Here is a 63,977-nt window from a genome sequence, read left to right as displayed (position 1 = left end):
GACCGTGGTTTTTCTCACATATTAGGAAATGCCACTAATCAATGCTTAGGTTCTTCCATTAACACTTGGGGTGATATATCCAAATCGTATCACCAAAAATTTAAGAAAATCTAGTAATGCCCTTGTTTCTCTGTGGTTTAGAAGTTGGGTTATTCTCTCTAATTTCTTTTACACAGTAGAATTAGTGTGTCCCTTCGACGAAGGTGCTTAGTATCCTGGGAGTAACACTGTTATTTCTAGGCTTGTTGGGTTATTTTTTTGGGGTTTGGGAAACAGTTTTGAGCGAGTGTGAGGATGGACAATTTGGCTCAATCATGGAATCGGCTTACTCTTTTAGATAAAGAGGGGTCGGGTTGTTGTTTACTTGATGATGATAGCATTGAGAAGTTCTCCATTGCTACAAAGTTTCTAACTAAGTGAGCCATCAACATGGAGGTCATAGCTAAGATGTTTAACCTGATATGGAGAGTAAGGAATGGTTTCAAGATTCAGAGTTTTGGAGACCACAAAATTCTCTTCACATTTGACAACAGGGAAGATGTGGATAGAATTTTAGAAGGCAAACCATGGACGGTTGACAAACACCTGGCAGTAATGAGTTGATATGAGAACGAGTCCCTGCTTCAAGATATAAAATTTGAGAAGACTAAACTGTGTGTTCAACTTCATGGAATTCCGATTAAATATATGACAATTGAGGTAGCAAAGAAAATTGGTAGTGTTTTGGGGGATGTTTTCGTGCCAACGGATCCAAAAATATTTAATGGTGGTCATTTTATATGTATTCAGGTATCCATAGATCTGTGGTTACCTTTGTGTCGTGGTAGACTGATATCTGTAGGTGAAGGAGGTAAATAGGTGTGGATATCGTTCAAGTATGAAAGGCTGCCAAATATGTGCTACTGGTGTGGGCAACTTACTTACAACGACCGAGATTGTGAGTTGTGGATTGACAGTAAGGGCGCACTCACACCAGAGCAACGTGAGTTTGGACCATATTTGAGAGCACCCCTTTCGTTGCTGCAAGATGAAGTGCAATCATGGACCTTGGGTTCTATGCCAAGAAGAAGAGGATGAGTTCAAGTACATCGGGGGACAGCAATTCATACCAGAATTCTAGTCCTGGTAGAGGATATGCACCAGAGCGGTCACTGGGAGTAACGGCTAGCAATGATGACAGCATTGAAGCTGAAGATATTGTCTCATTAAGGGGTAATGAAGTGGATGGGATTATTAGGGAAGATACGACTTTTAAAAACAGAGTTAATGAAACAATCATTAGGGAATTGAAGACTCCTAAGGAAACTAAAATTGTTGTGGAATAAAGTAATAAGGACTTATGTTTGGCACAGGAGTTTAGGGCGGCCAAATTATTGGGATCGGGAAGGAGTACTAGTAAAAACCCTAGTGCACGTGACAACTTAAGTGGTAAATCAAAACTTAACAAGTCATGTGCTACTATTGAAACTAGGGTTCACAAAACAATTGCTACACATGCAACATCTACCTGGACTCGCAGAGAAAGAAGTAAACCCAAGGATAACATGACAGCAAGTTTTCAGTCACAAGGAAAAAAAAAAGAGTGGTTGGATCTGAGGCAAACCACACTGAAGTTACAGCAAAAAGATTCCAAGCTGCTCTCAGTGAAGAAAACACACCTTTTGTAGTGGTGGGAGCTGATGTTTAGCCCTACCAACAACAATGAGTTGTTTAGCATGGAACTCTCATAGACTTAGGAAACTGCGTACAAGGAGAGAGCTTGTTGAAATCATACGGGCAAAAGATCTTGCTGTGGTGTTTTTAGCCGAGATACTTACAGATGGTGCAAGGCTAGAGTTTATTTAAAGAAGTATTGGTTTCGATCATGGGTTGTACCAAGAGTGGGAAGGGGCGGTGGATTAGTTCTTTAGTGGAAAGCATCGTTCAATCTAACGGTGGAAGGTTCGGATAAATACTATATTGACACGGTGATTGATAAAAATACGGTGAATGAGTGAAGATTAACGGGTTTTTATGGTGAACCTGATATAGCTAGAAGACTTGAAGCTTGGACCAAGCTAAGGGTTTTAAACTCATGGCCAGAAAAGCCATGGCTTTGTTACGGGGATTTTAATAAAATTATCAGACAAGATGAGAAACTTGGGGGTGCAAGAAGGCCCTATAATCAGATGCAGCAGTTTAGGGAAGTGATTGATGAATGTGGGTTCATGGACTTGGGATTTGAAGGCTCTAAATATACTTGGAGCAAGAACTTCGAAAATGGAATTTCAATTTGGGAGAGGCTTGATAGGTGTTTGGTCAATAATAGTTGGTTCATGAAGTTTGGGGGTTCCAAAGTGTACCACTTGTCTTGTACTTCCTTAGATCATGTTCCAATTCTCATATCACTCTCGGGTTTGAGCCCACCTATCTGGAAAAAGCTTTTTCGGTTCGAACAAATGTGGCTTTCAAATTCAAGTTGTGAGGAAGTGGTAGTTTCTGCCTGGGGTAGTGGAAGTGGTGTTGAGGTTGAGGGTGATATTTTGAGTAAAGTGGAAAAGTGTGGGAAGGAGTTGGGTTGATGGGAGAAAAATGTTTTTGATAATGTAAGGTTGGAATTGAACCAGTTGAAAAAGGCCCTAGCTAAAGAAGAAAGGGCAGCCATGGTTAGTGGGAACAATTTTAGGGTGAGACAAATTAAAAAAGAGATTGAGATTTTGCAGGATAGGGAAGCAACGATGTGAGCTCAATGATCAAGAATACTGTGGGCAAGTCAAGGGGACAAAAATAATAAATATTTCCATTGTTATGCCACAAGGAGATTTAGGAAAAATTCAGTGGAAGGTATTTGAGATGAGGGTGGGGTATGGAGAACTAGACAAGATGAGATAGGTGAAGTTATGGTTAACTATTACAAGTCTCTATTTGCCTTAACAGAGGGTAGTGTCTCCACAGTCATCTTAGATTGTGTGCTCATCTTAGATTGTGTGCCCATAGTGATAGATGAGGAGATGAATGAAAGTCTATGTCGAGAATTTGAAGCATGTGAAGTAGCTAATGCCCTCCAACAAATGGCACCCCTCAAAGCACCTAGACCAAATGGTATGCCTGTGCTCTTTTATCAACATTTTTGAAGCACGGTAAATCATGATGTCACCTTATCCATATTGTCATGGTTGAACTTAGGTACCATACCAACTTCCCTAAACCATACTTTTATTACACTTGTTCCAAAAATAAACTCTCTTGAATATGCACACCAATTTCGCCCAATTAGCCTATGTAATGTCCTTTACAAAATTTACTCCAAAGTTCTTGTAAATCGCCTCAAAAAATTACTTCCATCCATTATCATAGAACACCAATCAGCCTTCACTAAGGGTAGATTAATTTTGGACAACATTTTGGTGGCTTTTGAGACCTTACATAGTTTACAAAACTATAAGGGGGGTGACTATGGTTATGTGGCACTAAAATTGGATATGAGTAAAGTGTATGACCGGGTGGAGTGGTATCATTTAGAGGAGATAATGAGAAAGATGGGTTTTAGGGAAAGGTGGATAAATCTTGTAATGGGTTGTGTGAAAACAGTATCATATTCTATTTTGGTAAATGGAGAACCATGTGGGATGATTTTTCCTACATGAGGGATTAGGCAAGGAAACCCACTTTCCCCCTTCCTATTCCTTCTTTGTACGGAAGGACTGAATAGTTTAATTAAAAAGACTGAATTACAAGGTGATATCCATGGCTACTCCCTTTGTAGGAAGGGCCCAAAACTAACGCATCTGCTTTTTGCAAATGATAGCCTTATGTTTTGCAGGATATCAATGGAAGAGTGTGACAATGTCTTGGACATACTAAAAAAGTATGAGGAAGCCTCAGGACAAAAAATGAATAGAAGTAAAACCTTCTTGTTCTTTAGTAAGTCTATACAGGAGGAGGTGAAGCACAGTATCAAGATGGCCTTAGGTGTTCCAGAAATCTTGCACCATGAAGAATACCTTGGGCTGCCCTCCTTAGTTGGCAAAGGAAAAAAAGAAAGTTTTAACTACATAAAGGAGAAGGTATGGCGGAAACTTCAAGGGTGGGAAGCAAAATTACTTTCTCAAGCTGGAATGGAAGTGCTCTTAAAGGCAATCATACAAGCCACCCTAACTTACACTATGGGATGTTTCAAATTGCCATTGGATGATCGTAGGAAAATCCATTGGGTTAAATTGGAGGAAATGACAAAATCTAAGACTATTGGAGGTATGGGCTTTCGAGATCTTGCCATGTTCAATGATTCCCTCTTAGCAAAGCAAGCCTGGCGACTCTTGCATAATAAAACCTCACTCTTCTACAAAGTATTTAAAGCTCATTTCTTCCCAAATTCATTACTTATGGAGGCTGCTGATTCAAGGATGGGGTCTTATGCTTGGAAGAGTATCCTTAGAGGAAGAGACATCATTCAAAGGGGGGAATTATAGAGGATAGGAAGTGGAGAAAAAATTAACATTTGGCAGCAATGCTGGCTGCCAAGAAAACACCCAACACAGTAGCCAACTTGCCCCTTAGAGAGTTTTGAAAATCATACCATAGACACACTTATTGATCCAATAACAAGAAGATGGAATGAAGAGCTGGTTGATGGGTTATTTGTGGCAAAAGGATGCTGAGTTGGTTAAGAAAATTCCCCTTAGTCGAAATGTAGCAGAGGACAACCTATACTAGCCTTATTCTACCTCTGGAAACTACTCTTGTAAGTCCAGATACAGATTCCTTAAAGAGGAGTCAAAACTGCAAGCAAATCCGCAAGCCCCCCCCCCCCCCCCAAATCTGTGATAAGCGGGTTTGGAAGGAAATATGGCAGATGCAAGCTCCACCGAAGATCAAAAATTTTCTTTGGAGAGCCTGTCGTAACGCGCTTCCAACCAAACAAATGCTGATGCGAAGAAAAATCATAGATGACCCAATCTATGAGAGTTGTAACCAGGCAATGGAGGAAACAGTGCATGCATTGTGGTCATGTCCAGAGCTGGATGTGGTGTAGGTTGATTAGGAAACATGGGGGTTTAGGTGCGAAATTGGTTTCACGGATGTAAAGGAGTTGCTATCATGGGTGATAGAGGAAGGAAAGTCCCTGGAGCTGTTTGCATACACGGCCTGGAATGTTTGGAATCAAAGGAATAAAGTGCAAATGAATTTGCAGTCAGTCTACTTCATTAGGTTGTAGAACAGACAAAAGCAATGTTGGCGCAATACCGAGCAAATACACAAGTTTCAGAAGTGTAGGTGGTGAGCAACGGCAATGGGGGAACTAGATGGAGATCTCTGCAAGCTAGATTTGTGAAAATAAATTTTGATGGCACCATCTTTGGTGACTCAAATATGTCAGGTGTTGGAGTTGTAATAAGGGACAACAATGGAGCTGTTTTACCATCTTGTTCAGAAAAAATTATTCAAGCTTATAAGGCAGAAGAGATAGAAGCCTTGGCTGCACTAAAAGCCTTGATGTTCGCACATGAGCTGAGTTTCCAAAATGTTATACTTGAAGGTGATGCTCTTGGTTTGATTCAAGCTTTGAAGTAATAGGAGCAGAACCTATCCCCATTGGGTCTACTAGTAGAGGATGTGAAGGTGTATGGGAATAATTTTAGAAGATTGTTGTATTCTCACGTTAAGAGAAACGGCAATAGTGTAACTCATAATCTGGTGAAACATGTTATTCACATATCAGATTTTCATGTATGGATGGAAGATGTACCATCTCATATTGTTTCGTTTTTACATTTGGATGTAATTGATTTACCTTAATAAAATTACATAAGCTCAATCTCAAAAAATAAAAAATAAAGAATTTAAGAAAAGACGGTCTGCAATATCATGAAAAATTGCAATGCATGTACATAGATATGCATAAAGTGGCTTATGAATTTGGCAAGCAATCTTTTCTTCCTAAATCATTCTTGCTGTACGTGTTGTGGATGGTTTAATTTAATTCACAACATTGTTAGTTTTGAATTTGTCTTCTCTTGGGAACAAATACTGAAGATTTATGTAAATATCTCCAAAAACTTCAAAACTTTGAACTGATACCTCAACTTGATGATTTCATACTATCTGATTTTTTTTTTTAAATTGTTCCATTAATGTATAATCATTTTTTCAGTATGAACTATTGTTAGTTAATTATTCTTTTCTAACTATTAAGTTATACTACAGAATTACTATTCAAGACTAGATATTCTTAACATAATGTTCAAATCTAATTCTCTATATGAAATTAATATTTGTTTTGTTAATACTTTAGTATTAATCCATCAAAATTAATATTGGTTTGATTAGTAATAAATAAATGCCTTTAATTAATATTTAAATATAACAGACTCTACTAAAATTTATCAATTTAAAACTCAGACAATATTGAGTTGGCCTTGTTTATAAACTCTCCAACACATTACTAAAGGAATATATCATTCATTTTTGTTACATTTCAATTTTGTTATGGACTCCAAAACCTTGTATAAAAGTCTACCATTAGGCCCATAAATGTAATGGTGAGCCGTAATCCCATTAACCAAACAGTTTAAATCGCTAGTTTGATTACCACTAGGCCCAATACAAAAGCCCAATTGAGAATTGCTTCGTGTATTAGGATCACAATTGGGAAAGTAAAGACTAGGCAACGCCAAAATATTAGTTTTGACTAAGGCCACACTACAACAATTCTCTCGTCTGCAATTGCTCTCATTATCATGGCTAGAATTCAAGACCTATTGGGAATAAGTTTAATTTATTTTCTTTTATAGCTTTTGGATTTTGATGCTCTTAAGTTTAAAAATAATTTATTTTCTAATAAGTTGAATTTATTTTCTCATTATCATGCTCTTAGCCTTCCATATATGTAATTATAAACCGATCCAATTCACTAATTTAAAAAAAGTTTAAAAATAAAAAAGAAAAAGAAAAAGGGAATCAAGACGTCCAATATATGAGACCAATTGAAACCCTAAAAATTTTCAAAAAACAAAATTTGTTATAAATGTGTTAAATCATTAATTATAGATTAATCTCCTCTAATAGTTTGAGACTTTAATTTTTGTAAATCGATATCCTACAAAATCACACACCAAATAATATATATATATATATATATATATATCTCTCTTAAAAATAAGATATAAAATTAAAAATTAAATTACAACTTTACTTAATTATGCATCGTCATATATCCAAAATAAAATATCTTTTTTAATCATAATATATTTTTATTTCATTTTATTAAAATTTATGGTTCAACTATGATATTCAATTATCTATATGAAATTAATATTAGTTCAATTGGTCTTATTCATCAAAATATATATTTAATGTATCAAATTAATCTTGATTTAATTAGTAGTAAATAATTTTATTTAATTAATATTTACATTTACAATTTAAAAGATTAATCTCGATTTGATTAATCTCGACTCTCAATATCTTTTTTAATTATAATATATTTTGATTTCATTTTATTAAAATTTATGCTTCAACTATGATATTCAATTATCTTTATGAAATTAATATTAGTTCAATTGGTCTTATTCATCAAAATATATATTTAATGTATCAAATTAATCTTGATTTAATTAGTATTAAATAAATTTATTTAATTAATATTTACATTTACAATTTAAAAGATTAATCTCGATTCGATTAATCTTGACTCTCAATAACATAAGGAGAATGCTACTTCACTCTAGCTATGGTTAATGATAAAATTTAAAAGAATGAGCAGTGTGATTTTAATTCCAATATGTGACAACTTTGCTTGTGATGATGATGATGATGATGATAATAATAATAATAATAATAATATTTGAGTTCAAATAGAATTTCAAGATTATTTAAATTTTGAACAAATTCAAAGGAAACGTGAGTCTTTTATATATATATATATATATATATATATATATATAAAACAAGAAAAAAAAAAACTTGGGGTTGTGATTAGTGGTAAGAAAACGTTTAAGAGTGTTTTATTTTTTTATTTTATAAAGAAAAGATAATGATATGTCTACCTTTTATTTTTTTGATAATGATGTCTTCATTTTAAAAAGAAAACCCTAAAATTTTGTTAAAAGAAAAAATTAGTTCCGGTATCATATTCCATTTCATGTTAAGAGTGGGATAGTTATTTACCTTTTTTTTTTTTTAATAGGAAGGTGGGGGTAGTTTTTTGTTTTCTTGATAGAACGTGTGGGCAATGGGAAGCTATAAACGTTGGTAAGTTGGCTATCTAATGGGGATTGGGGAGTTGATAACAGGTAGTTTTTTTTTTTTTTTTTCATTTACTTTTTTAACCTTTTTTAATTTTATTTTTTAAGAATAAGTTAATTAAATTAGGGGTATTTTTGGAAGTGAAAAGGACAATGACTAACTTTCTAAATCCTCTTAACTAATTAATTACAATCATTGAGTTTAAATCTCACTAGCAGTTTCTTTCTCCGCTGGTTTCATGCCTCATTGTCTTCTTAACTAATTAATTACAATCATTGAGTTTAAATCTCACTAGCAGTTTCTTTCTCCGCTGGTTTCATGCCTTATTGTCTTTACATCTTCTCTTGTTATGGCCCAACACCTCACATTGACTGCATCTAATCTGTGTATTGTATACCTATTGCTTTAAGGCCACAAGTTAACACCACAAATAGGATATACACAGCACCTATGTAGCAGCTAAGAATTCCGTCCTATAGTAGCGGTGCACATAATTCTCAATTTGCTCACCCTTGGATCCTAATGCCGCTATAGAAAGAATACAAGGAATCCAGACACATATCTACCATGTGTTTTTCTCACCTGAAACCTAGAGACCTTTTCATTCCCACACCATACTGCAACCCATAGCCTACCATTGTGCTCTCCTTGAGATTATGTTGATAAGTGGTTATATTTGTACTAAGAAAAATTAAACTTATTTTTGTATAGTATAGGTTTTTTAGAGTCTCATTACAATTAGTTGCAAAATTTACTTTCTAAGATTAAGATGATGGAATCTGCATTGTCACAAATTGCCAACTTGAGAGATTGTTAGTATCATGCATCAAGAGATAGGATTGGAGTGAGGTGGTGAGTAGAGCTCCATAACTGATTGAAGCTATGGAGGGTTGGCAATGTATGTGAATCATTTGGGTCTATGAGTTACTAAGTTGGCTCTAGGGATGGTTTAGACAGGGATAATCACAATATTAGATAGGTTCTTTGTGTGGAGTGGACATGAAATTGGGCTTGGGTTTTGGGTTGAATGTTTGGTTTGAGTAAGAGCGTTCATATCAGTCTCCTCAAATGTTTAGCTAAACTAACCCAAAAAAACTCTACTTTCTCTAGTTTAACTATCCATGTTTTTTTAGGCACACATTAGACTCAATATTCTATTTTTTACTTCATTTAATTATTTATTTTTTCTCTCTCCTCTCTCATTTCTTTCCTCTTACTTCATTTAAATATTTATTTTTCTCTCTCCTCTCTCCTTTCTCTCCTCTCACCACCCCCAACAGCCACAATGTTGCTCTGCAATCTGAACCCCTGAAACTATATTTTTTATTTGATTACCCAATAATTTTTTTAATGCCCAAATCCATTTAAATAGTCAAGCATTTGTAAAATTTTAAAAAAGAGAAAATTACAAAGCTGGAGGAGTGGTGGAAATTGGTTTGTCTGCCCATTAAAAAATTGATTAAATTCAAATACAAGTCCAAATAAATCTAAGAAAAAGGTGGTTGACTGATGTCGTGGAAGTCTGAAGAAAGCGCACACGATACTCTCTTTGATAGACAGAAACTAAACTAGAATCTGCAAGAGATTTCTTGAATCTGCAAGGTAATAAACTAGAATCCACCAAAGAATTCGACAAAAGTCTGTATTTTATTAATAATAATCCAATTTGCCTTTGATGGCTAAAAAACATATAAATACTGAGAAAGTAAAACCCTAGGACAATTAGGAAATGTTTGAAACCCTAATTCACACTAATTACGCAATTAGGTGACAAAATACTGAAATTTACCAAAATTGGGTTAAATGAAAATCATAAACTATTGACCTTAAGGGTCGACCCAAAATAAGTGGGACCTTATTTTGACTTTTGAGCAAAAAGTTATTAAGAAAACAAAAATTACTATAAATAGCAAAAACACAGTTTTCAGGGCCTAAATGAAGAAATTTGCTATTTTCAGAGGGTACCACGTGGCAAAGCCATGAATATTGCTCAGTAGGCTATTTCCCTTTGGCCTGCCAAATTTCATGCGATTCTAACTTCATCACCCAAATAATTTCTACTAGTGTCTTTTTACCTTGCATGATTTTAGGCATGTTAGGGAGTCTAAAAGGGCCATGGCGGTCTGTTCTACGTCTTTGACAGCTTGCAAGCATTTAGTATAATATATAAAACAAAGTGTTTGATGGCCAAATGTTTAGCGAGTCAAGCTCAAGTCGTCCATCTGCATTTGCAACGGTGAACGTTCATTGTGATAGTCAAGCAGTCCATCTAAAAGAAGACCAAACTCATAAGAATACAGGAATGGAAAAAAATACATGAATGGCAAAAAATATAGAGAGAGTGAGAGATAGAGATAGAGAAGGAGAATAAGATGAAATGGCGATGCAATCTTTTAGTATGACAGCACCTTTGAAGCTTCAACAATGGCAGTAAGTACCAAAAAAATTTTGGGGAAGAGAGAGAGAGAGAGAGGCATCATACCTGAGTCAAAATTTTCCTTCTTTGCACCGGTGAAATCAATGTCCTCCTTGCTGAAAAGAGAGAGAAATAGAAACCCACGCAAAGTTCCAGTGAGCAAAGAGAGAGAGAAGTGCAGCGAAGGAGTGAAAGAGAGAAAGAAAGACAGAGTATGATGGTTTTTCCTATTTTATTTTCTAGCGAGGAACAAAGCATCGCTAGGACTGGTTAGGGTACTCTCTAATGTTAAAATTGTGGGACAAAATATTGAGACTAATGCATGAGTATTTTGTATAACCAATGAGACCACATTTTTTACATAGCTTAAAGCATATTCTTTCATACATACCCTGCATGACGCCCATATACACCTTCCAACTTGAATTGTCTTTTTTATTCTTATCCAATTTAGATTTGTAGGATGGGCATGAATAGAGTTTATATTCTTTTGCATGGTCTTTTGCCACTCTAATTTCCAAACACATTAGGAATATATCATTCATTTTCATTATATTTAAGTATTTTAGACTCCAAAGCCTAGTATATATTAGTTCACCAATAGGCCAATAAATGTGACGGGTGAGCCCATAATCCCATTAAGGTAAGCATTTTGGTAAATAGATAAGCTAGTTACCATTAGTCCAAAAAAAAGCCCATTTGGGCTTCATGAAACAGGTGCACAATTGGGAAGAAAGTCTGAAATTTCAATGTAGACCCATGCAGTAGTAACAAGCCTAGTTGGGCAATGCCAAAAATATAGCTTTGGACCGAGGCCACTCTACAACAACTCTCTCGTATACTTCTACTACCTACCCTGATGGTCAATTAAGAAGTACAAAAGATTTCTTATACAAAGCTATAACCATTTTTAAATTCAAAGATAAAAAAAAAACTATAACCATTTTTATTTGTTTTTCTTTTTTTTCCCAAAAATATTGTTTTAAAGATTGAAATTTTGGTCCCTCAAGTTTTAAAGTACTTCAAATTTATCCAGATGGATAACACATATTAATTATGTTTTTCGTTTCTGAACGATTTCCATTAAATTTATAAGCAACACTATGGAAATAAAATATTTCATTTTTTTTTCATAACTTGTTGGGTAGTAAATTATGATTGATGTAACATATATTGATATAGGTCATTTATTGTCGTATTGACGGGTGCTCTTGCAGCTTCCAACTAAATAACCAACTCACTAACTACCTATCCAACTAATAAGGAACCAGTGGCTAGAAAACTGTAGCTTAATTCTTGACGTATCTTTAAGCAACTTTCCAGTTGCTTCAGCTCTTGTAGCTTCATCCTCATGTAGACGATTGTAGCTTTAGATAACCTTCCAATTGTTTTAGATCTTGTAGCTCCTCTCATGTAGAGGATTAACATTAAGAATTAGCATTTTAAACAAAATAAAATAACAGCACGGTATCTTCCATAATTAACTGTACACATTTTCAAGCAATAATACCCTTACTTTCAATGATATCAACCTCAGCAAGAACCCATTGCTGAATAACTTCTATAAATTGATGTAATGATGTAGCTCACAAGAAATCCTGAATATTTACCAAATTCCCTCTTTACTATGTAGCAAAGAATCCAATTATTATCAAAATGATATGTATTGTCTTGTATTTGATTAGCAATTAAAAAGTGAATTATTATGCAAATAGAGACGGAACTATTAACAATTAAACAGATTATATGATTTTTTTAAAAATAAAAATAAATTTTTCAAAAAATAATCGGAGGAGCACAAGCTTAGTTCTGACATATCTACTTTAAAAAGATTATTCTACGTCCCCGTGAAAAGAAATTGTCTTTTAACTACAAAATTTTTTTCTTAAAAAAAAAAATGTGAAATTTAGGCTCAAACTTGATCCAAAAAATAATAATAAAGGGAGAGGGGAACAAAAATATAAATAGTATAACCTTCTTACTGTTTTTTTTTTTTTTTTTTTAAAGAAAGTTTTAACTTTTGGTGTCCGCTAACTCATGATGATAGCTCTTTATCATCAGACTAAGATATCAATCAATTTTTAGCTACCAAAGACAATCATATATTATTAAACTATTAAAGTCTATTAACTAGTGCTGTTCTCTCCAAGAAAAACCCCTAGCAAGACTTTATGTACCAAAAATTGTCTAAACTCCTTGCTTTGGAGATAACTAATTATAATTCCTTAGCTTCATCAATATTTCAATAAATTCCAAGCAAGCTAAGTTAATTAGTAGGACCAGATTTCTACCCTAAGTCAAACCTCTGTAACATTAATCCTAAACCTTAGATGACCAAAACAGTAAGGAAAGATAAATAAAATCAATTTTTTGAGGTGAAAGTCTACTGGTACGAGGATTATATGGAAATTTTCTCTTTATACATAAATCCGGCTAAAATTACAAACTCTAAGTTAACCCTCTCGAAATTCTAATCTCATCATATAATTAAGGACTTAGGTTTAAATAAAAATACAGCATAAATTGGAAAATTCTGAAAATTCAAAATAAAAAATATTCCAATAACATGTGGAACAACTCGAAATTCTAAAGACCAAAATACACTACAAAATCCTCTATCTTTTAATAAGCTTTGATTTTGCTTCAGCTTCAATCTTTTGTATGGAACTGAAGCCTCTATTCCTTCATCAGTCGAACTGTTCACAGCAGCTCCTGACAGAATTAAATTTTATTTGTTAATTAGAATTAAAAGTGTTTCCAAACATAAATAATAAAATTAACATATAGTTAAAGAAATCCATACCAGGTGGAGTTGGAGTAAGCTCTTTTCCTGGAAACAAATTTTAATAATAATAATAATAATAAATATTTTCAGCAACTAGCATCCAAATTAAAGCCTTTTTGAAATTCATCCAAAAAAAAACAAAGAATTAAGCTTTTTTTTTTTTTTTTTGGTGTGGGATTTCATAACTTGTACCAAAAAAAAAAATTAATACAAGAAAATAAAACATTGAAAAGAAAATCACCTATAAATTGCAAGATGACTCGCATTAGGTCGTGAAGGCAAGAGCCACTACAAAAAAAAGGGACTATCCCAGCGTTTACAAAACCGCTAGGATAACCCCAAAAAGCGTTGGAATGGGCCTAAAATGCCTATCCCAGCGCTTCAAACTGTCGCGCAGTGACAGTCGGTATAGGGTCGTCAGACCTGTACCAACGCTTTTCAAAAGTGTTGGGATAGGTCTTGGCACTTTTCAGACCCTATCCCAGTGCTTTTTAAACCACCGCTATAGGTTTTTTTTTTTTTCTTTAAATACAAGCTATAGCGGCGGATTAAAAGCACCAGGTCTTTTTTTAAATATAGCCTATAGTGGCAGTTTTAAAATCGCCGCTATAGGCCTTTTAAAATACAACCTAAAACAATCTAGAGAACCAAAGGAAGAATCTGGAAAAGTAAATCCAAAAAAGCAAAATGACCTGAAAAACAGATGAAGTGATTTGGAATGAAAAAGTGCAAAAGCAGATGAAAAAGAACAGGGGAAGAAGAAGAAGAAGAAGAAGACGAAGGTGAACAGTCTGATCTAAAAGAAAATGGTGGAACTCGAGTCTTAAAAACTCGAGTTCCATGTGGATTTTTTTCCATATTGGATGCCACCACTTGCAACTCGAGTCTTAAAAACTCAAGTTCTATCTTGGAACTCGAGTTTTAGAAATTCGAGATGCTAGTTTGTTGAATGGTTTTGCAAACTATACAACTAACTAAAATATTAAAAAAATAAATTTTTTTTTTTTTTTTTTGGATAAGTAAAAAAATAAAGTTAAATGCAACCAAAAAAAAAAATCCTTGAAATAGCTTTGCTTTTCCTCACAAAAAAAAAAAAAAAACTACCTTTTTGGCTACGAAAATAGACAATATTTGACTAAACCAAAGTACTGTAGCTTTGCTATTGTAGCTATGGTTATTTGCTCTTATTATAGATAGAGATAGATATCATCTAGAATTTCATTGATTTTAGATCCAATAATTTACTTGCTACAAAATTTAAAAACTTAGATGGATACGCGGCGGAAAATTGGACTCCAATTGAAATCAAATTTAGAATCTAGTTGGATTTGAACTCTTCAATTTTTACACTAAATAATTCCCTTAGCATAAAATTAAAAATTAAATAGAACACATGACACAAAATTGAGAATCCAATTAAAATCTAATTGGATTTTTCTCTAAGATTTGTCTATGAATCTATACTAGCTTGTAATCTCATGCATATGCATGGAAATACTTAAAGATATACAATAAGATGCATAATATAATTCATGTATATATATATATATATATAATTCACATATTATTGATAGTTATTTTTATATTTTGTTAACTCTTTACAAAATTTTGTAAGGATATTATTAGATATAAAATGTAAATTGTCCATATTTTTTTAAAAAAAAATTATTGTGAAACACTTTTTTTTTTAAAGATTCATTTATTCTACTCTTTGATTTTTGTACTTAATAACTCACTTGGATAAAATATTTATGATGATGTGGTATCACATTTGATATTAAATTAAGAAACAAATCTCTTTAAGAATAAATAATTTAGGGCACGTGACACAAAATTAGAACTCTAATTTGGAATTCTAATTTGAGTTTCTCCCAGTTTCACCTATTATTATATATATAGACTAGTGTGTAGCCTCGTGTATATGTACGATTACAATTAAAAACAATCACAATTATATAGTTCAAATTATATATATATATATATATATATTTAAACTATACATTTCTAAAATATGTAATGTTTCCTCATATTATATATATATATATATATATATATATGATTTAGAATTTAATTGGTTTTAGACTCTTCTGTTTTTGCACTCAAATAGAGTCTAATAAAATTAAAAGAGAAGATATTATGATGTGCACAATTTTAGTACAAAAGATATTCATACATTGATTGTTTCAATTAGCTAAACATTATAGCTTAATAAATAGGGAGACAAAAATGGACAAATTTTAGTCTCAAAATTGGTTGTAACCTAAAGTTATAACCTTATTCAATAAAATAAACATTACTACATATTTTGAAAATCTAACCATTGAATTTGTTACAAACCCCACATACACCAAATACCGCAATTTGTTACAAACCAAATATCCAAAGCTTAATAGCTAAAATTGAAATTACACCGACCAAATTCAAAATCAAATCGAAGTTCAAGAGTAATATTTGTTTTAAAAAAATCTTTTAAAAAAATATAACAAAAGAAAATTGGATATTTGGAATTCATATCTCTTTTTTTCCCATCTTTTACATCTTGTTTTGGTGAGTATGCAATAATAATGGTTGACTCCAAATGATTTTAATAGCGTGCTGAATTGTTAATTAATTGCGTTTGTTAGCTATTGCTTTGGTTGTTTATTTGATTTTTTTTTTTTTTTAATTTCTAATTCTGCTACATGGTGACACTAATTGATTTTTTAGTTAGAATAATATTGAATATATAAAAATATAATAATAACAAACATGACTCCTATTTTGTTTGTAAATTATAGGCAAACTAACTATAATATTAATTTTTTTTTCAAAAGATTACAAAAACGAAAACTTAGAAGTCAATACTAGTAATTGCCAATCTATAGTGATAACATTATGAATTATTCATACAAAAATTTTGAAAAGCTGAAATAAATGAAATTGATATTAATTCGTTAAAGCGTGATTCCGAATTGCATCCGTGAATGTTAGATAATCATTGAAAGAAAAAATTGTTGTAGAGTTTAGAATAAAATCAATTATAGTTGATTAACGATTTAAAATATCATGTGTGTTTTTGTTTCAAAAAAAATATCGTGTGTTTTGAAATAAGCTGAGAGGTGAACGCCACGGGTGAAGTCTTGAAAATTGAGAGTATGCTTTGGTGTTGACCATGGTCAAACCAAAGTTTCACCTCTGTCTCTGACTCTATTCACTTGAAGAAAAATAAATAAATAAATAAATAAAATAGTTCACCTGCTGTCTGTTATGGTATGCACCCCATTTTTGAAAAAAACCGCAGGCTAAAGCGACCACTCCAAGCCCATAAATTAATCGATAATGGGCCTGACAGAGATGTTATTAAAGTCCTATGTTATTAAGCGACCACTTTCTTTAAGCACAATATTCTGTTTTTTCCCTTTTACACTCACCCTACTTTCGTTTCTCAATAATTTCCCCTAGAAAGTAGGATGGTACTCGTTCAATTTTAAGAGCATTAACACTCACCATTTATACTTGCCACACTCCAGCTTCTTGTTGTTGTTGCCCCAATATATGTAACTAGCTGAAAGGAAAATGACAAAGAATGGCAAGTAAAATATAAGAAACTATTTATTGGATAAAACTGGTTTTAGTTTTACCTTGTAGAGTTAACTAACACATTGCCAAGAGATTCCTAAGAATCATAAAGGCAGAGATGAAGAAAAGATTTGATGGCCTCAATTGCCTCATCAAATCGATCCAATTGTTTCATCACAATTGCCATGTCTTTCAAGGCACTATCAACCAGGTCCCCAGCATTATGGCAGACCAGAACCAGGAAATTGCCTTTCTTGGATCCGATCTATCAACTGCAGTTGGAGAAACAAACATTTAATAATATATGTAATCAATACAGAATGGAAAATAACAAAAATTCCAGATGGGTAATCTTCAAACATGAAAACTATCAAATTTTTATGGAAGAAAGGTTGGTCTCTAAAATCTGTATGATCAGCACAGTTCAGATACATTCTCTTTGGCTATTCATAAATTTTTTTTATAAATGTTTCCTTGATTACTACTTCTCTTTTCTCACAATATTTTTAAGATAAGCTTCGTAACAAGAACCAAATCAATAACACTCAAGAACCAGGAAATTCCAAAAAGCAACGGGAACTTGCAATTCAATTCAATCAAATCAGAATCCAGAAAAAAACCCCATTAGTCTAAACCATATGAAAACACAAAAAAAATCTCAGGGACAGCATCATCGGCCTCAACTTCCGTGCCAGCAGTGGCATGGAAAAGCCCATCTTGTTGTTGTTCCACATAGCCTTTTCTTAAAATTCAAATCTGGCAGTCACTTTCCTGAGAAAATCTTCAAACCCTTTTCTTGAATTTCCAAGAAAAGTGTTTTTTTTTCTTTCAGTTGTTGGAGAACCACTTTCTATTTAAGGATAACTTAGAGCATTCAGGAAGAGAGAGAGAGAGGATCAGATTTTCTGGGGAAAAACATACCCCTGGGACAGAAAGGTACCAGGCCACAGACTGCATATGAGGAAGAAAAGATTATGTATTCAATATATTACAAGACTACATAGGCAATCCCAGAAAATTCTCAAGTACCTACCCTAGATAAGACCCTAATTGAACCACAAACAATCAGCCTCAGTTACCTACCCTAGATAAGACCCTAATTGAACCACAAACAATCACCCTCGGTTCCCTAACCTATCAATGTCTAAATTCAAACTCCACTAAAAAAATATACTCTATCAACTATTTGTGCATCTATATAGAGCAAACTAAGAACAAAGTTTTTATTTTTCAACAAATAGATTACACTGTCCATATTGGGAAAGTAGAGAACATCCCAGCAATGCAGAATTATCAAAATAAGGGAGTAGAAAACTGAAATGTCACAAGTCAACCATTAAAAAAAGGTAGTAATAATAATAATCATAAATAGACAATTTAAACTTAATGAAATTACAAGCAGTTGCATACCAACAAACCTTGCTGATCTGGAAAGGCAGCAACACATCTTGTCTGGTACTTCAGAGGTGAAGTGATTCTCTTGAACTCAGTCTGTTGGCATTTGGACCATGATTAGACTTGAAAATTTAATGCAAAATAAAGGGAAGATAAGACAATGAGCACTATCAATGACTCAAACACAATTTACGTTTGAAATTTCACGGTATCTCAACCATTTGCTCATTATTATGTACACATATATTTTCTAATAACAATACAAGTACAAAACAAGGATATTTGTAAATCCCATGAAGAAGGCCATTATAAAATTCAACTCCTTTTATACTGAAGAGCTTGGAGTTCTACTTGTGCTTATTGAAACAACAAAGAAGTTACTCAACTCATATCACCATGATGCAAACCACAAAATACTCGTGTAGTTTAGTTTCTGGTATAAAGAGACAGCAAACTAATAGAAATGAGAAACAGCAAAGAAACCTATTCCATACCCAGTTCACAAAGCTTCCAACTAAATATTGATAAATACAAAGCTTCCATATATTTATCAAAGATGTAAACCAATATCAGGCATATATGTTTATGTCAACAAAATATACATATTTCCAGAATCACACTTGTGCAGTGATTAGATGATAAAGCCACCCATATGTTGAACCGTACAAGCAAACAAAGAAACATGCCAACCAAAATAATGTATCATATTTTGTCTGTGGGACTCACAGGAGAATCCTTAGCAACAAGAAATGAGGAAGCACTTGTGAGTCATGCTGCTAGCATCCGCAAATAATATGTAAGGAGTCATGTTCATAAGATTAAAATTCCGCATCCAACTTCTGGTGGTTATGAAAAAAAAAAAATGCTCTAACCTTTTAGGGTGTTGATACAAAAAGGTCTCTATACTGCATAGAAATCATTTCTCTTGCTCCAGCACTTGTAAGCATCTCTCTTAGTAGCTACAGACCAATTGGGTTTTTCCTGTGTTTTCAACCCAAAATTTGCTTTCACAGCAGACTAAGGGAACTGCAGTAAAAGCTAAAGAAAGTACTGAATAATGACCATCATCACTGCCTCAAATTTGTTTGGAAAAAATAAATAAATGAACTAGTCAATCGCAAAAAAAGGTTTTGCTAACAATAGCAAAAAGTTAATGTCACATACAGTGAATCGATTAGCAGCTGATAAATTTATAATAATAAGTTGGAAATACAAATTTGAAGCCAGGACCTTCCACCCTATCTTGTTTTCTATCAAGTCCAAACACATGCACACAGAATCAATTATTCATTGGGGAACAGGGTGTGGAGAAGAATCAATGATTCATTGGAACACTTAAAAGCAATAGTAAATTAAATTTTAAGGGTCAGAAAAGGCCAAAAATAAGATTATCCAATAAGCTAAAGCTAGAAGTTGATATCCCCTAATACTGTGCAGAGATACCCTTACATGATCACATTCTAGAAGCCTAGATCTACATATCAAAAGTAGATGAAAAAGTTCTCAACCTTTAAGTGCGAAACATTACTGCCAGACTTACAAAATGTTGTTCTGTAATAATGAAGCATCTGATTGTCAAAGAAAGATGCAAGAAAATCATTATTGGTTCATTTTATTAGATGAGAATGTCACCAGAGGGTTCTGCAAGTTGAAAACTATCAGATTGCAATCTGCAGTGTCAACAACCATCAGGGGATGCCGCATTGTAAAAGAATAAAAGCGGTTAGGGAGTATGCACTGGATTTGACTGCCTTGTATCCCAGTACCTAATAATTGGAAGGAAACCAACAGAACAATTAGCAGTCAAGGGCACAAAAGCATCAAGTTGCAAACATAATAGATCAAGAGCATGCAAAATGATATATAGTGCAAAAGAAACCATAATTATGTCATAACTAGTGAGTGCCAAAATATGTACAAGTATATAGAATAAATAAATCACAATTAGCAACAAAATCAGTAAAAACCACACCGATGAAAGTACAAAGAAAAGCCCATTAGTCTAAACCATATGAAAGCAAAAAAAAAAACCCATTAGTCTATAAAATCCCTTCGCCGGGAAAAAGCTTGTTGTTGTACATGCCACAAATTTCAGAGGAGAAACATACAAAATAAATGAAAAATCTTTTAAAACATCAGGAACATGAAAATTAATTCAAGTCCGTATACATTTGAAAGGATATTCCTCACCAGAGAAAATCTTCAGACCCTTTTCTTGATTTGAGAGATTGGAAACTTTGTACATAACTTCCTCATCACCGTAAGTAGTCTGCGAAAACAGAAGAAATTTTTTTTTTTAATTAAATTAAAATTAAGAAATTAAGTATTTCAAAATTAATTTGAAGAGAGAGGATCAGATTTTCTGGGGAAAATCTTTGAACCCGTTTCTTGAATTGAATACGTCTGCTTTTGTGGTAAGGAAAACCACTTTCTTGAGGGAAAATTTTCTGCTTTTGAAGATGGGATGGATTGGGTTATCCGGGAAAGTGTGAGAAAAAAAGTGAGAATTTTTTCAGAGAGAAAAGTGGAGAAAGGGTGAGGGAAAGTGAGAGAGAGGAATTGAAAAGACTAGCCGTTTATAAATTATATATAGACTAGCCGTTGCACGTGCGACTTTCTTTCATAATCATATAGACCCAAAACAAAATGACGTCTCAAATGATATGCTGATTTTCAAAATTTTTTTTTTTAAAAATACCAATTTTTAAATATTTTTTGGTGAATAAAAAATCATTGTTCTTTTTTTCACCCCTTCTTCTTAGTGCTTTCAAAATACCAATTGATGGAATAACCATTTAAATTTTTTTTGGAAAGTAATGAAAATAATTTATTAAAAAATCTTTGTTCTTATATTTTAAAAAATTAAAGGGCAAATTACAACTTACTCACTTGTAATTTGGTCGAAATTTAAGTTGCCTATTTGTGATTTAAATTGTGACGCTTTACCCACTTAATGTTAACTCAGTTAAATTACTGTAACTCACATCTGTTAAAAATATGGCTAGATATATAATTTTGCTCCACTTTTATATCCCTTTCCTCCAAAACACAAAAAAAAATATAAAAATACAAGGTCAAATAAAATCAAAAAGAATCCAATGAAATACTTGCGCTATGAAATTTCAAACCATATGTAAGTAACTTAAATTTCAGTCAAAACTCAGGTGGGTAAAGTGTCAAATTTCAAACCATGGGTAAGTAATTTAAATTTCGGTCAAATCACAAGTAAATAAGTTGTAATTTGCCCAAAATTAAAGTGTTGGTTTATTTGTTTGTGTGGTTTTCCTTTCATTGATATTATCATTTAGCCCAATAAAAAGAAAAAAAAAATCATTATATTTTTGTATCTTAATATCTCATATTTTGTATTGGTGTTTTATATTTTAATATTACTTTTTCTTTTTATATTTTCCTCTACTTTAAGTTGTACGAGAATAACTAGTAGCAAAACCATTTACGCTTAGGATTATAAACCTGTAACATATGACTTACTAATTTACAAATATAGAATCACTTAATTATAATACTATAGTTACAAATACTGTGTTCAAGTAACTTTAAAAATCCTTTTTTATCATTTTAGCAAGAGTAAGGCTTCCATACATTAATTTGAATTGCAATATCAATATGGATATGTTTTAACAAGGTCGCTTTTAGTTTTCGTAATAATTAGGTTTGACTCTAGGAACCAAATTCAAAATTTTATATTAAAATAACAATATAGAAAAATATCCACATTCAAAACATTAGAAAAAACATGATTTGAACTTGTTTAGACCTAATTTAATCCTTGTTTCTTGTTAGGTTGATTTATCCAAAAAGTAAGCGACTTCTAATTAGTTTAAGTTACATAATTTATAGTTATTGGTAACTCTAAATATCAAATTTTAAAAAAATTAGAAAAAAAAAAAAATTTTTGGGGTCTTAAAACTTTGTGTCAAGATTAGAAAACAGTAACCAAATTTCCATTATATATATAAAAATAAACTGGTTCATTTTTATTGTCCTTTTAGCATTTAGAATTAGTTTGATTTCTTTAGACTTCGGGCTCAGAATTGCTTGTATCTAACAATTGAATTAATGCAAGTTGTTTGCTCATTTACATTCGAACTAGTTTTTATTTTAGCTACTTGTGTTTGAATCATTAAGCAACCACTCAAAGCCCATAAATTAATCGATGATGGGCCTGACAGAGATGTTTTTACTAAAGTCCTATGTTTGCGAATTGTTGAAATTATATTATATGTAAAAAATAAAATATTAATTATTTAATTTTAATTGCAATACTTAGCTTGAAAAATTTTTCATGTCTCCAATTAAATGGAACAAAATACCTTCTAGGTTTAGCACCAAAAAGAAATTTTCTGTAAAGTGTGCAACTATTGATGATCAATTTTCCATAACAATTTAAGGTGTCAATTTAGTCTTCTTCTTTTTTTTTTTTTTTTTTTTTTTTTTTTTTATGACAAAAGTAAAAGTATATATATATATGAGAAATGATATGTCCACAACATTCTCACAACATTTTTACAACAAATCTTAAATGGCAGGTTGTTACTGGTTGTTATTGTTGAGGCAAAAAAATAATCATAGTGTTAGGTTCAAATTTGAACCAATAACAACTAACCACCTATAATTTGTTATAAAAATGTTGTGGACATACCACCTCTATATATGTGTGTGTGTGTGTGAAGTTATGATATATATATATATATATATATTTTTTTTTAAGAAACAAACACACATATGAGAGAGGGAAAGATGTTCTTATATAAAGACACACCATAAACTCCACTCAAAAGTAATGATAACTTTTAAGGTTTGTTTGGTTGGAGGGGTGGAAAAGTAGAAGGATAGAAAATTGTGAGATGATAGAAAAGTGGGAGAATAAAAAAGATTTTAATTTCCTTCTTTTTTGTTTAATTGGAATGAAAAAGTGGAGGGATGAAAAAATTGAGTTTGTATAATTACTCATATATCCTTATTAAAAAATGATGCACAATTAAAATAATAAAAAAAAGTGACAAGTAATTAAGTAAAAGGTAATCACGCAAATTTATTAAATAATAAAAATTATGTCTACGCAAAAAATCATGTCTAGTTTTTTATAAAAACAAAAAACAAAACATAGCACCACATACGGCCCAGGAAATCAAAAGAAAAAACTATTAAAAAAAAAAAAGGAGGCAACATTCCCACGAAGTGAAAATAATAATAATAATAATAATAAATGCCTTAAAAGGGCAAACGCCCAAAAAAAAAAAAAAACCAATCAAGGCAACTAGACAAAATTAGTGCAATGGGCAATTTTGTTATTTATCCATCAAACTCCTCCCACCATGTTTTCTCTCTATTTTGGAGAGACAAGTTTTGGATGGGCCTGAGTGAAAAATGCCTGGGCCTCATCAAAAAATTTTCTCTCCCTACCTCTTTACCAAACAACACCCATTCCCATTTTCTCTCCTATTTTCTCTCCAAAGTTTTTTCCATCCACCATATTTCACCTCCAATCAAACACACCCTTAAATGAGTTTAGGACAAGTTATACTACACATAACATACTTTTTTAAACAATGTAAGATAATTACTTATTATTATTATTATTATTTTTAGAAACAAAGTAACAAACACACATGCACAAGGAAAAGGAAAAAAGGATGTCAAGTTATGATTTATGTATTATAAAGTGAAAAACAAAAATTAAGACAAATGATTTATATTCATCCTAACAGAGCTTATGTCAAGTGCTTGATAACATTAACAACAAACCTTAATTCCAAATTGTTAGGTGGACTATGGATCCTTAGCAAATTAATTTAGAATTGGCCAAATTTTGGAGTAGGCCATGTCATGTGCTTGATAAAATACCCCTTATATTATACTTTGGATTGAAAGATGAGTGAGTAAATCTAAATAGCCCCTCTCTTGGTCTCTTTGTGTGCCGTCCAAAATCTAGTGTGGTCATCCAAAAAATAAAAGGGGAAAAGAAAAAAAGATTTGAACCCCTATGCCACTTGCAACATTTTCAGAAGTCCTCTTCTGCAATGGAGATTGGAGACCCTCAACTTGAATTTCACACTCTCTATCCTTCAAAGCTTAGATTACCAATCTACATTTAGAAAAATTACAGGTATAGCTGTTTATATGTGGCAATTGAGTATTTCCATGAATTCAGAAGACAAGAGATAGGAAGATGCCCGATCCAAATCACAAAAAATAGTCCTTGCTGCAAGACAACGTGCTGGAGCATTACAACCCATATTAATAAAAGATAATCAACAAAATTTTAGGAAGCCTAAATTCACTAGGCGAACTCATTGGGATTTCATCTAATTGGTTTTGAAACTTATATTTAAAGGGTATATATTTTATGGATCTAAATTGATTTTGAAACTCAAAATGAAATTATATGCATATTATGGTTATGATGATAGGAGTAGCATTTCCCAATTTGGGAAGAAGTAAACCTGATAGAAAGAAAAGTGTACCTTGGTTGAAGTCTTTCCAGGGGGTTTTCTTGGTGAAATCAGCACTAGTTAATAGCTTAGTATATGTTCATAAAAAACATAGCTTAGTATATGGTTGTCTGTGGTGGCTTTTAGTTTTTTAGGAGGGAGGTTATTATTTTATTTTTGGATCATGTTTGAGCATAAATTTCGTAGTTAAAAGGTCAATTTCTCTTCAGGGGGACGTAGAATAATCTTTCAAAGTAGATATGTCTAAACTAAGCTTGTGCTCCTCCGATTATTTTTTGAAGCATGTATTTTATTTTTATTTTAAAAAAAAAATCCATATCATCTGTTTGATTGTTAATAGTTCCATTTCTATTTTCATGGTAATTCACTTTTAATTGCTAATTAAATACAAGTCAACACATATCATTTTGATAATAATTGGATTATCATTTTGATAATTGGATTCTTTGTTACATAGTAAAGAGGGAATTTGGTAAAAATATTCAGGATTTCTTGTGAGGTACACCATTACATCAATTTATAGAAGTTATTCAGCAAAATAATAATAATAATAATAAATAAATAATAGAAGTTAAAATTGCTTTAGATTTGGCTAATCTAAAAGTGCATTTTTCTATTTATCATAACTTTTTTACTTCTATCTACATTAAACTCTATTTTTTTTCCCCCAAATTAAAAATATTCTTCCTTTACTCGTTTTTTACCCATAGAATTACTCTTTCAGCTCCCTACTCTTTCCCATTTATTGCACTTGTGTATACGTGTAGTTAATTAATTAATTAATTAATTATTATTATTATTATTATTTAGAAGAACGTGTAGTTAATTTGGTATAAAAAAAAAAAAAAAATTTGATCAGTATCTGCTTTATTCATTAAAAAAAAAATAATTTGATGAACTACTACAAGAATTTAGAAACAGCAGAGACCATTGAGATAAATAAACGCTTTTTATTTTTGAGATACATAAACTAGTTGTTACAACTGACAACTCGATGACTTATTTACATGCCAAATTTCTTGCTGCTATCATTTTTCAACTTTTATTATAATAATTGTCTAGTTAATTTGCTTCTATTTTTTAGATTACGAACAGATTAATAGATGCACGGCAGTATGGCACATTGAATGAAGCAAATAGCAATGCTTGCTTTCAAAAGATTAACTTATTTTACCTTATTTAAATTGCAAAAAGTACTCTTTAAAATCAAGGTTGGTACATGGCACCCACACCACCCCACACCACACCTTCAAAAAGTGCAAGGCATAATTAATAAAGAAATGTATAATATCTAAAGAAAGAATAAATAATAACAAAAGAACCAAGAACCAACTTTCTTTCATCATTTCTCTGTTGAAAACATGGATAATTGTCTCACATTGCTATTGGACACAAAATTATATAATGCAACTATTGTTGCAATGCTAATATTCCAACTAATAAATGGTCAAAGAGTGCTAATGTAGACAGTTTCAATCTGAATATCGTGATATAGACAGCTAATATGGACTGTCAAATATAATGGTCAAAGAGTGCTAATATAGACAGCTTCAATCTGAATATCGTGCTAATATAGACAGCTTCAATCTGAATATCTTCACCAGCTAAAACTTTATATGGAGATTTCAAGACCGATCATCTGAAAACAGGCAAGGCACTCAGATTCAATACTCAAAAGGAAAATGAAAAGAATTAGCATGATGGAAATGAAAAGCTAATTACTGAATTTGACTCTAAATTAGATAAAGAGAAATAGTTGAAAATAATATGAAAGCAATTGAGTTGTTAATTCACAAATAAAACATAGAACATATATCGAAATTATGGCAAATTTTTAGCAAATTTTTCCCAGGAATACCTCAACACCGCCTCTCCAATTCTTGAATTTTCTGCTTTGCAAACTCCAATTCTTCACTAGCTCGCATCTTTTGAGTCTCGCTATTTATAGTCAGCCTATTCTTATCTTCAATACATTGTTTTTCAAAAGCATCATTTTCTGCAAAATCAAATTCTAATCAATTGTACAAGTAACAACTAATAACAAAGAATTTTTATTGTCTAAAAGGCTCACCATTCTTTAGTATTGAGAGGTTTTTTTCTAAGTCAATCTTTTCTAGCGATTGCTTTTTGTAGTTCTCTTCAGATTTAAAATAATCTTCTTTCCACTGCAAATCATATGAATTGTAGCGGCATACGATGTCTTCTCGCCTGGACCTAAAGTTTATGAAAAAGGGTACAATTAGTGTGAGGTGACAAAAATGTGTACACAAATTAGCTAGGTTCACACATTGTTTTTGACCTTTATGAATCATAAATAAGGGTTGACACGGGGCAAAATCATAGGGAACATAATACATGTTGATCAATGATTATACCATAATATGCTATCAATCGGGCCCTAAGCATGTAGAAATGTGAATATCCAAGAATAGGAGCACACGTAAGCATTCAAGCATGTGAACATATGGTTATGCAGACATGTGAACATATTGATTCACGAATGTAAAGGCCATTAATGCAACATAGTATAATTGAGCTCATTATAGCGGAAAGCCACTCATAAATCATGGCCTAGAAGAAGTACAAAATGAAAATTTCATCACAGGTCGACAGGGGCGGAGTTAGAAATTTTGGTTTGGGGTGGCCGAGGTTAAACTATCTTGTAGTGAGTCACAATTCAAGAAAAACTCAAAATGCTACATATATGTTTTTGTGCATTGGTTTAATCAATGTAATTCTTATTAGCACTGAAAAAAACTAAATGACCAATTAAGTATCTTAAGTTCATTTTCCCTTCTAAGTTTCTCTTAGTCCTTTTAACAACCATAAGTTCAACCAGTCAAGAAATTAAATATAAATATAACAATTACATCTACAAGAAAATATAAAATTTTTAGAATTAAAAATAACAAAATCCTTATAAGCCAATATGAAATTATATATAAAAATACAAGATGACTTTGGTATTTTGAATAAATCTTATCAATTGGTTTAATTAAAAAAAAGAAAAAAAAGGAGAAGAATACTCTAGTACTTCTCAAGATCTTAAAGTCATTTTTGCTAGTTTCAAATAAGCTCAGCACTCTTTTTTGAGACAATTATAAATTTTATGCAAAGAAAAGAAAGAATACAGAGCCAAAAGAATGGCCACAGCAAAATAGAGCAGAAAAAAACAAAGCAGGAAAAATAGCAACAAGTATAACAGAGAGCAACATTTACTAACAAGTAGCAACAAATGCGGACAACAATCTCAGCTTAAAACATAGAGCAATAAGTTTCTCAAAAAAAAACATAGAGCAATATAATAACAATAAAGAGCAATATCAGCTTACACCAGATCAAAAAAATATATTGAAGCTTGGGAATTGAAAAAGTAAAACTTCTAATCAAGCCAATGGTCTGACATATGAAAGAGGTGGAGGCAATGATGAGGAGGATGGGCTTTCATGAGAGTTGGATTTCTCTCATTATGATGTGTGTGACGACAGTGGAGTACTCGGTTCTGATTAACGGGGAAGCAAAAGGAAAAATAAACCCAACTAGAGGCCTGAGACAAGGGGACCCTATATCCCCTGACCTTTTCCTACTTTGTACTGAAGGGTTATCTGCTATGCTTAAGAAGGAAGAGAGGGATGGGCAGATTAAAGGAGTGGCTGTATGCAGAGGTGCTCCGCGCGTATCCCACTTGCTCTTTGCTGATGACAGCATAGTTTTTTGTGGAGCATCAGTGGAAGAATGTGATAGGCTTATCAAAGTTTTGGAGGAGTATGAAGGTGACTCGGGGCAGAAGCTTAACAAGGAGAAAACCTCCCTCTTTTTCAGTAAGAACACCCCTAGAGAAACCCAAGAGTATGTACAGCGAAGATTTGGGGCTCAAATTGTCCACCACCATGAGAAATACCTAGGACTGCCACCATTAATTGGTAGAGGGAAACGTAAAGCTTTTAACCGAATCAAGGATCAAGTGGGGAGACATTTAGCTGGGTGGAAATGAAAGTTGCTGTCAAACGCAAGTAGGGGAGATCCTCATCAAGGCGGTGGCCCAAGCCACACCCACGTACAGGATGAGTTGCTTCAAAATCCCAAACTCTTTGTGCAACGAGCTAAACTCCATGATTAGTAACTTTTGGTGGGGACAGAAGGATAGGGAAAGGAAGATGGCATGGGTCTCATGGAAAAAATTGTGCACTCCAAAGGAAAGGGGAGGTATGGGGTTTAGGGATTTAAAAGCTTTTAACTTGGCCCTACTCGCTAAGCAAGGCTGGCGAATGCAGAATAATCAGACCTCTTTGATTTATAGGGTCTTCAAAGCGAAATACTTCACACAATGCTCCTTTATGGAAGCCCAGTTGGGAAGGAGGCCATCCTATGTATGGCGAAGCATTATGGCAGCTAGGGAGATAGTAGAAAGGGGGTCAAAGTGGTCTATTGGGAATGGGGAACAGGTTCGTATTTGGAAAGATCGTTGGCTCCCAACCCCGAGTTCATTCAAAGTTGTAAGCCAAAGACCTCCTCATGCTGATTCTGAGCTGGTGGCAAGCCTCATTGATATGGAAAGGAGAGGGTGGGATGTACCCAAAGTGAGAAATACCTTCATACCCCAAGAAGCCCAAGCAATCCTAGGCATCCCCATCAGTCATAGACTACCTCAGGACTCGCTGTTATGGGCTTGGACTCCAAGTGGTAAATTTACTGTCAATAGTGCATACAAAGTGGCCCAGTTGCTGTTGAGAGAGGCAGACCAAAAGCTGGAATGGGGGGAGAAGTCAAACAATTCAGGTATGCAAAGCTTGTGGAAGCTGATTTGGAATTTGAACTGCCCTCACAAGATAAAACACTTTATGTGGAGAGCATGCCTGAACATACTCCCAACAAAATACCAGCTAAGACGCAGGGGAATTGGGCGAGATGATAACTGCGAGTTCTGTGTGGCTGCTGTGAAACGACGGGACATGCTTTGTGGGGGTGTAAATTGGCAGGGGAAGTATGGGGAAATATAAGACTGAAGTTGCTTTTCTTTTGAGACTACGCCCAGGGATTTCATAGATGTTGTGTGGGAAACTAAGCTCAAGAAGCCTGAAATAGACTGGGAATTATACAAACACAGTCACTGTGACTAAGATTGGTCATATACTCACCTAACAAGAAAAGGAAATGCATGGGCTATTTATATAAAATCAGAGAATCCAGCTGCATGCAATTCAATTATACAAACACAGTCTCATTCCTTTTTTTTTGGTTAGAGGATATTGACAGAATGACAAGTCCCATTATTCATTAATTATATGGTATGTGATTTATGCAATTGCAAGACTCAAGGATTATGAGAAGAAGAATATAAGAAAATACTTTAAGTATTCTTGGAGTATGGTGAAATGATGCTCTCTCTTTTCACATTTATGATGGACTTATTATGAATTTAATGAGCGGATTTTACCATAAATGTGAGATGAGAACACATTATTCACCGTGCTTCTAAGGTACCTAAGAATTACTCGAGAATATATATACGCATGTATTAGATAATTATTAATTGTTAATTGAGAATTTACTTTAGATGCAAAGTTTCAGGAAGTAAACAGTGAACAAAGGCCACTATTAGAGGAATATACAATGCACGCTCCAAAATTGTTGAGTGGAATGAAAAATCAGACTTATTATGCGTTATTTGAATTGAATGAGATTTATTTTGGTCAATTTATACAGTTGTACCTTAAAAAAAATGTGAAACAGGACCATAATTAACTTAATGATGAGAATTCTTTGCGGTCATTATGGTTGGCCAACGTGAATAAGATACATTAAAACAAAAAGAAACATGATAATATTAATAACGCACCAATGACATCAGTGATCAGAACATAGATGAAAGCAAAGCAAAAGGGTATCGAAAAGCAATCCCATGGATAATGCAAAGAATAAACAACAAAGATTTTGTTTATTTTTACGTACCGGGGGTGAATCAAGGCGCGGTTGTCGAAAGATAAGTAGAAGGCGGCGCAGAGAACGACGACAATCACCCACCGCAACCAAATACACCTCGGAAATGTGGTGAGGAAGAGGAAGCGTAGGGCAGTCACGAATACACCCATCAAAGCCACCGGTATAGCTACATCCAGAACTCGATCCCTCACCCTTTCCATGAAAATCTCAAAGACGATGAAGACAACGATCACAGAGAGGATGATGAGGCACGCCTTCATTCTGTAAGAGTTTGGATTTTGAATCGGTAAGCGTTTAGATTTGGTCGGGGTTTTGATAGGGTTTTAGGTTCGAAAAAGTTATATAGTAGTAGGATAGAGTTAAATCGGATGGTCTGTACTTGGTCGGATTTTGAATCGAATGGTCCATATGGGTTTTGATAGGGTTTAAGCTGACAGAGTGCGTGTTTGTGTTTGTGTTTGTGTTTGTGTGAGTGTTTGTGTTTGTTATTTTGGTCCGGATAAAAACCACCTAGGTCCATGTCCGAATCCAAGTCCAATTTCAGTTCAGTGGTTTTTTTTTTTTTTTTTTTTGGGGGGGGTGGGGGTGGGGGGTGGGTTGATAGAGTAGAGACAACAAAAAAATTGAAACCATGAATGAATAGGATTGAGATGCAGTGAAGTGAAGTGAGAAAATAGTGGAAAAAAAAAATATGTGAAGAAAGATGAAGAAGATGAAGTTGAAGAAGAAGGTGAGCAGTAGATGGAAAGATCTGTGGGTCCGTGGCTTGACCCGATTTTGAAGGATATAAACAAATACATTAATTCAAGCCACGTGGCAACGAACCAGGATATTTTTAATAATATTAACCAAAAAAAATAGAAACTAATTAATTAATGCTACCCAAAAAGAGGAACTAATTACTTAATTAATGTCATTATTAAACACCGGTTGTCAGTAAAAGTAATCACATCCCACTAAAACTCTTTTTCTCTTACTCCTTCGTGTTATTCCATAACTAAAATTTTTATGCATTAATTTTTGCTTCAATTTTAATGTGTCAGTCGCTTTGAATAAACTCGTCATAATTTTGACTATTTAAGTGAGCTAATAAATTCATCTTTTTACTTTTATTCAAATTAACGTGTGTAAAAATTGTTGTCTATTTTAATATTAAAACCTTTTTTTTTAAGCATTTTTTCATACACAAACCACTTTTTTAAGGCACCGACCCCAAATTATGTATACTAAATTATATTTTATTAAAATATCATATTTTTATTACATTATATTTTAATGTCTTTTTTTTTTTCCTCTCTCTCCCATATTCTCCCTTCCCTTCTACCAAACTATATCAACAAATTAAATAACGCCAACAAATAAATCCAACTAGAACAACCAAATCAACAATGTGCATTTGATAATCAGGCCAACCATGTCCAATTCTTTTTTTTCTTTTTTTTTATTAGACATGTCCAATTCTTTACAATCTCCAATATCAACCCCATTTGTTTAGCTAACAAAACAAAATTTTCACAACAATAATCAATCAAAAGTGGGGTTACTGAAATTAAAAATTAGACTCAGAGTTGTACAAATCTATCAATGCTGCCTAGTAGGGACACAAAGTTGAGGAGGAAAACACCTTGAGAAGAAGATTGATGCCACCCATTAGATACACAAACCTAAAAGGAAAAACCAAACTACTCATCAAAGATCTAGCCTAGTTGGTGCTGCCAAGAAAAAATCAAACTAAGTTCCTAATTGGAGGACAATCTAAGAGCATTAGAGCATTAGCATTGGAAAATGCTAATGCCATATCTAAGACCAATTTGACATTTTAAGCTTTAAAATCCTTTGCATTAGACAATGCTAAACTCAACTATTGCAAATTTTTTTGCAATAGTGCTACAGTACAATTCTAAAGTTAGAATGGTACTGTAGCAAGTATTCTAAAAAAAAAAAAAAAACTTTTTTATTCCCTTTTTTCCCCCGAAATCTCTCTCCTCTATCTCATTATTCAGTTATCTTCTCTCTCTTCCTTCTCTCTTTCTCCATCTGCTCTCTCCACTCTTCAAACCCAAACTCCATTCTCCTCCCAACATACATCACACATCACAGTGGCTCAGTTTTTCCTGTGGGTTGCAATCCGGCGGTTCTGTGGCTGCTTTTTTTTTTTTTTGGCGTGGCTGATGGCGTGGGTCATTGTGGTGGTTGTTTTTATTTTTTTTTTTTTGCTGTGACCGGTGATGATTTTTTTTAATGGGTTTGCTCCGATGGGTTTCAAATTGGCGGCATGGGCTGATGGGTTTTTGGTGCCATGGCTGTGGTTGTGGTTGTTGATGGGTTGAGGTGCTGATGGGTTGAGGTGTCGTGGCTGTGGTTGTTGATGGGTTGAGGTGCTGATGGGTTGAGGTGCCATGGCTGTGGTTATTGATGGGTTGAGGTGCTGATGGGTTTTTGGTGCCGTGGCTATGGTTGTTGATGGGTTGATCGGTGGCTTGGGTTTTTGGTGTCGTGGCTGTGGTTGTGGTTGTTGATGGGTTGAGGTGCTAAAGGGTTGAGGTGTCGTGGCTGTGGTTGTTGAAGGGTTGAGGTGCTGATGGGTTTTTGGTGTCGTGACTGTGGTTGTTGATGGGTTGATCAGTGGCTTGGGTTTTTGGTGTCGTGGCTGTGGTTGTGGTTGTTGATGGGTTAAGGTGTCGTGGCTGTGGTTGTTGATGGGTTGAGGTGCTGATGGGTTTTTGGTGCCATGGCTATGGTTGTTGATGGGTTGAGGTGCTGATGGGTTTTTGGTGCCGTGATTGTGGTTGTTGATGGGTTGATCGGTGGCTTGGGTTTTTGGTATCGTGGCTGTGGTTGTGGTTGTTGATGGGTTGAGGTGCCATGGCTGTGGTTGTTGATGGGTTGAGGTGCTGATGGGTTTTTGGTGCCGTGGCTGTGGTTGTTGATGGGTTGTGGCTGTGGTTGTTGATGGGTTGAGGTGCTGATGGGTTTTTGGTGTCGTGGCTGTGGTTTGTTAATGGGTTGATCGGTGGCTTGAGTTAATCGGTGGCTTGGGTTTTTGGTGCCGTGGCTGTGGTTGTTGATGGCTTGTGTGTTGCTAGAGGTTGAGGGAGAAGGAGAGGAAAAAAAAAGATTGTTGGAAAGCCTAGGAAATATGAGTCCGAAAAAAAATGACAGCTATAAAGAAATATTAAAAAATAATATTTTAATAGAAATAGAGTTTTCGGATGTGGAAGTATTGTAAAATAAGATAGTATAATGATAAAGTGAGTTTTTAAAATGGTAAAATAGAATAGCATTAGCATTTTCCAATGCTAAAGCTCTAAGCATTTCATATCTAAGGCCTTTTTGGCATTTTATGGCTCAAAGTCTTCTGCATCAAGGAATGTTAAACATAGGTATTGCAAATTTTTTTGCAATACTGCTACAGTACAATTCTAAAGATAGAATTCTGTAGCACTATTGTAAAATATATATATATATATATATTTTTTTTTAATCAACCCCGACATTTCTCTCTCCTCTCCCATAATTTCTATTATCTTCTCTCTACTCATTCTCTCTTTCTCATCTGCTCTCTCCTCTCTCCTCATTCTCTCTTTCTCATCTGCTCTCTCCTCTTTCAGACCCAAATATCATCCACCTCCCAACATCTCACAATGGTTCATTTTCTCTGGTGGGTTGCGATACGGCGGGTTGTTTTTTTTTTTTTTTTTTTTTTTTTTGGCTGTGACCGATGCTTAAAGGAAGTGGTGGGTATGGCTGAGGTGAGTTATGGGTCATGGAGATCAGAGTGGGCTGAAGTGGGTTGTGGGTATGGCTGAAGTGGGTCATGGCATGGGTCGCGGAGATCGGAGATCGGAGTGGGCTAAAGTGGGTTGTGGGTATGGCTAAAGTGGGTCACGGAGATCGGAGATTGGAGATTGGAGTGGGCTGAAGTGGGTTGTGGGTATGATTGAAGTGGGTTGTGATATGGCTAAAATGGGTCACGGCGAGGTCAATGTTTCTGGGTTTCTGTTGGCGAGTCCGATGTTGCTGGGTTTCTATTGTGATGCTCGTTTTTTTTTTTTTTTTTTTTTTAATATGTGATTTTTGTTCAAGTGGGATTTTAGAGGAACTCCTTTGTACATGTCGCTGGAATCAATTAATCACAATGAGTACGAATCGCCGGCAGATATTTGGATTGTGTGTGTGTGGCTCTGTTTAAGATTTTATAGTTTGTGTTTGTGTGTGTGTGTGTGTGTGTGTGTGGTGATGGATTTGGAAAAGCCCAGGAAAACAAAAGTTATGGTTAGAAAAAAATAATAAAGAAAGATTAAAAAATAATATTTTAATAAAAATAAAGTTTTGGGATGTGGGAGGTATTGTAAAATAATATGGTATAAGTAATAAAGTGGCTTTTTGAGATGGTAAAATAAAATAGGATAGTATTCTTTGATATTAATGCTCTAACTGCTGTGATGGAGAAGATTGATCGGCAAAGGAAGCTAAAGGAGACAAAGAGAGGATGAGTAGCAAGAGAGAATGAGAAGTAAAAGGGGAGAGAGAGTATCAATGTGAGGGAGACAAAAATGAAAAGTGAAAATAATATTTTAAAAATATGAAAGTAATTAAGAAAATAATATGATACAAAGCTACACTAACTGTGTAGAGCATTCACAGTAAGTGTACACAAAAAATTCGTAAATGATAAATCACACGGTCACAAAATAGTGTAACAAATTATCAATTTATATTAATTTGTATATATTTGAGTACAATCCTCTGTATGACTTTTTACAATGAAAAAATACAATAAAACTCTTCTGAATCGATCTCCAAGAAACTTTACGTTCTAAAGGGTTATGAAGCTTGATGTTGAATTGTACTTTGATGTCTCCAAGTTGGATGTGTGATTTGATGTATTTGAGTTTTGATTTGAAGTTGAGAGTCGTTGGTTTGATCTCGAACTAAAATGAAGGAAAATCCCTATTTTGATTTAAAGAAGTAAAAATGAGCCTTGATTTTGAGGGAGCAAGGGTGCTCTTTTGGACTTAAAGATGACTCTCTATTTTGATAGAGTGTCAGTAGGGTTTTTCTCTCTAAGTTTTCGTCTCCCTTTTCTCATATGACAAGCATCTATTTATATGAAACTCAATAGCATTTGATTTAGAATTTTCTTTCAGCATTTATTGAGAGTTAATTATGAATTTAATTTGGTCTTTCATTTAATAAGAACTTTCTATATGAGTCTTTTCTTCTGATGTTGCCACATGAATTTCTTCATTTGATGTTGTCACGTAGCTTGATTTCATTTGCTAATTGTCCACATCATCAATTAGAGATTAATTTGATCACAAATATTTGATCATGAACAATCGGACGGTTGTAAATACATCATAAAATTTTGATGTCTACCAATGGCTGTATCACTATGCACTATTTCCGAAGTTTGGACTTTAAACAAATCAATCAATAAACAAGAATAAGCTTAGTACATACAATTCAAGGAAGCGGTATACACCATCAGTGTAGTTGCAATTGTAGATGAGAGTTTTGTTGTCATAGAGTGGCCTAGAATTCACTTGTGTTGTCATCTAGCTTTGACCATTACCAGTGCATGGGTCCACATTGAAACTCTAGTCTTTCTTTCCCAATTGTTCAGCTATTTCAACAAGAGCATTCACTGCACAAATTATTTGTCATAACATAGTGTAGTACACTAGTATGTCAAAAATTTTAATCAACAAGAGTGGGATTGGAATTGAGGGGGTTCATGGTGCTGTCGTCGCAGCCGATCACCACCCTCCTTCCTTGAGCAATTGAATCCCATAGAGGGCTTTTTAATTGGGCCGACTGGTATTTAGCCAACCCAATATTGGTCAGATTAACGACATATTTAAATAAATAAAAAATAAAATAAAATAAACACACACACACGAGGGATTGGATCGGGCTCTAACACCATAATCTTAGTTTTTTATTAAGATTTATCAATAATTTAAATTATTGATCTTATTTCCATATATATGTAAGAATATTTAGTTTTTTAAGGAAGGAAGGTAGCTCACATGGTTCCACCAATCCGGTGCTGATGCGGGTGTTCTCTTCATAAAGCATGGCCAAACCAGAATAGAGATCTTAGGGTTAAGGTCACCAACAAGTAATACATTAGTAGATTTGAAGTCTCTATGAACAATTTTTAGTGTTGATTCCTCATGTAAGAAAGCCAGACCTCTTGCTATGCCAACACATATTTTCTGCCCAAGCAGGCCATTCCAATTTTAATCGGCCACCTACAGGACCTAAATTAGACCAGATGTAACGAATAATTTCATGGGAGGTGGGGACATTATGGCCTGCACATAGAATTAGACCTATAATGATAGTTGATTTTGTTGGACTCGATTGATCGTGATTGGTGTTGATGGCAGTTTCAAGGAGGCTAAAGTGTGTAGTGTTATTTTGAATGGCGAATGGCAACAGATATCACCTAGAAGTGATTCTGTAAGTGCTGTCTAGTTAGAATGCTTGCTGGATCAGTTGCATGATGAAGATAAGGTGAGGTGGACTCTTACCATAAGTTGCGTTTTTTCCTGCCATTATGCTTGGGAAGCCATTAAAGTAAGGAGTAGTGATGTGGATTGGTGGAAATTGGTGTTGGATGCTGCTGTCATCCTTAGGTAGGGCTTTATCTTGTAGTTGGCTATTAAAAACAGGCTATCTACTTGAGATAGGATGACTTCATGGGGTTGGCATGGTAGTTAGTGTTTTCTGCAGGAGCAGGGCAGAATGCAGGGACCATTTCTTTCAAAGTGTTTGGAAGCAGGTGAATTGGTTCTGTCTTGGCAGAAGTGTCGCCTGTGACTGGTTGGAGTTGATGCAATGGGGGTGTTCTCAACTGGTTAGCAAGAAATTTGCAGTAAGAGTGGGTAAACTTGTTGTGCAGCCACAGTATATCACATTTGGAGGTTTAGAAATCAGATACCACATTAGGGCCCTTGATTTCAGAGTCACATAGTGAAGAATATCTTGAATGATGTGAGATAGAGGCCTGGGGCTTTTCTTCCTTCTAAACTTTCAGTCAGTGATCAAGCTCTCTGCTCTAAGATGAGAATTCAGCTGTGAATGAGCTCTCTTATGTGCTGCCAGATTCTCTTCCCTGCTTGTTGTTTGTAGTAGGCTGCTGGCAGGGGTTGTCATTGTGTCTGGGGTTTGGGAGGTTCATCTGTTGTCCCATGGTGCTTATGGAGGACCTGAAATTGATTTCTAGAACCAATCAATGAAATTCATGATTAGTGTTTTTCCTCATTCTTCTATTATCAACATAAATTGCATGGTAAGGTATCATACATTAGCTTACAAAACAAAGCATTGTTTTCCATGTACTCAAATTCCAACAATAATTGTTTTCCCTATATACAACATCCATACAGTCTAACAAGATTTGGATGTTGTAAACCAGATATCATGCCTATTTCATTCACAAATTCGCGGCTTCCTTGCCCTGATTTTGATGAGAGTTGCTTAACCGCAATTACATTACCATCAGATAGTATTCCCAGCATCAATATACATTTGCAGGCATGTATTTCATCGTTTATCTCTTCAAATTTCCAAGATTAATAAGGAAATAAAAATAAAAGGATGAAACAAAAAATCATTCTAGAATAGAAAAAGAGTTGTCAGATACCATGTAAACTAATCCAAAATCACATTCCCCCAGTGTTTGCAGCATTGAAGTTATTAGTGGCAGCTTTTATTTGTCTATATGTTAAAAAAAAAAAAAAAAAAAGCAGTTTGCAGGTCTATATGCATAACAAGACCAATTTTTTAACCAACTTACTAACTGCAAGCCTCTTGATTAGTTAGATGAAAATTAAATGCCTTTGTAAGGAACTATATTGTAGTTGCGCACACAGAAGCTGTAAAGGGTGGGTTGGGGGGGGGGGGGGGGGGGATGTGGAGAAAGATATATGAAGTACAAAAAACCCCAAGTTTTTAGATTTTGTCTTTTGCTTCTTTCTCAATCACAAGTACTTTATAGGGAATATAAAAAACTAAATGAAAAGGTGAATATTCCATTCATTTATCATAGAATGAGATGTGCTTGACAATTGTCACAAGACCATTTGAAATAAGAACATAAAACAGACAAACCAATTTCGTGTGACTTTGTGGACAAGTTGAAAGTGAGTTCTTTCAAAATTTATAATCTTCTCTATATCAGAAGCTTGGCTTATGCAAATCTTTATACATCACTCAACTACAGTGAAATTAAGCTAACCATGCAATATTCATTTGAAAAAAATTACTTTATTTTAAAGAAAGAAGCTATGATAATAGTTTTTTTTTTTTTTGTTGTTGCATGATTCCCTGGGCTCATTATCATCAAAATTGGAACTAAATGACATGATTCATCATGCATCATCCCAAAGAAAAGTTCTATGCTCTGAGCCCTGCAATCATGCAGTTTCTTTTGAGGTGTACTTTGGAACGCTGATCATCTAGGGAAAGATAAAGAAAAATAAAAATTTTCATTTTCTATACATTGTTCCAACTTCCTGGCATAGTAGGAGACAATGAATACTGTCTTTTCCAATTTCCACATAAGATTCGCAAATATTACCATTTTCCTGTGATAACTCCCTCCCAAACAGCCTCTCCACCAAAGAATGCCCAAGATCATTAAAATGAGTAGCCCCATAACTACAGCTCCAACCATGAGATGAAGCACTATCCAAAGTGAAGTATAAAATTTACCGAAAAATATAATTACACTCCCTATTGCACACTCTAAACACTGTCTTTTGGAATTGTGTTTTTAAAACAAAATTTTTGTTAAAATTGTGAAATCGTGTTTTAAAAACAATTTCAATCATGTCGCAATGTGTGTACGATGAATGTGTAATAAGGAGAGTATAACAATCATTATTCATAATATTATGGTAGTAACTTTAAAAATCTGTTTCTTTATACTCACAAGTCAATGCAAAATTGAAGTAGAATTTAAGATGTAAACCCTTACTGATTAGAATCTTTGCCCTTGATCCATTCCGGAATAGGCCCAACAAGCAAGTCACTTATCAGACACCTATTTATTAAGCAAACAAAAATATCACCGGTTGAACACTTAATAGCATGACCATTAGTGAGTTTGGCAGTATTTTCTGGTAGCTGATTTGTTGAAAGGTGAGACCAAATATATATATATATATATAAACACACATACGGAAGCTTTTTTTAATTTTTAATTTTTTAAAGCTAGTTCATTTGTGGCTCAAAATGGATTTAATAAAATATTCTTGCTATAATAAGAGGATGTCAATCGGACACTATATTAAAAGGTCCAACTCTATTTTCTCTAGTAAAGACCTAGTTATTTAAGGTCATTTTAGGATTATTATAAAGGGAAAATCTTAATTCCTCAAGTAAATGCTTAATCCACATAAGCTCACATGATGTGTGTGCCATGGCTCTATTCTCAGCCTCTACACTAAACTTGGCAATAACAGTTTGTTTCTTACTTCTCCAAGTAATCAGATTTCCTCCCAGAAAAGTGCAATACCCAATAGTGGATTTTCTATCTGATGGTGATCCAGCCCAATCAGTATTAGGGTAGGCTTCTACCCGTAGGTGACCATTAGCTTTATACAAAAGACCACAGCCTGGATGTGCTTTAAGATACCTCACAATCCAAATAAAAACCCCCACTTGAAATCCATACCAACACCAAAAAAAAAAAGCCCATTCCACTCAACAAAGTCTAGTCCAACAAATCAACCCAAGGCTGCCTGAACAGATAATCAGAGAACGTATTGAAGAAGAGATGAAAATCAGACCATGGTTGAAACCCCCAGTTGAAAAACTCTGGCAACAGTGATAGGGTGCAGGAGCGGCGGCACGAGAACCCGTGAGTGGGCTAGGATGGGTCACCGGAGGAGGGTGAGTAAAACCCTACCTCTCTCGCGGTCAGGTGATGTCGATCTGATGTCGCAAGACCTGAGAGAGGGTCACTGATGCTGGACAACTCCTTCGGCCACTAAATTGAGATCGTCAGAGGTCTCTGTTAGGAGCATAGGAGCTAGTGAGGTGCTGTTATGGTTACTGGCGACAACAGTATCAGTGGGTGGTGGTCGTAGGATTAACGGCAGCAGTGGGTTGGTGGCTCTAACACCATGTTGTTTATGGTGAAGTTGTTTAGGGTTTGATAAGTCAACCCTAACACATAAAATATTATTTATATATAAAGTACATGATATTACTGTTTTGCCTCTATTCCTCATAACAATGGTAATATGCATACAACAATATAGGCTGGCCTTGCCTTTGTCACTCCTGCCATTTTACTAGACGCTAAAACTTACACATGTTATTAGGAGTAGAACATTTTTCTGGACTATATATTTCAGCAAGGTCTTATTATGGGTAAACTTAAATGAAATAAGACCTTTATATCAAAGTTCCCATCACTACTGCAACAAGATCTAGTAATTAATCCCTAAACCTTTTTAGTTGATACAAGCATTTCACCCAACTAACCTTTTCTACAGTGATGAAATATATGTAACTAGCTAAACGGCAAATGACAAAGAATGTCAAGTAAAATATAAGAAACTATTTATTGGATAAAACTGGTTTTAGTTTTACCTTTTAGAGTTCAACTAACACATTGCTAAGAGATTCCTGAGAATCATAAGGGCAGAGATGACAAAAAGATATTGCCTCATCAGATCGATCCAATTGTTTCATCACAATTTCCATGTCTATCAACCCGTATACATTTGAAAGGATATTCCAAGAATAGAAAACCAACGGGGTACAGCTAAGACTACCAAGAAAGGCATTTGAAATTCTACAAAATTTAAAGGTCTAATTAACAAAAATCAATAACATTCAAGAACCAGGAAATTCCAAAAAGCAAGAGAGCAAAGAAAATCCAAAAAGAAGTTTTTCATTACAAACAAGAACCAAATCAATAGGAACTCACAATTCAATTCAAACAAATCAGAATCCAGAAAAAACCCATAGTCCAAACCATATGAAAGCACAAAAAAATCTCTGACCTGAACATGTTTAGCCCTGACATAGGGAGAATCACCAGCAGGCACTGGAAGGAGTATGGCATGGGTGGTAGGCATCAACTCAGGGGGGTGCATATATGGAATCCTTGTGTTGGAAATGTTCGCCGGAAGGAGGCCCACTGCTGATATGTTTAAAGATTGTCTCAATCTTCATAACTTTGTTAAGATGGCATTACCAAAAAGACTCATTCAGGTCGTTAACCCAATGCTTTTGCCTAGAGAACCTGAAAAAATGAGAGCAATAACTACAGCAATAGTGGAAACAGAAGAAGATGGCAATGACAGTGAAGTTGAACAAACAGAAGAAAATAATAAAATTGAGTACTTAAGGCAGATGGACGTTGACATGCAAACATGCCTACTCTCAATTCTTAACATTGGACTAATGTTCAATGAAATCCCCAAAAGATAGAATGAGTAAGAACGAAGTCATTAAGGAACTAAAATTGATAAAAAATACTTTTGTTGATTTGAGGATCCACAGAGGTAGATTAAATCAAGCCCAACTAAGTGGTAAATATATTTTATATTATAGGACTATCATAGTCATGAACTTTCTTTCTTTTTTCTTTCAATTCCTAAATTCTTTTAAATTATATAACCAAGAAAGATATTGCATTTATCTTTTATCAGTTTCAGTATATCCTAACTAATTTCATAATTAGATTTTCAGTTCTCATTCACAATCAAAATGTTGGACTAAAATTTTCAACTTATTTAAATGCACAGCCTTCCTATAATAATACTTGTCCATTTTCTTTTTCCATTTATCACATGCAATAGCTATTACTGTTGACACTATCAAGGTATACAATGGTGAGCTAATGAACTTTTTGTTAAATGCAGGAGCGTGAAACTACTGAAAGAGACAATCTCTTTAACAATTCCTTGATGAAGTATGCAATTTGGGATTTCTAAGTGTGTTATAAATCTCGTACAAGTTTAGTCTCGCCTGTTGAAATGTTTAATGGGAGATTTTATTTCTCCTTTGCTTTAGGAATCGCCTTCATGTACTGTACTTGATTCTACTACTGTAATTTGAGTTTACGTGCTTGTAGTAATTAATAATCAAAGCAATTTCTGAAAGCCATTATGTGAAGGGAATGTATGGTGTCAAAGATGTCAACTTAGTTATAATTTTGAACGTGTTTATGCAGCACTATTATAGGGTTCAAATAAGAGTAGACATCCCAACATTCCGTATTACCCAACCCACATCAGGAGGCCTCCACCTTGGAGCTGTCCCCACAGATTGCAAGGGGTCAAAGTGATCTGCATCCAAGAATCCCAACACATACTAGGTAGCTCAATTGAAGATGATTTTAGGAGTTTTCTTGAGCTCTTTGCGCCTATAAATTGATATTCCAGCTCCTCAACAACCTTAAATTTATACAGAATTCATGTAAGGAAAACTGATCTGAGCAATGCATCATTCTAATTTATACCATCTTACAACAAAATAATGACTTACAATTTGTTCATGTTTGTCACACCACGCAAGGACAGAAATTTTGAACCTTCTCCAAATAAATCACTAATTTGTCTGAATAGAGTTGCATCATCAATTACTGTCAGGAACTTCAAAAATAAATACAATAAATTTAAAATCACATGAATGTATCTTAGAGGTTAAGAAGCTATAGAACTATTAACTTAGAAGGCAGAAATGCTAGGAGGAATGGGCCCCTAAAGACTTGGATCTCTCTGTTAACAACACAGCTCAAAAGGATTGAGATCAGATCTGACTCCCTTACTTTAAAAAGATAAAAGATACTTGGAAAACAATGTAGAAGAAAAGCCCATACAATTTCTTTAGTTGTTTCCAAGTTTGAAAAAAGTTAGGCATCCTTCCAGTGAAGTTGTTACTACTAATTCTATTACACATGGCACAAAATGGAAAGAAGATTGAACAAAATACAAACCCCAAAGATTGCCCTTCAATGAAAATACTAAAATTACTGTTAGAACACCTATGGCATCAAAACCACCAACTTAACAATAGTTTTAATTTGGTTAGATTAGTAAGAGTGCCTGGCAACTCTCCTATGAGATTGTTAGCACTAAGAATGCTGCAGTCACCAAAAGGAAAGTTCAGAGCATTCAATTGTTAAGTGATTAAGAAGATCAGTGAGAATTTAAAAATTACCAATAAAAGAAAAAATGACATAATTTTACTGTCTAAATGATCGGTGAGAAAGAAAGATACAACAAGAGCATACATTATTTTAAGAGAGGTAATATTTCCCAAGTAGGTTGGAATTCATTTAAATCAGTAAGAATGAGCAATTATTGACTAACTTGGACTTGAACTCAGGAGTCACTTAGAGATATTCCAACAGCATAGAACCCCATTCATGTGGTATGTTACCATTAAGGTAGTTAGCATTGAGATCACTACAATCAAGAGGAAATTAGTCAAAGAAACTTAAACTGATTTTCAGTTGCTAATAAGTAAAAAATAATAATAATAATAATGGCAACTCTTCTTACATGGTGTTTAGTTTAGGTAGCTTCACTAGAGCTGGTGGAAGTATACCAGCAAGACCCTGCCCTATAAGAAATCTTTATGACAAGGATTTTTACTGGCGAAAAAAATTTAATGCAAAATGAGTAGGATTTTTCCCTACTCATTTACAAGTTAAACAAGACATTTGGCCAGAAATTACCCTGATTTTTTTAGATTTCATTTTAAACAAAAAAAAAATTCAAATGTTGGTCTCAAAAGCACTAAAATTATATTTACTAAATGCATATTTTTTTTTTATGACTTATAGCTACATTAGTCATATAATTATCAAATTATATGAGCAATTATATAATTATGAAGTCAGTTTCACCCTTCACTTCTTAGCCAAGCTGAGATTAAAGGTATAGTTCTTAAATCTACTTTGTTTCTGTGCTTAACTGCATAAGTTGGGCTTATGCCTAGATTCTTATCAGAGAAGTCCAATGAGCCAAGTTCTAAGAATGGATAAACTTACTTGTAATGTTCATCGGCAGAACTATAATTGTTTTGCTGCAAGCAAGCCCAGGTCAAGTTCTCAAGTATTCTGCAATGATAAGAGTATCAAAATCATGTAAGCGCTTTGGAATATATAACAAGTATGAAAGCAGAAAAAGAAAAGATGCAACATCCACCTTGAAATTTCCTGTTCGACAGTTATTTGAACCTTCTTCCCTAGAGATCTAGCTGTCTTTGCCCTCCTTCCACTGAAAGCTATACCTTCTTCAATATGCTTCAGCTTGAGCTGAAGCATTTCAATCTCTTCTTCAACCCTTCCAGATCTCTGTTAAATATAAGAATTGCTTACACACAAATACATGCATGTAATATCCATAAATGCACATCAGAAAAGAAAAATACATGACTTAAACAGCCTCATAGCAACTATTTGATACAAAGATATGTAACCAAAATCCTTCAACATAAATAGGAGTATAGAAGCAAATACATTATTATGCATGACATGCTTTTTAGTCCCATAAAGTTCCTAGCATCTTGCTGTGCATATACAAAACTAATTTGATGCATACTAAATTAAATTCTTGAGATTATCCCAGATATCAAAGGCAATGAAAAGCTAACAAATAAAATAAAATTCTTCCAAATGCTACATAGAACATAATAATATGCATACACCAACATAGGCTAGGCTTGCCTCTGTCACTCCTAACATTTTACTAGATACTAAAACTTACACATATTATTAGGAGTAAAACATTTTTCTTAACTATATATTTCAGCAAGGTCTTATTAGGGTTAAACTAAATGAAATAAGACCTTTGTATCAAAGTTCCCATCTCTATTGCAACAAGATCTAGTAACTTATCCCTAAACCTTTATAGTTGATACAAGCATTTTACCCAATTAAATTTTTCTAAGGTGATGATATATATGTAACTAGCTAAACGGCATCACAATACAAGAGATATAAGAAACTATTTTCTAGCAGAAGGCAAGGCATCACAAGTGCCTTTCCTTCTGCCAGAAAGCAAAGGCAGAAAGAAAATATGGAGCAGGCCATGAAGAAGGTCCATATACCGTACAGAATACAAGAGATGTATCAAAAATAATCAAATTACTTCAAAGGTGGACAGTTCAAAAGGAACAAGTCACAAGCAGAAAGAGAATTGGAGCACTCAGTGATGCAGGAAGCACAAGCAAAGATTTATTTTAATTTAGTCTTATTCAATTTTATAAGTCAATTGTATTTTTATTGGTCAATTGTATTTTATTCTAGACCCTAGTGGTTAATTGGGTTTATTAGTATTTTATTTAAAGTCAAGGGTATTTTTGTAATTCAATAATAGAGATTTCCCAAGTTATTTAGTATTAGAATTTCCTACTTCAATTAAAATTAGGGTTCAGTAGTCTTATAAGCAAAGTATTGTAATCCTTTGGTGGAGGGGATTATTTTGATTAATAAAATTTCTATTGAAATTGTCCCAATGGTCTGGAGCCCACTCAAACAAATCCTAAATGCTAACTCCTAGAGGTTATCTCCTGCTTTGTGCTGACTCAAGGCAAACCTAAGTGTTGACTCCAAGGTTATCTATCCTTTGTTTTCCTGTTATTCTATTTTTGTGACGCAATGTTACGGTTTGTCCAATGTTGCTCGAATATTATGATAAAGTGGAAACACAAGGATGTACATTAGTTAGTAGTAGCATCATAAAATTATTTGATTTTCAGGATATATAAAATTAGCTATTTCAGAATGAGAAAAAGGTTATCTTTCAAATTCTTATAAGAATAACAGGGAGGCCAAGAATGTAGCTAATGACAATTAACCAGCAGAATAGCATATGATTCCCTAAAAAAAGATATATAAACAAATCCATATTCATAACCAAAAGGAAAGTTCAGACCATTTCAATTGTTAAGTGATTATGAAGATCAGTGAGAATTTAAAAATTACCAATCAAATGTGATTTGAAAAAGTAAATAAAAGAAAAGAAAGAGACACTGACAGATACTCCAAGTTAAGCAAATTTCCAAGCTCAGGGGGAACAATTCCAGAAAATTGATTGCTCTCTATGCTCCTGAATATAATCTTAAAGATTATAGTTAAAGCAAATGAAAAATGACATAATTTTACTTTCTAAATGACTGGTGAGAAAGAAAGATACAACAAGAGCATACATTATTTTAAGAGAGGTAATATTTCCCAAGTAGGTTGGAATTGGTCCTGATAAGTTTTTCGTAGAGATGGACCAGCAGTGAATTCATTTAAATCAGTTGGAATGAGCAATTATTGCCTAACTTGGACTTGAACTCAGAAGTCACTTATAGATATTCCAACTGCATAGAACCCCATTCATGGGGTATATTACCACTAAGGTACTAAGTAAAAAAATAAATAATGGCTACTCTTCTTACATAGTGTTCAGTTTGGGTAGCTTCACTAGAGCTGGTGGAAGTGTACCAGCAAGACCTTGCCCTCTAAGAAATCTGTATGACAAGGATTTTTACCGGAGAAAAAAATTTAATGCAATTTGAATAACTTCATGCCACAAATTTCAGAGGAGAAACATAGAAAATAAATGAAAAATCTTTTAAAACAACAGGAACATGAAAATTAATTCAAGTCCGTACACATTTGGAAGGATATTCCACACCAATTAGAATAAAAAACCAACGGGGTACAGCTTAGACTACCAAGAAAGGCATTCAAAATTATACAAAATTTAAAAGTCTAGTTAAAAAAAATCAATAACATTCAAGAACCAGGAAATTCCAAAAAGCAAGAGACCAAATAAAATCCAAAAAGAAGTTTTTCATTACAAACAAGAACCAAATCAACAGGAACTTGCAATTCAATTCAAACAAATCAGAATCCAAAAAAAAACCCATTAGTCTAAACCATATGAAAGCACAAAAAAATCTCTGACCTGAACATGTTTAGCCCTGACATAGGGAGAATCACCAGCAGGCACTTTATGTATTAAGTGATTTTTGTGTCGCAATGTTATGGTTTCTCCTATGTCGCTCGAATATTATGATAAAGTGGAAACACAAGGATTTACATTAGTTAGTAGTAGCATCATAAAATGAATTGATTTTCCGGATATATAAAATTAGCTATTACAAAATGAGGAAAAGGATATCTTTCAAATTCTTACAAGAATAACAGGAAGGCCAAAAATGTAGCTAATGGCTATTAGCCAGAAGAATAGCATATTATTCCCTAAATAAAGATATGAAAAACAAATCCAGATTCATAACCACAAGAAAGTAATGTCAGTGTTTGTTGGCTTTGTAAGTCCACACTCTCTAAATGACAGTTAACATATTAACACTAACTTCAAAAGTGTAAATGTGAGTGGTCTGACAAAAGCAGCCATATCAAAAATATAAAACTACATGGGTAAAAGGTGGTAACCCATCTTCTTTTTTAATAAGTTTTGTCCCCAAAGGGGGGGACAACCAGTAATATAGACATCTCAAAGCAAGTATATTTAGACCCACATTGCAAAATTAAGTGTTTCACTACTTTCCCTCCACCATAGTTAATCTGTTAATGTGCTTGTCAAACATGTGATAGTAGACATGTCTTGACACAATGACAAAAGTCCGATATGCACTCCATATAGGCATGTCTTGATACTAGTTCATGTTATCAAATAAATGGAATCAAATAAATGCAGTAATAAATTCATAAATGAAAACAACAGAATCAGTTCCAAAAACTTTTCTCTTTTGTGGAGGAACAAAAGTAAATGATGCAAGGCTCAGACTCAGAATTTATACAAACCATGGTTTCCGGGAATAACAAAACACTGAGGTCCATCATATTGCTTCAGTTCAGACACCCCAAAAGGTACCTCAGGCTTGTTTACAGCTACATGCTCTGGCTTATACGACAGAGGGGGCTGGAGAGCATACTCAAAAGGACGGAAGAAACGCCTTTCATATGTGAATGCTGATGGATTAGGGTACCTATAATAGAACCAGACAAAATGATATTCAGGTTTTTTTTATATATATAATTAGAACTCACACAAGAATACGGAATGAACATGCCCTACAGAGCAGGAGATGCCATTTACATAATTGAGTGTGTATGTAAATAGTTTAGCATATGATAATTAATTCATCTCCTACCCTTGCCATAGAATATTTTTTCCCTTCTTTTTTCCAAACTCAACTGTTAACAATTAAACACTCAGCATCAATACAAATTAGAGTGCTCTTAAGCAACAAATATTCAATTTGAAGCATTATCAACCAGGTCCCCAGCATTTATGGCAGACCAGAACAGGGAAATTGCCTTGCTTGGATTCTTGTCTATCAACTGCAGTTGGAGAAACAAACATTTAATAATACATAATCAATACAGAATGGAAAATAACAAAAATTCAACCATGAAAACTATCAAATTTTGATAGGAGAAAAGTTTTGATCTCTAAAATCTATACGATCATCACAATTCAGATACAGTTTCTTTGGCTATTCTTAAATTTTTTTGATAAATATTTTTAAGATAAGCTTCCATAACAGAAACATGAAAATTAATTCAAGTCCGTATACATTTGAAAGGATATTTCACACCAATTAGAATAAAAAACCAAATGGGTACAGCTAAGACTACCAAGAAAGGCATTCAAAATTATACAAAATTTAAGAGTCTAGTAAATAAAAATCAATAACATACAAGAACCAGGAAATTCCAAAAAGCAAGAGACCAAAAAGAAAATCCAAAAACAACTTTTTCATTACAAACAAGAACCAAACCAACAGGAACTTGCAAACAAATCAGAATGCCCCCCCCCCCCCCCCAAAAAAAAAAAAAAAAAAAACCATTAGTCTAAACCATATGAAAGCACAAAAAATCCCATTAGTCTTCGGTCTTCCTCTCTGACATAGGCATCATCGGCCTCGACTTCCAAGAAAACTATTACCCTTTCTATTTAAGGAGATCTTAGAGCATTCAGGAAGATTTGAGAAGATTGGAAACTTTCTAGATAACTTTTTCATCACCGTAGTCTGCAGAAACAGAAAAATTAAATTCATTAAGCATTTCAAAATTAAAAACCCGTTCGAAGAGAGAGGATCAGATTTTCTGGGGAAAATCTTTGAACCCGTTTCTTGAATTGAATCTGTCTGTCTTTGTGGTAAGGAAAACCACTTTCTTGAGGGAAAATTTTCTGCTTTTGAAGATGGGTTGAGTTATCTGGGAAAGTGTGAGAAAGTGGGAGAATTTTTTCAGAGAGAAAAGTGAAGAGAGAGAAATTGAAAAGACTAGCCGTTTTTATAAATGAGTATGTGTGCGTTTGTTTCAGCTTTATATTTACTAGCCGTTGCACGTGCGACTTTCTTTGATACAAACCCAAAATAAAATGCTGATTTTCAAATATTTTTTGGCAAATAAAAAATTTGTGTTCTTTTCTTCGTCCCCTTCTTCTTTGTGCTCTCAAAATACCAATTTGATGGAAAAACTATTTAAAATTTATTTTGATGGAAAAACTATTTAAAATTTCTTTTAGAAAGTAATGAAAATAATTCATTAAAGAATCTTTGTTCTTATGTTTTAAAAAATTAAAATGGTTTATTTGTTTATATAGTTTTTGTGAGGCCAGAGAATTTGTGACTCCGGCCCACTTTACACTAGGGGCCAAGGCCCGAACTGTGGAGGGACATTGTCGAAGACGTACAACGAAAGTCCAAATGGCCTAGAGATATAGCCGATGACGATTCTGTCCTCGGCATCCCAAAGCGCTCCTAGAAGAAAGGGCGAGTACGGTATAGGAGCGGTGCATGGAAAAACTAAACACCTCCGCATTGATGGGGAAAAGACCCCTGAACAGTGTGGCGACAAAGGACAAAGAAAATGCTACCATTACTGCAATTAAGTACTCTGCACCTGACAAAGCAATGCTTTTCAGTTTTTACAATCACTCCCAACCACTTTGGGTATGGGCTGATAGGACAAGTATCAGCCCTAGAAAACTGAACCTACATGTGGACGTTGGAGAGAAGGTAAATGCTAGTATAAAAAGGAGACGGAAGCAATCCAGAGAGGGTGGGAGAACTAGACGAGGGCCAAGAACTAGAGCCTCCCAGGCCATGTCGAGGAGAAAACCTTCTTGGCAAGCACGGTTCACCCTTGTGCAATTACTATGAACACCATGACTGACCACAATCCGGTGACCAAGGCCTAGCCTTTCAGCTCACTCTCTACAAATTTATTGTTTGGGCCTTTAACGTTCGAACCCAATAAACCAATTTGGGGTCGTTACAAATTGAGTCCTTACAATTGGCACCGATTGTGGGGAGGCTTGTGCGTTGGCACAAGCGGCGGTTAGTCATGGTAGGATCAAGCTCCTGTCAAACAAGGGTCTGTGAAAGCTCCTCCATCATTTCCAATAGCACGAGGTTGTCGTTCTAACTCAGCTCCCACTCAAGGCTGCACTTCAAAGTGCCAGTGGCGCGGGCAGTTCTAAGGGCTTCCAACATCAAGTTTATGCCCCACACGCCTTTGTCAAGGGGCTAATCCTCGCAGGTCCAGTAGCCTGATTCACCAAATTCCTATAAGTTTTGGATAGAACCAAGATCTTGCATGGTCCTCGAACTCAAACCTATGGGAAAACCAACTACTTCAAGAAAATATAAGTTTTTGACAGAACCAAGGTCTTGCATGGTCCTCGGACTCAAACCTATGGGGAAACCAACTACTTTAAGAAAATATAAGTTTTGGACGGAACCAAGATCTTGCATCATCCTCAGACTCAAACCTATGGGGAAACCAACTACTTTAAGAAAATATAAGTTTTGGATAGAACTAAGGTCTTGCATCATCCTCAGACTCAAACCTATGGGGAAACCAACTACTTTAAGAAAATATAAGTTTTGGATAGAATAAGGTCTTGCATGGTCCTCGAACTCAAACCTATAGGGAAACCAACTACTTCAAGAAAATATAAGTTTTGGATAGAACAAAGGTCTTGCATGGTCCTTAGACTCAAACCTATGGGGAAACCAACTACTTCAAGAAAATATAAGTTTTGGACAGAATTAAGGTTTTGCATGGTCCTCGGACTCAAACCTATGGGGAAACCAACTACTTCAAGAAAATATAAGTTTTGGACAGAACCAAGATCTTGCATCGTCCTTGGACTCACACCTATGGGGAAACTAGTCACTAGAAAATGGCTTAAGTCCTAGACAGAATGGAAATCCCGCGCTGTCCTCGAATCCCCAGCTCTAAGGAAACTAACGCAACCGAGTGCTTAGACCCGGTACAGTCATACCTCGGTCCTCGGACCGAATGCCAAAAAAGATTAAGGCTATGAATGTTATCAGGAACGTGGCAAAGCACCCTAGTGCTCGGCGATCCTCTCAGATAGTTCATTTTAGGTTACCCATCCTCGGATGATCACCCCATATGCAATACAGTGTTATCTCGGTTAGTCTTATATGGTTAACCTACTTCAGGTCGGCATTATTGTGCCCGTTAGTTTTAATAAGTTCAAAGTGATAGCTCTTTGATAACAAGGGTTTAGGTCCTAAGTATTATTGAAAAGAAAAGGACACCAACACATCCACTCACAAAATAATTATTGCAGAAAAGAAAGAACACGTAAAATGGGATAAAGTCATCTTTTATTAGATAAAGAAATAGTACAGCGTACAACAAGGGGCTTAAACAAGCCTATACCAGAAGCTAACTACAGAAGCAAAAAAAAAAGCAAAAAGAAAAAGATACAGGGGAACGATAAATCCTTCAAATTCTGCTCTAACAGCGACTAAGCATGTCAGGATGGCCCTAGTGATGGAAGAGAAGGAGAAGTAGAGGCACCTGGGTGGCACCAGTGATAGGAGAGAAGAAGAAGCAGAGGCACCTAGGTGGTACCAGTGATGGAAGAGAGGAAGAAGCGGGGATGCCTAATCCCCATACCAGCTCTGACTCCCATCAAGCAAGTGTCATATTAGCAGCATTCGAGAGAGAGCGGATGTTACCGACAATGAGAAACCTCAGTGCTGTCATACCAAAAACCTGATGCGACCTCCACCTGCTTCAGATTTTGGCTGAAGGAAGAAGAGGCTCCTTTCCTGCCTTATCAAGGGGAAGAAATGTCTTGAGTCTTTGTCTCTCTCGCCCTAATCGGGCCATCTTGAGTCTCGGGGAAACCCAATGCTTCTGGAGAGGGTGTGGTCTCTTCATCCCCATCCTGGCATTGACCATATCACTCCCGAAGGCTCAGTCACACTGGTAATGGGGACTATAGGCATAACTGGAGGGTTAGGGATTTGAAAGGCTTAAAGGGTTTGGAAATAAAAAAAAATGACCCCCCACCGTGCTTCTTATATGGGGGCAAGCCTAGTGGCATTTAATCTGTACAAATCTCCAAGAAAAGCTACAAACGAGATAAGTCCCGCTTAACTTCCAACGCCGTTTTCAACCGTTGGATTTGCGTTGCCTCGTAAAGAAAACTTATTAAAAACGCGCTTCGTGCACCGAAACGATAGGAACGCGACATGAGTAAAACTAAACGAATGTCTCATAACCAAGAGCATGTCCCAGGCAAATGAAGAGACACCGGCATTGATGAAGGACAAGGCTGGGCAAGCCATGACATAGGCCCGATGTCACCAAAACCCTCCCCTCCGTCCGAGGGGCCGGACAGTAGGATTTTGAGGGGCTATTGTGGGGCCAAAGAATTTGTGACCTCGGCCCACTTTACACTAGGGCCCAAGGCCCGAACCGAGGAGGGACATTGCCGAGGACATACAACGAAAGTCCAAATGGCCTAGAAATATAGCCGAGGACGATTCTGTCCTCGGCATCCCAAAGCGCTCCTAGAAGAAAGGGCGAGTACAGTATAGGAGCGGTGCATGGAAAAGCTAAACACCTCCACATTGATGGAGAAAGGACCCCTAAACAGTGTGGTGACAAAGGACAAAGGAAAGACTACCATTATTGCAATTAAGTACTCTGCGCCTGACAGAGCAATGCTTTTCAGTTTTTACAATCACTCCCAACCACTTTGGGTATGGGCTGATAGGACAAGTATCAGCCCTATAAAGCTGAACCTACACGTGGACGTTGGAGAGAGGGTAAAGGCTAGTATAAAAAGGAGAGGGAAGCAATCCAGAGGGGGTGGGGGAACTAGATGAGGGCTAAGAACTAGAGCCTCCAAGGCCGTGCCGAGGAGAAAACCTTCTTGGGCAAGCATGGTTCACCTTTGTGCAATTACTATGAACACCATGACTGACCACAATCCGGTAACCAAGGCCTAACCTTTCAGCCCGCTCTCTACAAATTTATTGGTTTGGCCTTTAACGCTCGAACCCAATAAACCAATTTGGGGTCGTTACAAATTGAGTCCTTATAGTTTTTCTCTCAATAATATTATCATTTAGTCCAAAACAAAAATCATTTTATTTTTGTGTCTCAATATCTCATATTTTGTATTGATATTTTAAATTTTAATACTACTTTTTTCTTTTTAAATTTATAATATTCAATCTGAATCATGAAATTAATTCATTTCAAACAAATAATATTCATGATGAACAAACTCACTTAATGCTAAGAAGTAAAAAATTACTATAACTTTTTTAAGCTTTGTTTCATTTATAAGTTGTAAATAACACACGTTCAATTAAAAATTTTCACATGCCAAGTAATTCTTGTAAGTGAAATTGTTATTGCATGGAACTCATGTGCAAGTCAGCAAGTGATTAGGACAAGAAAAAAATATTGATTTTTCTTTCTAAAAAAAATACTAATTTTCAAATATATTTTTGGTGAATAAAAAATTATTGTTCCTTTTTTCACCCCTTTTTCTTTATGCTTTCAAAATACCAATTGATGGAAGAACCATTTAAAAGAATTTTTGTTTTTATGTTATAAAAAATTAAAAGGGTTGGTTTATTTGTTTATGTGGTTTTCCTCTCAATGATATTATCATGTAGCCCAAAAAGAGAAAAAAAAAAAAAAATCATCTGTATATTTTTGTCTCAATATCTCATGTTTTGTATTGGTATTTTAAATTTTAATACTACTTTTTCTTTTTACACTTCCTTCTATTTTAAGTTGTAATGGAATAACTAATAACAAAGCCATTTTCTCTTGGGATTATAAATCCATATTATGTTATTAAATGTGTAACATAAGACTTATCAATTTACAAATATAGAATCACTTAATTATAATGCTATAGTTACAAGCATTATGTTCAGGTTCCTTAAAAATCCCTTTTATCATTTAAGCAAGACTAAAAGTTTCTTAAAATTTTGTAAATTAATGAAGTTATTGCTCATATTTCATGTAACTTAATATTCTATAGTTATAGTGAACTATGCATATTAACTCAACATTTATTTCATATTTCCTTAAAAGCAACCATGGCTTTTGAATAAAGTTTGTGGTGTGTTTTTATGTTAAAACTTAGAACTTCTTTTCCCCTCCCTTGTGTGTGTGTGTATGTGTACGTGTGTATGTGTATGTTACTGTGTTTGTTTGTTTCTAAAAAAGAGTAATTATCCCACATTACTCAAGAGAGTGTGTTGTATATAATATAAATTGTCACTTTGAATAAAGTTTGTAGTGTGTCTTTGTGTTAGAATCCATTTTTCCTCTCCTTTGTGTGTGTGTCTGTTTCTCAAAAAAAAAAAAAAAAAAAAACTCAATATTTATTAACTAATTTGTAACTTTTATTCCCTTATCAATAAATGCAATAGTGAACTATGCATATCGACTCAATATATATCAGCTAATTTGTAACTTTTATTACTTTGTCAATTAAACATGAATGGTCAAAGATGAATTATTATTCAAATAAGTTATTAAATACCAATTCTAAAAGTTTTCATAACTTCCCTTAAAATTATTTCTACTTTTGTCAAGGATAATATGAATACGCAACCATTGTTTTAGTGGAAGCTTGTTTCAAATGCATATCTAATAATTATCATATTGAGGTTGTGTTGGGCATTGGCTTAAAAAACCAGTTTTTTTTTACTATTTAGTTTATTTTTGTTACTATTCATATATCCTATTGCACTTTTTAATACTATTTATGAATCATATTATACTATTTCAACTACCTTTTAGTTTTATCGATAGTATTTTCAGTAAAAAAAAAAAAATTCAATTTCAGTTAAATAAGTTATTTCCAAACGGATTCTTAACTTTTGCTCAAAAAAAATTCTGATAATTATCAAAGAAAGAGTTTTTGATTAATATTAAAAATTTAGAGATGTTTCTACTACCATTTTATTCAAAATTTTAATTGAAATAATATTTTATATATTATTAAATTCAAAAAATGAAGTTAATACAATGAATTAGACTTAACCCATTTCAACTTAACTAAAATGGATGGGGTTTTATTTCCTCTTACGAGGCCTTCATTGGGCTATTAGTGAAGCCCAATTAGTCCACTTTAATCAAGTAGGCCCTGGTCCATTCACTTAACACTGGTCCAGGTTGTCCAGCAGATTACTTTACATCATAAAATTGGCTTTAGTATGAATCAGGCCTTATAGCCCATTTTACCTCTCTATTGGGACCAATCTTTACAATCAATATACATCATTGTTTACACAAAATGGGCAGATACAAAGAGAAGTACTCAAAGGCCATGATATTAAGGGTTTGTTTGAAAACAATTTTATTTAATTGAAATTAAAATTTTTTTTTGCTGAAAGTATACTAAAACATATTTGTACCTTGAAAAAAATTTGAAAATGTGAGAAAATACGGAAAAAAAGTGAGGTTTTAAGAAGTTATACATAAAAGTTAAAAAAGCTAAAAGCTAAAAGCTAAGCTTATAAGCTCATACCAAACACACTCTAGAGCATCTCTAACCGCTTTTTCAAAAGAACAAAATTTCTCTCCAAACCAGTTTGGAGAGAAATCCTACAAACTCATCATATATATTTATATTGAGTGTGAATTTTGAAAATCTAACCGTTAGATTACATATTCTTATTACACCCTTAATGCTTACAAAATTTCAAGAAAATCAAAGATCAATTGCTAAGTTATCAAATAAATGTTATAATTTTAAGTTTTTGTAATCTAAAATTGTATATAAAAAAATAAGTTAATTGATCAAATAGTAAATAATGTCCGATTTGAACAAAATTTAATATGCATGTTAAAAACATAAGGAACATGAAATTCAACGGTTAGATTTTCAAAATTCACACCCAAAAAAGAAATATATGAGAAGTTTGAAGAGTTTCTCTCCAAATTGTTCTTTTCAAAATTTTGTATTGTTTGTAGAGTGAACTGTTGCATTTATCTTTTACTTATCTACTTTTCAAATACACATTTAGCCAAAAAAAAAAAAACTTTAACTTTAACATGCATTATGTGGCCATGTCCTTCAAAAAAAAAAAAAAAAATAAATAAAATTAAAGCCAAAGAATGAAAATAAGAAACTAAAGAATATTGCACTATAAAAAGAGAAAATGCTTGTTTGTTTAGAGATTTTTTATATTGTTGTTTAAGTGTTGTGGAAATATGTTGGTTAAAAAATATTGTAGAAATACGGTGTTTAAACACTAAAAACTATTGTTTAAACACCCTTACCAAACACCCCTAAATTACCTTCAAAATGAACAACTGAGATATGACATCCTATGTTGACAGTATGGCAATGGGTTGGATTTGGGCTGGTTTTTCTGTGCCTGAACCCGACCCGCGACCTGTCCCATGACCCGAACCCGGCCCGTTTAATAAACTGGTTTTTTTTTTTCACCCTAAACCCACCCCATCGGGCCCTGTCTCGTCATGATCGGCCCAAAATCAAAAACAGAAATTACAAACACACAAATTTCAGATTTATGATTTTCCGACCCAAAATCACAAACACAGACACAAATCCTAACATAAACACAGAAATCACAAAAACAAATTTTAGATTTATAATTTTCCCATTCAAAATCAGAAACACAAACACAAATTTTGGATTTATGATTTTCACTTTCAAAATCACAAACACAAACTCACATGATTGAGACGAACTGAACCCAAAAAAAGAAAAAGAAAAAAAATGGAGAACAAGGTGGAGCGAGGCCGTGAGAGGGTAGTTGAGCGAGGCCGTGAGGGGGGTGGTTGAGTGAGGCCATGAGAGGGTGGCTGACTAGCAGGGTATCGATGTGAGATGGGTGAGGGATATGGCCATATGGGTTATGCGAGATGGGCGAGGGGGATGAGAGGGTTGTGCGAGATTGGCGAGGGCAAACCAGAGATGAGAAAGTTAGAGAGTTGTGCTTGACTGCTTGTGGCTGTGTGAGCGAGAGAGTTGAGAGATGAAGAGGGAGAGGCGGTCATGTGAGTGAGAGAGCTGAGATATGAAGAGAGAGTTTAGAAGATATTTATACTTAGGGTTAGGGTTTTTAAATTGTTTTTAATATTTTATATTTATATGGGTCGGGTTTGGGCCGAGTTTGCGTAATACCCGAACCCAACCTGAACCTGTTTCAGATTTTTTTTTATTAAAACCCAAACCCGCCCCCATTTGCTTCGCGGATTGGGTAAAACCTGCCCCATTAGGGTCGGGTTGGACTAGGTACCCACGGGTCGAGCATATTTTGCCATCCCTAGTTGACACTACATGTAAAGAGAAGGTTCATCTTGGAAGCATCGAACTTTGCCATGGAAGTAACAAAACGGTACATTCACAACTGGACCTTCTTCCATTTCCTCAGTTCCAATATAGAAAGAAACATGCCAATGAGCTTGACAGTTGACATAAATGACACCTTGGCTTAAAGTTTAAACCCCACTAGTATGCATGTCAAATACAATTTTGAAAAATCTAGAGAGTAAAAGAAATACTAGCTTTTGTGACAATACTGTGGCAATTCCAAGTTTCCAACCAACTGCACAAGAAGCAAAGAAAAATTTTAGGAACACAAAATTTTTGATAATTTTTTGTTATAGTTATGATGTGTAGCAAAAAATAACATTCTTATATATAACCTTACTTAAAATTATGACATATTGTCAAAGTATCTCCTAATCAATGTGTCAAATTTTATATGTTGATTTTTCTTTAAAAAAAAAAAAAAAACTAAAGTAATTCTTTTACAATGGTATATATATTTTAAGGTCTTTTGCAATCAAATCACCTTTTGATAATTCAAAATGAAATATAAGAGAGAAAGAATAAATATTGATACTTTTTAAGTTAATTAAAAATAAAAAGTAATCATACATTATCTTTAAAAAAGTCAAGATCTACATAAAACATTTCTAAGTTTTCAAGTATATGATCATACATGTTAATACTTCTAAGTTAATTTATTTTTTAATTTTACTCTTAAGTATTCAGATATGTAGTTTAAATTTAAATATCTTATATTTAGATCAATCTTTTAACTTCATATATTAATGATTATGAATAAATAGCTTAAGCATAGCAATAATTATACTAACTCTAATACTAGGCTCGAAAAAATAAATCTAAGACCAACAAAAAAAGGAAAATTTGATTAAGTTTGATTTATCATGTAGTGAAAGCCCTTGGGAAAATAGCTACACAATTGAGAAAGAATTAAAGAATGGAATGTTAATGTGGACCCATGCATAAATGGGTCAAGTTGGTTAATGCCTTTATCTAAATCAGATTCAAGGCCACTGTACAATAATTCTCTCATCTGTAATTGTTCATACCTTGATTGTGTATGCCACGTCGTTAGATTATACATAAAACTTTCATTTTGCTACCACAATGATAGTTTAATTATTTATTTTGGACGAATTATTATTATTTATTTTGGTGAAAAGAGAAGAAGTTTTATTTATTCAATTAGCAAATTACAAAAGATGTCCAAGTGGCACCCTTAGTGGATGCCTAGTTTCAAAATATTTTAGAGAGCACTCGATATGTGGGAGTGCTTAATTATTTGCAAAAGATCCTATTATTAATAAGGATTTGTTACAAAAGATGGACATTGCATGCATTCTTGAAGTCTACCTCTTTACTTCGTTCCTCTCTTGACTAGACCATAATCAACACTATTTGATGGGAGTGACGAGAACGCATTACCTTGACGAAGTCAACCTAGTGACGAGGTCATCCCTGGCGACGAGCAGCCATCACTGACGAGGGAAGGAAAGCCATTCAATGATGCTAGCAAGTAACCTGAGCAGTTACGAAACCAGCAAAACAGATAGTTGGAGCCTAATAAAAGCCCCATAATTGGGCTGGGGGCGTTACTAAAAAGAGGCATTAATACCCCAACGGCTAGCAATCAAGATCACATATATAAAGCCCTTACATTGGCAGCACAAGGTACACACATACCAATACTCTAAGAAAATACCTATTACTTTCTAGTTTGACGAATTGCTTTACTGTTCTAACTTTGGCATCGGAGGCGTTGTGACAGGCACCACACCGGTGACCCCTTTTTGAGGATACACTGGTGCTGACGGGGAGTTCCATCTACCTATTTTGACTGACGAGTTTACACTTTATTAGTTTGGCGTCGTCTGTGGGGAACGACATTCTCAAATTCGTATTTGAAAACGTAGTTTCCATCAACCCTCTACATTCAGATGGAATCCAACCCAGATCCAGCAGCCTTGGCCCAGCAAGTCCAAGTCCTTGCAGCCACCATTAAAGAACTCACCAAACAAAACCAGGAAATGAAGCTACGGCTCCAACAGGTTCAACAGGCTTAACAGGAAGAGAACCGGTCCAAGGGTAACCTGGAGGGAGAAGGGGATAGCCACCGGAGAGGTACCCCTCAGAGGCCAACTACTCCAGATGAGCAGAACTCGGATCTCCTTCGAGAAATGAGGAAGGAAATGGAAGAACTGAGGAGCGCCATTAAGGAGAAGATGGATCGAAGCGTAGACAAAATGGTAAGGGCTACGGATTCACCTTTCACCGCAGCGGTACTCGAATGCCCTGTATCGTCAAAGTTTCGCTTAGCTCAACTTGAGCCATTCGACGGACTAAAAGACCCTCAGGATCATCTTAATACCTTTAAGACGACTCTAGGTCTTCAACAACCACCTGACGAGATACTGTGTCGTTCCTTCCCAACGACTCTCAAAGGAGCTGCAAGAGAATGGTTTACGAAGTTGCCGAACTTGTCCATAGACAACTTCGATCAATTAAGTAGTGCCTTCTTGCGCCATTTCATAGGGGGGCAACGCCCAAAGAGGCCGGTAGACTACTTACTCACCATAAGACAGGGAGAGAAGGAAACTCTGAGGTCGTATGTCAAACGATTCACCCGGGAGACTCTGGAGGTGGACGAAGTCGATGATAAGGTGCAGCTGACGACCTTCAAGGCGGGGTTGAGGTCCAGAGACCTCGTGGCCTCCCTCGCAAAGAACCCCCCCAAAGACGATGACAGAAATGCTCTTGAAGGTACAGAAGTACATGAATGCTGAAGATGCTTTAGCTGCCATAAAGGATGCCGAGAAGCCAGGAGACAAGGCCAAGAGGGAAGACGACCGTAGGGGGCAGAAGAGAGATTGACCAAACCGTCGGAACAATGACGGGAACAGGAGGAAAGATGATAAAAATCCTCGGATGGTAAGATTTACTCCTTTGGTTATGCTTGTTGACAAAATTTTCACGCAGATCAAGGACGAGTATTATCTCAAATGGTTCAGACCATTGCACTCATCCCCTAATGTTCGTGACAAGAACAAGTACTACCGGTTCCACAAAGATCACGGCCACAACACGGAGGATTGCAGAGACCTAAAGGAGCAAATAGAGGAGTTAATACGAAAAGGGAAGTTACAGAAATATGTGAAGAAAGGAGAATATAGCAAGTTCAGGGACGACAATAAAGTCCAGCATGAATCCTTCTCCCGGGATGACGACCGTCCATCCCAGCCTCCACACAAGGTGATCGGGGAGATAAACACGATTATAGGAGGACCGTTTTCAGGAGGATCGTTTAAATCACTCAAAAAAGCATACCAGAGACAGGTTAATAGCGTCCACGTCGTACCTCCGTCCAAGCACCGACGAACATACCAAGACATGTCCTTCAGTGAAAGAAACGCCATGGGAGTGAAGCAGCCACACAACGATCCCTTGGTCATAATGCTGAATATAGAAGGGTTCAATACCAAAAAGATCCTCGTCGATAATGGAAGCTCCGCAGACATCATCTACCTCCCAGCCTTCCAGCAGCTGAGACTAGATCCGAAAAGACTGCGCCATTTTGACTCTCCACTCGTCAGCTTCAGCGGAGACAGGGTCTACCCAGGGGCACAGTGACATTGACGGTGACGACAGGGGCCTACCCAGTACAGTTGACCCGACAAGTAGACTTCTTGGTGGTAGATTGTCTCTCATCCTACAATGTCATCATTAGGAGACCCACACTCAACAAGTGGAAGGCGGCGACGTCAACCTACTATTTGAAGGTGAAATTCCCAACAGATGATGGCGTCGGTGAAGTGAAAGGAGATCAAGTCCTGGCAAGAGAATGCTATCAAGCCATCCTGGCTGGGAAGGAGAACTATACATGGATGATTGACGAAAAGGAAGAAGACAGGATAGAAGCCTTGGAGACAGTGGAATTGGTAGAAGGAGAAGCGAACAAGACGACCAAGATAGGAACGACGTTGAGCCCCGAGATGAGAACAAGACTCATAAGGTTTCTTAAAGAGAATCTAGATGTCTTCGCATGAAGCCACGAGAACATGCTGGGCATATCTCCAGAAGTTATCCAGCATAAGCTGAATGTGGACCTAGAACGGAAACCCGTCCAGCAACGACGAAGAACCTTCGCCCTAGAACGAAATCAGGTAGTTGCAGAGGAAGTTACCAAACTACTGACGGCTGGATTCATCCGGGAGGTGTATTATCCTGAATGACTCGCAAACGTCGTCCTGGTGAAGAAAGCAAACGAGAAATGGAGGATGTGTGTAGACTTTACTGACCTGAACAAGGCATGCCCAAAAGACAGCTTCCCTCTACCAAGAATAGACCAGCTCGTGGATTTCACAACCGGGTACAAGTTACTGACATTCATGAATGCCTTCTCATGCTGGAGCTATGTACCAGAGGTTGGTGAACAAAATGTTCAGTTAACAGATTGGTAGGAACATGGAAGTGTACATGGACGATATGCTCGTCAAGAGCAAAGAAGAGCTCACACATCTGGACGACTTGAAGGAAATGTTTGCGACTCTTAAAAAACACCAGATGAGGTTGAATCCAAGTAAGTGTGTTTTTGGGGTAGCCTCGGGAAAGTTCCTGGGATTCATGGTGTCCTAGAGAGAAATAGAAGCCAACCCAGAGAAAGTGCGAGCCATCATCGACTTGGCCTCACCCAAAATCGTCAAGGATGTTCAAAAACTCACAGGAAGGATAGCGGCTTTAAACAGGTTCGTCTCCAGGGCTACAGACAAATGCCTGCCCTTTTTCAAGACTTTGAAACAGGCTTTTGCCTGGACCAACGAGTGCGAAGCGGCGCTCCAAGAACTAAAGCGTTACCTGAGCAGTCCACCTCTCTTAAGGCCGTCCAAAGAAGGGGAAAACCTGTACTTATACCTGGCAGTATCAGCCTCAGTAGTAAGTGCAGCCCTGATCAGAGAAGAGGGCAAGAAGCAGCTCCCGATTTACTACGTCAGCCAAGCCTTCCAAGGAGCTGAGTCCAGGTACCCAAGGATTGAAAAGATCGCGTTTGCATTAATAGTAGCCTCGCGCAAGCTAAGGCAATATTTCCAGGCAAATCCCATTCTTGTAATGACGGACCAACGAATCAAGAAATCAATGAACAAGCCTGAAGCAGCAGGAAGAATGGTCCAGTGGGCAATTGAACTTAGTCAATTTGACATCAAGTACCATCCCAGAATAGCGATCAAGGCACAAGCTCTGGCAGACTTAATCGCAGAGTTCACTCTTCCAGACAAAGACAAGATTACCGACGAGGTAGATAGATGGACAATACAAACTGATGGTTTGTCAGCCCAGAGGAAGGGGGGAGTAAGGGTCGTCATAACCACCCCTGGCGGAGAAGTGCTGAAATATGGGGTCCAACTAAAATTCCCAGCCACCAATAACGAAGTTGAATACGAGGGAATACTGACGGGACTGAGGCTTGGAAGGGCACTTGGTGCTAAAAACTTGTTGATCCAAAGTGATTCAAAACTAGTGATCAGGCAGATTAGGGGAGAGTACGAAGCAAA

The 63,977-nt window shown here is 35.0% G+C and overlaps 3 protein-coding genes and 1 long non-coding RNA gene across 6 annotated transcripts; 2 read left to right on the top strand and 2 right to left on the bottom strand.

The window, feature by feature from the left end:
• The first annotated feature begins 3,809 nt into the window (after nt 1–3,809).
• LOC126728358 (uncharacterized) lies at nt 3,810–5,553 on the top strand. The gene is made up of 2 exons (XM_050434200.1): nt 3,810–4,233; nt 5,360–5,553. Exons 1-2 carry the CDS (start codon nt 3,810–3,812, stop codon nt 5,551–5,553), a joined length of 618 nt encoding a protein of 205 aa, XP_050290157.1.
• An 11,091-nt stretch (nt 5,554–16,644) lies between these two features.
• On the bottom strand, nt 16,645–20,926 carry LOC126726328 (uncharacterized). Of its 3 annotated transcripts, none has more exons than XR_007655799.1 (6): nt 20,571–20,926; nt 20,013–20,146; nt 19,253–19,361; nt 18,396–18,476; nt 17,048–17,257; nt 16,645–16,971 (listed from the first exon to the last, which is right to left on the bottom strand). It is a non-coding gene; the product is annotated as an uncharacterized LOC126726328 (long non-coding RNA). The 3 variants fall into 3 exon arrangements; XR_007655801.1 differs by having other exon boundaries at nt 18,404–18,476; XR_007655800.1 differs by lacking the exon at nt 20,013–20,146.
• A 5,265-nt stretch (nt 20,927–26,191) lies between these two features.
• LOC126726327 (uncharacterized) lies at nt 26,192–31,534 on the bottom strand. The gene is made up of 4 exons (XM_050431562.1): nt 30,809–31,534; nt 26,928–27,070; nt 26,715–26,852; nt 26,192–26,495 (listed from the first exon to the last, which is right to left on the bottom strand). The coding sequence occupies exons 1-3, from the start codon at nt 31,057–31,059 to the stop codon at nt 26,716–26,718; spliced, it is 531 nt and encodes a 176-aa protein (XP_050287519.1). The 5' UTR covers nt 31,060–31,534; the 3' UTR covers nt 26,192–26,495; nt 26,715.
• Nucleotides 31,535–61,356: 29,822 nt separating this feature from the next.
• On the top strand, nt 61,357–62,474 carry LOC126728357 (uncharacterized). Its single transcript, XM_050434199.1, has 2 exons — nt 61,357–62,054; nt 62,156–62,474. Exons 1-2 carry the CDS (start codon nt 61,357–61,359, stop codon nt 62,472–62,474), a joined length of 1,017 nt encoding a protein of 338 aa, XP_050290156.1.
• Nucleotides 62,475–63,977: the final 1,503 nt, after the last annotated feature.

Source organism: Quercus robur, chromosome 5 (genome assembly GCF_932294415.1).
Source record: "Quercus robur chromosome 5, dhQueRobu3.1, whole genome shotgun sequence".
NCBI classification, from domain to species: Eukaryota; Viridiplantae; Streptophyta; class Magnoliopsida; order Fagales; family Fagaceae; genus Quercus; species Quercus robur.
The sequence above is the reverse complement of the archived record's forward strand: the minus strand, read 5'-3'. Positions and strand labels throughout refer to the sequence as shown.

What these genes read in the sequence shown, in the direction of transcription:
- LOC126728358 (XM_050434200.1), top strand. Translation starts at nt 3,810, where the DNA reads ATGGAAGAGTGTGACAATGTCTTGGACATACTAAAAAAGTATGAGGAA. An exon ending in AAAATCTAAGACTATTGGAG is followed by an intron (nt 4,234 to 5,359) that starts GTATGGGCTTTC and finishes CAAATATGTCAG; the next exon opens with GTGTTGGAGTTGTAATAAGG.
- LOC126728357 (XM_050434199.1), top strand. Translation starts at nt 61,357, where the DNA reads ATGGTAAGATTTACTCCTTTGGTTATGCTTGTTGACAAAATTTTCACG. An exon ending in AGGGTCTACCCAGGGGCACA is followed by an intron (nt 62,055 to 62,155) that starts GTGACATTGACG and finishes TGTCATCATTAG; the next exon opens with GAGACCCACACTCAACAAGT.
- LOC126726327 (XM_050431562.1), bottom strand. Translation starts at nt 31,059, where the DNA reads ATGAAGGCGTGCCTCATCATCCTCTCTGTGATCGTTGTCTTCATCGTC. An exon ending in CGCGCCTTGATTCACCCCCG is followed by an intron (nt 27,071 to 30,808) that starts GTACGTAAAAAT and finishes CATAAACTTTAG; the next exon opens with GTCCAGGCGAGAAGACATCG. An exon ending in CCTCTCAATACTAAAGAATG is followed by an intron (nt 26,853 to 26,927) that starts GTGAGCCTTTTA and finishes TTGATTTTGCAG; the next exon opens with AAAATGATGCTTTTGAAAAA.